At 36.0% G+C, this 72,089-nt stretch overlaps 3 protein-coding genes and 1 pseudogene across 3 annotated transcripts; all 4 read right to left on the bottom strand.

The window, feature by feature from the left end:
- Nucleotides 1-3,207: 3,207 nt before the first annotated feature.
- Nucleotides 3,208-4,143, bottom strand: LOC131908445 (olfactory receptor 4F21-like). Its single transcript, XM_059259488.1, has one exon. It carries the CDS (start codon nt 4,141-4,143, stop codon nt 3,208-3,210), a length of 936 nt encoding a protein of 311 aa, XP_059115471.1.
- Nucleotides 4,144-15,268: 11,125 nt separating this feature from the next.
- Nucleotides 15,269-16,186, bottom strand: LOC131908444 (olfactory receptor 4K3-like). Its single transcript, XM_059259487.1, has one exon. The coding sequence runs from the start codon at nt 16,184-16,186 to the stop codon at nt 15,269-15,271; it is 918 nt and encodes a 305-aa protein (XP_059115470.1).
- A 22,605-nt stretch (nt 16,187-38,791) lies between these two features.
- On the bottom strand, nt 38,792-39,709 carry LOC131908443 (olfactory receptor 4K3-like). Its single transcript, XM_059259486.1, has one exon. It carries the CDS (start codon nt 39,707-39,709, stop codon nt 38,792-38,794), a length of 918 nt encoding a protein of 305 aa, XP_059115469.1.
- A 14,010-nt stretch (nt 39,710-53,719) lies between these two features.
- LOC131908442 (olfactory receptor 4K3-like) lies at nt 53,720-55,115 on the bottom strand (annotated as a pseudogene).
- Nucleotides 55,116-72,089: the final 16,974 nt, after the last annotated feature.

Genomic DNA, 72,089 nt, shown 5'->3' with positions numbered 1-72,089 from the left:
TCATGGAGGTGACTGGCAGCGTCTCCTGACTCAGCCCTCCACTTCCCAGAATTCTCCTCTCTGCTTGTCCCACCTATACTATACTTCCTGCCTGGCTGCTGGCCAAAATCAGAATTTTATTTATCAATCAATCAGAGCAACACATTCACAGCATACAGAAAGACATCCCCAGCAATGCTCATTTGTGCTTTATTCATCAGAGCCAGAAACTGGAAACAACCTAGATGTCTCTCAATAGAAGAATGGACAAGAAAATGTGGAGTATTACTTACTTGTTTAAACAATGATATCATGCATATTGCAGGCAAATGGATGTAACTAAAAAAATCATTCTGAGGGAGGTAGCCCAGACCCAGAAAGATAAATATGGCATATATTTGCTTATATGTGGATATTAGCCACTAAATGAATGACAACTAAGCTACATTCCATAGACCCAGAGAGGATAGGCATAGAGGGAGTGACTAGGGGGAATAGAATAGATTATATTAGTGGGATAAATTTGGGCTTGGGGGATGGATGGATGAGAGCTGGAGGATCAGGTGGGAAGTATAGGGTAACTGAGATATAGGGAGGGAATGAGGGGGAGATAGTTAAAATCAAAGGGCATTTGAGGGGCGGTATGGGAACCTAGTTCTGTGGAAAGTAACAATAAAATGACCACTAATGATATTCTGCTGTACTCATAGATTAGTGATTTATTCAACCATCATCAGAGATGCTTCCTTCTGTAGTAGATGAGGACAAATATGGCGACAACAGCCAGTCATTACTCACTGGGAGAAACATTAGAACACACAGCTCTAAAGGAGATGTCTCCATCAAATCTCCCCAGCACCCAGTGCTCATGCAACTCAGTGAAGAGGAGGCAGGAGTAGGGAAGACACAGAGTGTGGAGGACATCAGGAGAACAAGGCCTGCTAAATCTACTCAGCAAAGCTCATATGAAGTCAGACACTGAAGCAGCAATCATAGGCCAACACAGGTCTGCACCATGCCCTCTGCATATGTACAATAGCTTTCTTTTTAGCACTTTTATGGGACTCCTAAATGTGTGAATGAATTGGTCTCTGATTCTTGTGCCTGCTATTGGGGCCTTTTTGTTTTTCTTTTGGCTTATCTCGTCCAACTTTGATATGATTTTTGTTTTGTCTTATTTTTCATTTTGTAATGTTTTGTTGTTATCTCTTAGAAGCCTGTTCTTTTCTAAGCAGAGGCAGAAAAAAGTGCATATGAATGAGTGGGAAGGTGAGGAGGAACTTGGAGGAGTAGAATAAGGGGAAATTGTATTCATATTTTATTGTATGAGAAAAGAATATATGTTTAATAACAGAAAACATTAAAAAATAAAATATTCAAAAGAGTCTACAGTGAAATGCATTCTATATTTTCACACATAAATGGGTAAAATGAGTACAACAGTATATTGAACAGTTTGACCTGGACCAGGAATAACATGGAGAAAACTTTTAAAAGAAATATTTATTATATTTATAATAAATATATGTTAATACATTCCTAGTCAAAGGTAATAGCATTTTCCAGCAGACCACTATATTTTTGATTTTATGCAGCATACTACAGTGAAGTGAAGCCTCTCTTATCACGGTTTTGTGGACTGTGGTTGGGAATTCATTTTTTTTTTAATATAAGGAAAGATGATATGTACCCAACACATAGTTTCTCTGTGTTTGTTTTTGGTTTCTGCTTTCAATAGGAATGGCTGGTGATTTCTTTGAAAACAGATGGACATAAGCCATTCAAACTGCTTAAGTCACTCCCAGTAAACTTATTTATTAATCAGATTATACTTTTTAAAATCAGATTTTGTATTTAAACAATATACCAATATGGAGACAAGAATTTATTTGATGTTTCTCTTGCAATTTTATGCAACACATAAAGAACTAGAAATTATAATTATTTATGGGATGACATGTAATACTTTAATAAATGTATACTTATATCAAATGTATTTATCTCTTCAAACACTTATGATTTATTTTTGATAAATCATTCACCATCTTTGTCTCTAGATTTTTGAAATATAAAATACATACCCCTTTTTTGTAGAGCTCCAATGTAAAACAGCAAAGTGGAGCATTATTCTGTTCAAATATAACTTGGTATCCCAGCCTTCCATCACTACTAATCTCAGGCTCTAGTAACCACCATTTTGCCTTGAATTTAGAAATCAACTTTAAAAAGTTTCACATATGAATATAATCATGTGAAACTTGTTTCCCTGTGGCTTGTTTATTCTATACGTGATCTCAACTTTTAGATACTTTAACACAAATGAGAGATTGTCATTACTTTTATGACTTGTTCCATTTTGCATATGATCACATTTTATTTATCCATTAATTAGTTGATAGATATTTGGGTTGTATCAGTTTCTTGGCTATTGTGAATAGAAATTCAATCATGTGCGTGGAGATACCTATTTGATACCTATAGAGATACTAATAGATACCTATACTTATTTGATTACACACATATACACACACACACACACACACACACACACACACACATACACACATCAAATAATGGGGTTTCTGAATTGTTTGGTCATCTTGTTTGAAAATCATTCAACAATCTCCACATTTTCCCATTAATAGTAAGTAGTGTTCCATTTTCTTTACTTCTGTGTTCCTGAAACCAAGTTATGTGTATTACCACAATAATATTTAACTTCTCTATTCTCATCTCTGCTCTCTTATTGATGCCTCTGAAAATCAGCTTCTAAATAAATTATCTGTAAGCAGATTATGTCTTAGGGTTTCTTTGGAGGTGCTTTGAGCTAAGTAACTAAATAGAGCTATTGCTTCTGTGTATCTAGCTGTTAGATGTGACATTTGCCAAAATAACTGAACAGGTTGTTCTTTTTTTTTTTGTGAAGCACATGGGAAACAGAAGGAATGCCATTATGTTATTTCTTATGTCAAAATGATTGTGATCTAAAGTATAAAATATTATTCTTTAATAGTGTCACTATCTTTTTATGATATCGTATGTTGTGATAGATTCCTGTTTCCCACAGTTGTAAAATCTGTTAGTAAGTCTGCAAAAGTAACATATATTTGTTCAGTGAGGTAGATTTCATGTCAACTCTGGCCTGAGTAACATGTTTATAAAGATGTTCAATGAGCAGGAAAAATGCAGATTTCTGCACTCGTAAACAGACTCTAATGACAGATCTGGTCAGAAAAATCTGATGTAACATCTCTGCTTGCTCAGATTTTTTATGGCTTCCTTCATATCTTTGTTCCTTAATGCATAGATGACAGGATTCAGGGCAGGGGTGACAGCAAAGTCAACAATAAACAGGTATTTGTCAACTGAGGATGTGGGGAAGGGCCACACATAGAGAAACATGCATGGAGTGAAGAAAAGCACAACCACAGTGATGTGTGCAGACAGAGTGACAAGCGCCTTTGACAAGTCCCCTGAAGACCTTTTCCAGACTGTGACCAAAATGAAGACATAGGAGAGGAGAAGCAGGAAGAAGGTCCCCATGCTCATGAAGCCACTGTTGGCCGCAACAACAAACTCAAACTTGTCTCCATCAGTGCATGCGAGTTGTATGATCCGAGGGAAGTCACAGTAAAAGCTGTCTACTTTGTTAGGACCACAAAAAGGCAGCTTTATCACAAAAGAGAACTGGGACAGGGCGTGGATCACACCAGTGACCCAGCCCGAGATTACAAATGAAATGCATATTTTAGGGCTCATGATGCTCAAGTAGTGCAGAGGCTTACAGATGGCTGTGTACCTGTCAAATGCCATGGCTATGAGCAGCACCATCTCCACTCCTCCCATAATGTGAATAAAACAGATCTGAGTCATGCAACTGTGGAAAGAAATTACTTTGCGTTCTTTCAGAAGATCTGAGATCATCTTGGGAACAGTGGTAGAGGAAAGTCCAACATCAATGATGGACAGATTGGCCAGAAGAAAGTACATAGGGGATTGTAAATGGGTGTCAGTAATCACCAAAAAGACAATGAAAAGATTTCCCAAGATGATGCTTAAATAGAGCAAAGAAAAAGTGGATATGAGAAAAACTGTAGTTTTCCAGGAACTGGAGAGTCCCAGCAACACGAACTCAAAAATTACAGTGTCATTTATTTGATCCATCAACTGGAAGAAAGGAGAGGATTTCAGTGTGCCTGTTGATAGAAAAATGACCAAATTGGCATCAGCAATAGGAAGGTGTATCCCCACTGATTATAATTCTTTGTTCTGTTGACTGTATTTAACAGAGTTGGAGATACATGAGTAACATTAGGAAGAGAAATATATTGATCAGAATATCACACATAAAGAGATTGGAAGATCACACAAAAAGAAATGGAAAATAGCAGTATAATGCAGCTTATTTCTTTAGTTGCAGTGTGCGTGATGTCAGGGCAGGAGAATCATCAGCTCTTGGGTTGAAAAACATCTTCCTTTAATTATAGAAAATTATTAAATACAAAAAGTTGTTAACATGTTAAGTTGATGAAAACAGGCTACTTTGATTTTTTTTCAGAACCAGGTACTTTTTTGTTTTGTTTTGTTTTGCTTTGATTCTCAAGGTTGCCTTTGTTTCCCACAGTTCCTCTCCTATGAGTCCTCCATTCACGTGACAATATTTTTGTTATTTTCATGTAAATGCTTTGTCAGTGACTTGCAAATTACTCCTAGCTGCATTTCTTACTCTGTTGTTAACATCAACATTTTCTCCACCAACTGAGCATTTTGCTTGGTGTACCTGTCATGTGTTTTGTTTTTGTTTGCACAAGTTATTGTGGAGGACAGATATACAGATTGAAGTCACTTACAACATTCAAATAATTACTCATAATAGTACAGGCTTGAAGTGATTTATTCATTCATTATTTCCTACAATAATAGAATATATTCGTGGCAGTAAAATATGATTATTAATGGTAACATTTATACATAAGTTGTATTATTATTCTGGGAAAGGCTTTATGTTTAACATACCTCACTTAAACTTCACCCAATTCCAAGTTCTGTTTTATTAGGTCCGTTTTATACACAGAGACACTGACTTTTAGAGAGATGAAGTGACAGAGTTAGGACTTGCATCCATAACTATAGGATATGGTAATCCATGCTCCTAATTACCACTCTGTGTTCTTCAAGGGTGGACCCTTTAATTATACGCTGGTATCTTCTTCAGCTATATAGTTAATTAACTAAAATTTATTATTCAGCTTTTATATTTCTTAATCTACTGACATAGTGACTTCTTTTTATATTGTTGCTTTTTTAGTTTAAATCTAGATGCTGAGTGTGGTAGCACTTGGGAGTAGGCAACATCATAGGATCACCAATTCAAGGTCATTCAGGGATAGATAGTGAGCTGTAAGGACCATTGACTGCAGGAGACCTTGTGTCCAAATACAAAGCAAGTAAACAAACAAACAAACAAAAAAGCGAGGCCCTGGAATTCTTTGCACTAACTGGTCTGTTCTCTCTGACTTCTCCTTTGTAAAGCTGTCATCAATTTTATTCATTCTACTATGATAGTTTCCTTTATTCAGGGTGTTTTAGAGAAAATAGCCATAACTCTCAAAATCCTATGTAATAATCATATTAATCACAGTTTCCTTGACATTATTGCAGAATTTCATTATCTTTATTGGGATCTTATTGCTATACATTTCTATCATTGGCTTTCTGACATGTGTCAGTTATGTGCCTTTCCATTTACCATCAAAGAAATTCTATTTCCTCAGAATGTGAGCAGAGGTTTGTTAGTTTTCAACAAACTTTACTTTGTATCAGAACTAGAAATTTTCTGGACTAGTTGCTATGCCTTTCCTATATTTACTTTCAAATAATTCTTAAATCAATTATTTCCTCTAGATTTCCATTGTCAGTTTTTGCTTCTACATCTCAAGTTTCTTTATCTTCACTAAAATGAATGATACTATTGTCTCCTTTCTTCCTTGTGTTTAAATCATTCTACAGGATGTTTGAGGAGCTGTCTATCCAAAGATCAAGCTGTCCATGGCATTTTCCAACTTAATTCTTGGGTGTATTTATTGAGAAACTTTTTGAAGTTCTGTAGCATATTGTATAAAACTTGGGTGAAATGTCATAATATTTCAGAGGATTTTTCCAAATGGCTATGGAAAATGAATATAATATATAAGTTACTAATTTTTCAAGCTAGTTTAAAGATTTATAATAATAACTAAAGGAAGCATTTAGAAATAATTTATTCAACATGATTTGAATGAAATTTTTAAATTGCCAACTTTTGAGTATAAGTGAAAAATTAAACTAAAAACATAAAGAAATCCCATTAGAGCTATCGATTAACAGTATGTTATGAAATAGACAAGAATCTGATTCAGAGAATGCTATTTGAAAAACAAGCCCAAAATTTCAATAATCAATTTCCAAATTACACAACTGCCTCAAAAATTAAGACAAAGAAATATGTGGAAGAGAATTTGAGCAAATATAATAAGTAGGTAATAGTCTCTTTATACAGAAAAAGACATTATAAAGCATAGTGTATACATTATATTAAAATATTTTTCTTATGTATTTGAACCCCTTTATACAATGGGAACTGAAACTATAGTAATAAACTAAAGCAAGTTTAGACTTATGAAACTATCACTTCACAGAGGACTAATCTCTGGATTAAATACAAAATTCCTGAAAAGTAGTGGATATATGATAAACTAACACAAAATGGACAGCATGCAGCTTGAAGAAATATATAATGAGTGGTAGGGTAGAAAAGATACTACTATTATGCAATGATTTAGAATGTGTCACAGACTTCTATTTAAGCAATGATGACTTTTCTCAAAATATAAAGACATAGCTGCAAATTAGTTACTTTTCAAAACACATTTCAAATTATATACAAATGCGTAAACATAATTTGTGGAAAGCTTCTTTATGCACTAAGCTATCTTGACAGCCTCATGTGATTGAAATTAAATAACTATGTCAGTTTAATCTTCCTAATATGAGGTGTTATATCTTACAGTATTTTTTTCATATAAAAAAACCTATGTATCTAAGTTTATATATATATATATATATATTGGAATTACCAATTTCTAACACAGTATAACATTGCCAATATCTAACACAGTATAACATTACAGCATAAGTACTAAGTAAGTTTTAAGCCACCATAAAAATTGGTAATCTTTAGGAAACTATTTTATTGCTTTTCAGATTGGAAAGAATAATTGATTGCTATGAGATAAACAAAATATAGACATTGCTATTTTATTTTTATGATCTAATTCTTTTGAGAGAAAGGGGAAAGAAGAGTCAAAATATTACACATGTTACTTTAAAACAATAATGCTTTGAAGACTGTTTTAATTCCTCCTAAGGAGTTTAAAGTGTGAGGAAAGAAACCACAGGTTACAAATGAACTCAAGAGAGGTGAGTTAGGTTGAAACATAAAGACACAAAATTATTTTAAATATTTTTCAAATGGATGATGAAAATAGATTATGAAAAACACAGAACAAGTTGAGGGTGATACAACCTGACACTAGAAGATTAGAAAATGGTGCTCCACCTACCAGATCAGGCATAAATTCTGCCTTCAGCATCTTCAAGGGATGAGAAACACAGGGAGAGTTACTCTTTTTCTAATTCACCACTCACCATTACAACTAAAGGCTAACGGATACTTATCAACAGAAATACAACCAGTTAATACACCTGGGAATAATGTTCAATAACTATGTCATTATTAGTTTTGTATAGGAACTATGCCTTCTACAAATATGTTTTTTTCCCAAGAGTCAGCTATTAATAGATGCAGAAAAAATTATTGGCAAATTGAATGTTCTATTTGATGAGGAGTCACTATGTGGCTGAGATAATATTTTCTTAACTTAGAGATCTGATGAATTATTGAAATGACTTATTGAAATCATTGATAATACCCATTTGGTATCTATTAAACTATGTTAATAAAAAGTTTTAAGAAATATATAGAAATATATTTCTTATATTTATGTCTATAAATATATATTTATAGACATAAATAGAAATAAAGTAATATTATGTACTCTTAACTGTTCATTTAATATTTATACCTAAGTGGAGTTTCATAGTCTTCTAAAACCTTTTCTTGGATTCTTTGATCATTCACTTTGACTCCCATCACAGTAAAGGTATTGCTTGTAAGTCTTTTTGAAGAAAAGATTCATTCCTGTATGATAAGAGAATAGAAACTCTTTACAATGAATCTGTTTCCTTAAAAACATTGGTATTTCGTGTATCAGATCCTTTTGGCCCAAGAACCAAACTATTTTCTTACAAATGTATTGATCAACTCTTTTGATGTAAGGTTGAAATTAGCAAATTACAAAATATAAGAAATATAAAGGATTTGAGAATAACATATTGTTGCATTTGTAATTGGCTTACATAGAAGAGTAAAATTTCAACACAAGGGAACTACAGAAAATGTGAACAAGAAGTAGAATAATTTTTTATTTTGTGAAATTGTGGTAAAAATGTACCACTTCAGGCTAAACCTAAACACATAATAGAAAAAGAATAGATACAGAATTTAGGAATACAGATACAGTGCCGTCTATCATTTCTCATGTTCTTCCTTTTCTGTCCTTCTGGGTCCCTTTCTCTTTCCTAATGTTAATTTTCTTTTGTTCATATCTTTTCTTTTCTACATTAAAATTTCATTTTCTATTGACAGCTCTTTATGACATTTAACCATCTGTACTACTGTTAGTAATTTCATCATAGGTATCTCCACATTTAAACCATACATTAGTGTCGTTTCAGGTACCATGAAGTAGCAGATCCTTCTCCTACCATAAAAGCTCACCCTCAGCAGGGGAGCATTCTGGTCAGATCTAGCTCAGAACCTCTGGGCCCTGTGTCTTAAGTGAATGGTGTCTTCAGCTCCAAGCAAGAGATGTCCTCTTCTGACCCCCCTGTCCTCAACATATACTTTCCCAAACATAAATAGCTGTAATAATGTTCAAAAAAAGTTATTGCTTGATGACTAAATATATCATTTTTCATGTATTTATTAGCCATCTGTATTTCTTTTTGAAAAATATCTACTCAGTTCATTGGCCCACTTATTTTTATTGCATTAATTTTTGGCTTTAGTGTTTAATTTTTTTTTAGTTCTTTATATAATATGCATTATAATCCCTTATTGGGTGAATAGTGGTGGAGAGATAAAGATCTCTCGTTCTTTAGCTATCTCTTCACTCTATTAGTTGTTGCCTTTGCTTTATAGAAGTTTTTTTAATTTCCTGTAATCTCTTTGTCAATTCTTTCTACTATTTCCTGTGTTTTGGAGTATTATTCAGAAAGTCCTTGTGTATGCTTATACTTGAAGTGTTCCAAGGATGTTTTCTTCTTCTTCAGTAATTTCAAAGTTTCAGGTAACACAATAAATAATTATTCAAAAAATAACATTTAGTTTTATGTGTAAGTGTGTTTGTGATAAGTCTTTGACCCATTCTAAATTTTATTTTGTAAGAACTACAGATACAGTGAGATTCGTTCTTCTGGATTTACTAAAGAGATTACCCTATCCTCCACTGTAAATTTTTGACATGTTGTGAAAAGTCAAATAGCTTTACTTTGTAAGTTTATTTCTAAGCCATGTATCAGTCAACATTATTACTTTGTGCCTGTCACATGCTGTTTGTAACCCTGATTCTGTGGTATAATTTGAAGTCAGGTGCTGTGAGACATCTGACATTACTTCCTTTGCTAAAAATTCCCTTGACTGTTTGGATGAACTTGTACTTACTTAATGCTAGGATCATGTTTTTCTACTTCTGAAATGAATGCCAGCAGAATTTTGAGAGGTGTTAGGTTGGATGGTTAATTTGTATTTGGTAAATACACATCAAACTAATTTAGCCTGAAGATGCAGGCTGGTAATTCCAGCTCCTTGTGAGGCCGGGGTGGAAAAATAGCAGTCAAAGACAACCCGAGCCACTTAGTAAGATCCTATTTCAAGTTTACAATATAAAAAATAATTGGATTATGTTGCGAATATGTAGCTCAGTGTTAGGGAGCTTCCCTAGCATACATGAGACCTTGGGTTTAAGCCTTAGTACCAATCAATCAATTAATGAATCAAATCAATCAATTAATTAATTAAGACAACAAAAAACACCTCACAATAAAAACCAACAGCAATAAAAAAAACAAATGAAAGAAATCAATGAGACTTTGAAATAATATTTTGGCCTACTCAGAATGGCTATTACCAAGAGAACAAAAATATAAATCATGCTAAGTGAAATGACACTGATTCAGGAACATGAACATTGTAAAATACTATTTTTATAAATGAGAGTAGAAGAAGGAGTAACTGGGAAGAAGAAGGGCACCAGTGGTGCAGAAATGGGGAAATATGTGACAGTAAGTGGAATGAGCATGATTAGTGTGCATTATAGTTATATGAACATCTTACAGTGAAATCCCTACTTTTACAGTTAATAATATACACTTAAGATAATCTTGCTTGTGATCGAGAGATGGCTCAGTGATTATAGAACTTGTTTATCTTAAAGAAAACTTGGTTTCAATTCTCAGCATATATGTGCAGTTCTTAACTGTCCGTTCTAGTTCTAGGGTGTCCAATGCCTCCTCTGACCTTGTTTTCCTGCACACATGGTACTACACTGTCATACATTCAGACACACACTTACACATAAAACTAAATAGTTATTTTTTAAATAAGAGATTTATTGATTTAATAATTTGATTTTAGTAGATATTTCCAAATTTAAATAAAATTTAAACTTATATACATATCACCACCATAAATATTTGTATAGATGATATTATTTTTTAAGTACTCTACCTTTTTATTCAAAGCTTTGATTATCTGTGCCTTTTTTTTCTTTCTTGATATTCCTACCGTATTTTTAATTAGTTGGTTATTTGGAATAATCAGTTTCATTTTTGTTGACTCTTTGAATTCCAGAATAAAAATATCTTTGTATTTTAAATATATTTCATTCCTTCAATTTTAGTTTGTGATACTTCGTTTTTTTTTTTTGTTTTTTGTTTTTTTTTTTGTTTTTTTTTTCGAGACAGGGTTTCTCTGTGTAGCTTTGCGCCTTTCCTGGAACTCTCTTTGGAGACCAGGCTGGCCTCGAACTCACGGAGATCCACCTGCCTCTGCCTCCCGAGTGCTGGGATTAAAGGTGTGCGCCACCACCGCCCGGCACTTTGTTCATTGATATGATTATGCATTCATGTTTTTTAAAACCACATAAATATACATGATTATATAATATGAACGATTAGATAGAGTCATAAAGTGATAGAAAATAAATTGTAATCTTTGCTTTAAACAGTTCTAACTGCCCTAAGCTTATCCTAAGCATACTTCCTCTGTTTTTTAGGTCTTCCTTACTCTTTATTAAGGTTCCCCTCCCCACTATGTGGCTGACCTCTATGTTAGCTTAATTAATTCTCTCTCTCTCTCTCTCTCTCTCTCTCTCTCTCTCTCTCTCTCACACACACACACACACACACACACACACACACACACACACACACACACAATATCCCTCAAAGGACAATTATGGCAACAGTTCATGTATATAAATAGATATAGTGCTTTTATTAAGATACAAATGAAGGCCGGGCGGTGGTGGCGCACGCCTTTAATCCCAGCACTCGGGAGGCAGAGCCAGGCGGATCTCTGTGAGTTCGAGGCCAGCCTGGACTACCAAGTGAGTTCCAGGAAAGGCGCAAAGCTACACAGAGAAACCCTGTCTCGAAAAACTAAAAAAAAAAAAAAAAAGATACAAATGAAAAGTACCTTTTATTTTATATTTTCCTTAAATTTTTAAATTTATTTTACATACCAACCACAGTTTCCTGTCCCTCCTCTCCTCCCATCCCCCTTCCCACCTGCATCTAATCCTCCTCCATCTCCATTCATAAATTGTGAGACCTCCTATGGGAGTCAGCAAAGTATAGCATACCATGTTGAGGCAGGACCAAGCTCCTCCCCTCTGCATCAAGGCTGAGCAAGGCATCCCACCATAGGGAATAGGCATCAAAAAGCCAGCTCATGTGCCAGGGAAAGGTCTTGGTTCCACTGCTAGGGGCTCCACAAACAGACAAAGGTACACAACCATCACCCACATGCAGAGGATCTAAGTCTGATCCCATGCAGGCTCCCTAGCTGTCGGACTGGAATCCCTGAGCTCTTATAAGCTTGGGTCAGCTGTCTCTGTGGGTTTCCCCATCATGATCTTGACACCCCTTGCTCATATAATCACTCCTTCCTCTCTTCACATGGAATTCTGGAGCTCTGCCCAGTGCTTGGTTGCATCAACTTCCATCAGTTACTGGATGAAGGTTCTATGATGACAATTAAGGTAGTCACCAATCTGATTATACAAGAAGGGCAGTTCAGGCACTCTCTCCAATATTGCTAGGAGTCTTAGCTGGGGTCATCCTTGTGGGTTCCTGGGAGATTCCCTGGATTAGTATAGTAAATTTGCCATCTTAACAAAAGCAATCTACAGGTTCAATGCAATTCCCAACACAATTCTTCACAGAACTCAAAAGAACAGTACTCATCTTCATATGGAAAAACAAAAAACTCAGGCTAGCTAAAACCTTGTAAAATAAAGGAACTTCTGAAGGTACCACCATCTCTAACTTCAAGCTCTACTATAGAGCTAATAGTAATAAAAACAGTTTGGTGTTCATATAAAAACAAACACATGGATCAATGGAATCAAATAGAAGACCCTGACGTAAATCCACACACCTATGAACACCTGATTTTTGACAAAGAAATAAAAAATATACAGTGGAAAAAAGAAAGTATCTTCAAAAAATGGTGCTGGTATAACTGGATATTGGCATGTAGAAGAATGCAAATAGACCCATATCTATCACCCTGCCCCAAACTCACATCCAAGTGGATCAAAGGCCTCAATATAAATCCAGTTACACTGAACCTGATAGAAGAGAAAGTGGGAAGTACCTTTGAATGCATTGGCACAGGAGACCACTTCCTGAAAATAACACCAGTAGCACAGACACTAAGATCGACTAATAAATGGGACCTCCTGAAGCTGAAAAGCTTCTGTAAGGCAAAGAATATTGTCAATAAGACAAAATACCAGCCTACAAATGGGAAAAGATCTTCACCTACCCCACATCTGACAGAGAACTGATCTCTGAAAAATATTGTTTAAAGCTTCCACTGTGATTATTCTTTTTTTTCAACATTTATTTATATATTTATTTATTCTGTGTGTGCATATGTGGGAATACTTGTGGAAATTAGATAAGAACTTATGGGAGTTGTAGCTCTTCTTCTACCATGTGGGATTTTAGGGATTTAACTTGAGTTCTCTGGTTTGAGAGAAAGCTCCTTTACCTGCTGAGCCCTCTCACTGGCCTCCATTGTGCTTCTTGAAACCCACATTACATACAAGTAATGACACTGAATTGCTGAAATTTAAATGAAATTTATATTCTTAGAAACTTTACAAGCAATAAAAGGTAATTTTATAGTTTAATTATATATTTTAGCAAGGACTTAAGGTGTTCTGTTGTTATAGTATGACTGTAGGCAGATGAGTAAAAGCTGTCTGTAGGTTTAAAATCACTTATAAAATGATGCTGATAAAGAATATGGAAGGGGTCAGAAAGAAGGAAAGAACTTTTAAATGTAATATTGTGGGCATGGCACAGCCAATGCAGTCATCATGATCCCAAGAAAATAATCACACAAGAAAATGGCCAATATTCAAAGATCAGAGAGTAGTTATGTACTGCTACATCTCCTTGCTGATCTGTGAGCTACTGATGATTCTGGGACAGTGCAAGGCATTTTTTTTTTCAGTTGAGACTCACTGATGGGATCATAGTGTCCCAGGGATAGTTGTAAACAATGGACACACAGATGGCTATGGGTCATTTCAGTGGATCCCAAAGCAAAACAAAAATACATAAATGTAGAAAGGGACTCGTGTGTTTGGGGGCATGGGGAAGGGGATAACAAGTGTGGGAGGGACATAAGAGGTCAGGGATTGTATCAGATGTAATCACCTTATTATAGATATTGTCAAAGAACATATTTAATAAAAAATATGGTGACAAAATTGTTGAGGGTTAAATCTATAAATACACTTAAGACAATTTCTCCTGAAAAAGATACCAGAACCTACACATATATGTACACATCAAAGTCTGTGGCCAGACAAGAGCCATGCTTACCTGCAATGATATGATTTCTGGAAAACATAATACAGGTGTTTGTCTGGCTTTGCTAGATAATTTATGTTATGACAACCTCTTTAACTTATTATAATATACATACAGGCTGATTTTAACCATTAACTCATGAAATATTGATATGATATTCAAGAAGATATGACTTTCATATCTGTTTAGAAATAGATCTCAAGCTATTATAAACAGGTATACATACAGTTTATCTTGTAAATGACACACTACACTAAACGGCATATAACATATGAATTACTATGTATACCATATTATCAAGAGCTTGTAATATTTACCTAACTTGCCTTGGCAGTTATATTATTCAACTATATATTATAAAATCATGATCATGCAAATAATTTGTGATCTGAGGAAAAGTACATTCAAATATTATAAACAGCTTGTCCTTTAAGTTAAGCAATAAAGTATAGGAAATTTGTGAATTCATATGAATAGTTAAGACTTGAAAACTGACAGAGATTACATCAATATAATACAACTAGCATTATGATTCATTTGTTTAGCATTTTGATTTCTAAGTCGATGCATCTTCACAGAAATCTTCAAAACCCTTCTGTTACAAAGATAGAATTAGGATTGATATTTAATGTCATATTTTAAAAGATAGTAATATTGATAAATAATTAAAAGATGATTTTGTTAGTAAGTAATTAAAGTGACTTGTACAATTTGGGGAACACAAATAATGTGTAGTAATATGTCATCCTTATTTTTGCAACATTATTGTCATCTTCCAGTCTTCAATATATACAGGTATATTATGCAGAGCTATTACTCATTCTAAGTGGTAAAAGTATAAGTATTATAATTTTGAATTTATTTTTCTAATGGTTATTTTCATAACCATATACTAACTACAACTTACAGATTCCAGAAACAAGTCATTATACAATTCAATTTCCACTAAAAATGTGGATAGAATGGTATGCATACAATTAATTTGCTGATTACATAACATGTCCAAAAATTATTCCAGACCTCACAGGTGATTTATCAGCTTCTTTATGGCATTCTTAATATCTCTATTTCTCAGTGTATAGATGGCTGGATTCAGGAGAGGTGTGATGACTGAGTAAAACACAGCAAGAAACTTGTCGACCCAGGTGATGTTGACTGGCCACAGATAGATGAAAATGACTGGCCCAAAGAACAGCACAACCACTATGATGTGGGATGTACAGGTAGAGAGTGCCTTTGATGAGCCGTCTTTAGAGTGAAGCTGAACAGTTAACAGAATGTAAGTGTAAGATACCAGCAAGAGAATGAAACAAGTTGTTGCTAAAACACCACTGTCAGCATTTATCATGATTCCCAGGGTATCAGTATCTGTGCAGGCTAATTTCATCACCAAAGGAATATCACAGAAAAAACTGTCTACCACTCTAGGTCCACAGAAAGGTAGTTCCAAAATTAGGATCAGTTGACTAATGGCATGTATAAATCCAATGATCCATGATATCAAAACAAGCCAGATGCACTTCTGTCCATTCATGATGCTGGTGTAGTGGAGTGGCCTGCAGATGGCCACATATCGGTCATAGGCCATTGTTACAAGAAGTACCATCTCACCCCCTCCAAAGAAATGCACACAGAGGATCTGGCTCATGCACCCCTCGAAGGAAATGGTTTTATTATCTTTTACGAGGTCTGTGATCAGTTTGGGAGTAGTAACTGAAGAAAGGCAGAAGTCAATAAATGAGAGGTTAGCTAACAGAAAGTACATGGGAGAATGGAGATGATGATCACTGATGATTAATATCACAACAAAGAGGTTACCTACCACACTCATCAGGTAGAGGGTGGCAAATGGCAGCAGGAGGAAGATCTGTATTTTTTTTGAACTACAAAGTCCCTGAAAAATAAACTCAGACACCACAGACTGGTTTGCTTCTTCCATTTAGTACACTGTGCTCCAATGGGTTGAGAGAGACAGAGCCTAACTACGAATTCCTGAAATAGAAGCAATAACTTAATGTTCAGAGTCAAGTAAGAAGAAAAGTATACAAATTATATCTTAGCATTGTATTGAGTCAAATTTAAAACAACTTCCTTGCATTTGTATTTTCCTTCTAATTGGGTATTTTTCCTGAATTAGGCAAAATTACGCATCTGAGACATAATATGTATAGGTATGTAAATGAGTAAATTGTTTAAAAATATCAGAACCAAATATTCTGCTTACATTCAAGCTTTAAATCTACCTTTTGGGCATGGAATCCGAGGTAATTTTTTCAATTAATATCTGAGACATATTTGCAGCCTCTTTATTTTACTGTCATAATTCTAGAATGAAAATTAGTTGACATATTTTAAACATAAACACAAAATTACCCGGCAGAAATCTATTTTTGACTATGTCTGAACAGAGAGAATTGAATCCAGTCTACTAAAATGTGTGAGAAAAATGGTTCATCAAATAAGTTGAGAATCCACATGCTAAAGACAAGTAGCATTATACATATATTATTAGATATATTATAGCATTATATCTTTCCTTGAACTTGGGACTTATCCATGGGAGTGTATCTCTGAACAATCATGTATCACTATGCCTGAAGGATCTTACCTATTGTCATATACTTACAGCCTTTCAACTCTAAATGCTGAAATTTCATATAATAGTTTGAATAATTTATTCATGAAAGCTGCATTCCCTACCTCTGTACCTTTCTGGTTCATTTCTTCTTTTTTTCCTTCCTTGAATCTCTCCCTTTATTTATTTCTCATGAGTTTTCTTTCTTAATCTTAATATCTGTACTTTTTCATACTATTTTTAGGTTTGTAATTGGAAGACTAAAATGTCAACAAATTAGAAGATGTTTTGTAATTTCCTTGTTAAGTACTTGAAACATTATATGTTAGTAATAATAATGTTTATTGATTTCCTGTGTCAATTAGCACTATAAAGTAGTAAAACTGTAGTGCATAATGAGGTTTCTCTAATTCTGAATTACCAATATCACTTCTAGATCATGAAATAAATGACAAGAATTTTGATTTTGAGAAATCTAAGAAAAATAATGACATTTGTAAAACAAGGCACTTTGCTGTTTAAATACAAGTACAAGTAAGTAAAAGTGACCAATTTAAGTAGTCAAAATAGTCAGGATTACATAAAGTTCATTTTATTGTGTTCAAAATTTAGCTTACTTAACTGAATATCAATGGCATTTTCACACATTTTTTTTTAAATTTGGTGAATTCTTAGTGAGTTATGATTATTGTAATATGTGTCACTGTCCTCTCTCTCTAATTTCTAGTAACTACTTTCCCAATGTATTGTCTGTATCTTGAGGAAATAGGAGATCTAAAAATCAAAAGATAGCCAGATAACATTAGAGTAAGTTCAGTGGCCTGTGAGTAAAATGCTTTTCTGTGTTGAGAGACTTGGAAGTTTTTAGTTATTCTAAAAGATCATTAGATGTGAGCATATAAAACTGCTCTATGTTTCTAAAGGTATCAAGGACTCGTTGGAAGGGAAAACTACAATATTTTTGTCAAGCACAACAATTAAAAAATACAAATGCAAGACTCACTATAAACTCATGAAGGATTTAAAAATATGTGATACTAAAACAAAGAAGCAAATCTTAAATGAGTATTGTGACAAAAATTGAAAGCACAGCATTTGGCTTGTGGCACCTATGCTACAACAGTCACCTTATAAAACAGATCTTCCCTTTAGCATGATGTTTCCTCCAATTTCCCCTGGAATCTTACATTGTTGCTTCTGCTATGACCAGTGTTGCTGAGATGTTTCACCTCTGGCTTATATACACTGAGAAAAATCATGTCTGCCTTGGAAAGTTTCCCATTCTGCACATTAAATAGGATCATGTAGTGAGAAAGCATTTTGCTTTCATAGTCTTTGGGGATCCCTAGACTTTCATTTCTCTTGAATTGGATACAAGAGCTCAATAATAAAGAAAAAGTATTTCTTCAATATTACAAATATTTTGTAAATATGAGTTAATATTCTATATGTGTTATGACAGCTCACAAGCTAAAAGATGAAGCCCATGGGACAGTGAGATGCCATAGTTGTTAAGTCACTTTGTGCCAAGCCTGATGACCTGAGTTAATCTTTGGGATCCACAGGGTGGAGGGATAGAACCCACTCACTCAGCTGTCTTCTCATCTCCAGGCATGTGCTGTTTCATGGGTATAAGTACACATGTAGACATGGCTACATTCATGATACATACACCCACATGAATAAATATAATAAAAAGAGAGGAAACATGTCTGTAGTTTTACAATTCACATGTCCATTTAGACAATTATCTTCACACCTGTAAATACCAACAAAGACAGTTTTTCTTTCTCACTCTTGATACTTTACGATCAACCCTACAGTCTAATTTTAGATTGTGCAATTTGCCTTCATTTTCAAATTTATTTCATTATATATACTTAAGGTGAACACTGTTATGTTTTCACAGACACATATAAAGTGAAATTGCATATTAGTACTTTATAATGAAACTGTGTGTGCTAAAATTATTTAAAATCTCCTTTCAACTTTTCATCACATAACTCTACTTCATTAAATATAGTTTTCATTTCATACATTTTAAAACTGATTTATTTTCAAATCTGCATGCACTTTTCTAGAGAAACATTATTATATATGAAAAGTAGCTTGTTTTGGTTTTGTTTTTGTTTTTCAAGACAAGGTTTCTTTGTGTAGTTTTGGTGCCTGTCCTGGATCTCGCTCTGTAGACAAGCCTGGCCTTGAACTCATAGAGATCTGCCTGGCTCTGCCTCCCAAGTGCTGGGATTAAAGGCATGTGCCACCACTGCCCTGCTGAAAAGTAGTTTTATAAACAAAGTAATTATAGACCCCAAATGTGCTATTAATATTTCTTATAATAAATCTCTTATTATACGTGTTTCCTCAAAGCATATTTATTAACTACACTCTGTTATATATTTGTTATACTTGTAATAACCTCCAAACCCTTACGTATAATCCTCCATGTTCTTCTTCAATTCTATGACTTCTTTTTTTCATTACTTGTTAGTGCGTGCATATGTATTTTTATACATATATACATTTCTATATATATTTATAATCCCAAATATAATTTGCTCAGTCCATACAATGCTACTTGTATGTATGTTTTTCTGACTTTTGGTCACTGGACAACTAATTGGTATTCCCTTCTCTGGGAGGAGGTTAAAAGTCTCTCACTCCCAACTTTACTCAGTTGCATATATACATATATATATATATATATGGTGTGTGTGTGTAGGGTTGAGGGCTCATATGCTTTTCCCTATCCACTTTGGCCTCTATTATTGTAGTCTTTGTTCAGCTTTTCTTTTGGGCAGTCATGGTGGAAAGACTTTAAAGCTGTGGATTTTGATATTACACAATCTCATAGCAAAGTTCATGATTCCCTGGCTCTCACAATATTATGCACCCTCTTTTGTAATGTTCTCTGAGCCTTAGATGTGGGAGTGCTTTGTAAGGTATCCATTGGGACTGGGCTCTTGTTTTTTATGTGATGTGCTTGGCACTGCCCATGTAGCATGACTGATGAGCAGTAGGAGGTGTCCCCACTCTTTACAAAAGCAGCATGAAAGCTGTGAGAATCAAAGCCGAAGACACTCTTTTGTCTATGCCTTAATGCTCTCTTTTTTTTTAATTAGTTTTTAACAAATTCTTCTAAGGTTTGAAATCGATTTTTCACTACCTTCTGTAGGGTCTGAACCTCCTGAACAGTAAATGATTCCGGCGACTTCATTAGCTCAATCAGTTTCTTGTTCTCATCGTTCATTTGCAATTCTAAAGATTTTGTTTTATCCGTCAGTGTTACTTTGTCATCCTTAGAAATTATCTGTCTGGCATATACACTGCCTTCCAAAAGTGATGTTCTATCTGACAATTTCTCATAACCAATTTCCATGGAATGGAGTTTTCCTGACAGCTTATCACTATTCCATCCCAAGGGATGGATTTTTCCAGCCGATTTCTCATCATCACTTCGCAAAGACTGTATAATTTCAATTAGTTTCTCATTTTTGGCACTGTTACCAAACCATTTTTTGAAGGATATGATATGAATGGCCAGACTAATAGTGACTGTGGCTAAAAATATGTACGTCCCAGGTAGGTCACATATCTCTTCTAAAATTCCACCCATAGAAGAAATGAGAAAGTTTTTAACTTCCTGCATAATATTATCTACCATTGCTGTAGCTGAAGTTTACAAACTGTAAAAAAAAAATTTAGTTAATTTATTTATCAGTTTAAAGTATGAAGTTGTCAAGCAATTTACCTCAGATAAGATCTTGGAGAGATTGTCCTACGTGTAAGATTCTTAATTAACCAGGCAGGTATGGATGGCTGGTTCCTGTGATGTAATGACGATGTTTGGCCAGCAGGTGTCAAAGATGTAGCACCAAAGCAGGTCCTGGGACTCTAGGTCGACTCAGGCTTGTGCTACGCAGTTGCCCAACCTGTAAGCTTAAACAGGGTTGAGAGCAGCCACACAGAACACACACACACACACACACACACACACACACACACACACACACACACACACACACACACACACACACCTTTCTCTCTAACTCAGTGCTCTGTCCGCTGAATGTGCGCACTTTTGGCCATGGCTACAAGCACCGCCGCTGCATCTGGGGGAACAAGAAAAGTCACGTGAAAATGATTGGTGTGGAGGGGACCACTGGACCGCTTGGTTGGGCCATGGGTTGCAGAACACAGGCTGGAGGCAGCCACGTGCAGCTAACCACTGGCCTCCTTGGGCTGGGATTCAAACTGGGAGTGTGACTGTGATCCGCTCCTGTGTTTAGCTGGACCGCCAGTTCAATGTATCAAGCGCACAAGCTTCCCAGGGCTGTGGGGGTGGGGAGGGGTACACAGCTGCAGCTGAGGAATGCAGGTGGGGCGGGACAGTCACATAGCCAAGGTATGTGTCTAGTGGAGCAAGAATTTCGGGCCTCTGTGGGTGGGGGCGTGGAGCTGCCGCTTTCAGGCTGGAGTTATTAGCCTATGTGGACAAGGGGCCACTTAAAAGACCACTGGGGCTGTGTGGATGGCACATCCACACGTTGGGGCACCAGATAACGTGAGTAATACACTGATGCCTGGGAAGAAGACTTATTAAGGAATGAAACGGGGATCATACACTCATGAATACAAAACGAAGTGATGCCTTTGCCTTTCCCTCTGTCAGGGAAAGATAGGGAAAACTCCAGACTAGTTTGCCAAATCCCGTGTTAGGAAGCCGTCCATGTGCAAGAGAGCTCATGATCCCCTCTCTCTTCCCTTTCAAAAGGTCATGTAGGCAGCACCGCCTTGCCTCTATACAGCCAGCTAGCCCAAGGTCATGAATGCAGTGAATACCCACTACACACTTGTACATTAATTCTTTAGAATTATTAACCACAAATTACTGAAAATTTACAAACTGTTCTATTCTGCAATTTCTTCCAATCTTCTACTTAGGATCACATTTATACCAATGTTATGTTTATCCAACTTTTAAAAACTGAATCTTAGGGAGAGCATGTATTATTCTTTTTATATGTGTTTTTGTGTGTGTCAGTGTATGTGCTTGTGTCTGTATTTTTTGTCGTGTATTTGTATGTGTCTCTCTGTGTGTGTGTGTGTGTTTTGTGATGACCTGTAGTTGAATAAATAGCAAAGTTAATACTGAATCATCCAGAATAAGTTTAGTCGTTTCAATATGAAAAATAACATTTTTCTGCATATTGAGAGTCAGTAACTATATTAAGAGACTTAGGAAAATCTAATAACACCATAAGAATGGCATACAGCTCTGATTTTTTAACTGAATAATAAGGGCTTTGAGCTACTTGTTTTTCTTCACTTTTAAGCTGTGTTTCCTAATTTATTTGCATTAGTACAGAATGTAGGGGCTCAAAAAATTGATATCCCTTTTACTATACGAGAGAGAATCCAATTAGTTCTTTTTATAAACTGAAGTCTCCTAATTTTGAGATATTTGTTGTTAATCTCCCCCAAAAATTTATTGCAAGCTCTTTGCCAGTGCTCATTTTCTACCCATAATAAGGCAATTTTAGTAATAATATAGGGTACTACAATTTCTGCTGGGTATATTCTTGTTAACTGATGAAGTAATTTTTTCTTTCAGAATCAATTCAGAAAACTTTGCTACACAGATCTTTAATTTTTTACTCTGCTTCTGTGCTAAAAAAATAACCATTCTAAGATATTATCTTTTCTCTGCATAAGAGTTCCTATGGGAGAATGAGTAGAAAGCAAAATAACTAAAATACAGTCAAGCTTTGGATCCAAGCAATCCATATGTAATTTCCTTTTTACTAGAGCCAATTCTTTCTCAGTCTCAGCTGATAGTTTTCTTGGACTATTTGATGGTCAGAACCTAGGACAACCTAGATGCCCGTCAACCAAATGGATAAAGAAAATGTGGTACATTTATGCAATGGGAGTATTATGTAGCTGTTAAAAACAATGGCATCAGGAAATTTGAAGGCAAATGGATGGAACTAGAAAATCATCCTGAGTGAGGTAACCCATACCCAGAAAGACAAATGTGCTTTGAACTCATTTATAATTGGATATTAACTGTAAAGAAAAGGATAACCATGTGACAATTCACAGATTCAGAGAGGCTAGGTAACAAGGCAGGGGATGCATGGATCTCCCAGAAAAGGGGAAATAGAAGAGATATCCTGGGTAGATTGTGGGCAGATGGGGACAAGAACTTAAGGGATCTGTTTGAGGAGAGGGATGAGGGGAGAGTACTTGAAAGAGACAACTAGATGGGGAGATTTTTCAGGGACAGGTAGAAAGCTGATGCAAGGGAAACTCCCATGAATCTACAAGGGTGACCTCAGCAAACACTCCTAGCAATAGTGGATACATAGCCCAAACTTGGCATCTCCTGTGATCAGATTGATGATTATCCTGATTGTCATCAGAGAACCTTCATCCAGTAACTGATGGAAACAGATATAGAGACCTACAGCTAAACATAAGGCCAAGCTCAGGGAATTCTGCTGAAGAGAGGGATAAAGGATCATAGGAGCCAGAGGGGTCAAGGACATTACAAGCAAACCCACAGAAACAACTAACCTGATTCATAGGAATTCACAGAGTCTGAACCAACAACCAGGGTGCCTACTTGGGACCTACCTAAGCCCTTTACAGATATGTGACAGTTGTGTAGCTTGTTCTATTTATTGGACTCCTAACAGTGGGAGCAGCGGCTGTCCCTAATGCTTTTGATGGTGCTTGGGAACCTATTCCTCATACTGGATTGCCTTGCCCAGCCTAAATACAAGGAGGGAGTGGTGCTTAGTCTTACCACAACTTGATATGCCATGCTTTGTTGATACACAAGGGAAGCCTATTTATTCCTTTATGCTCAGAAACAGAGTAGATTCAGGGGGCTTGGAGGGGAGATTGAGGAAGGAAATTGGAGAAGAGGAGGGAAGTGAATCTGTGGTTGTAAAATAAACATATAAACAAAAACAAACAAATAAAAATAGAAAAAAAGAGTTTGTAATTGTTCTTTCTCTATTTGTATTTTCTGTGGTTGCACTTTCTGTAAGCCTATCATATATCATCTATAGAGTCTCCTCTTTGTGTTTCTTTCAGGAGCAATTTGTAATTACAAGCAAGACAAAATTCTCTTTGCTTCATCAGACATTTGTTCTAAGGTATCTACCTCTGAATCAGCCAGTAAGACATCATTATATAATGATAAATTGTATAATGAGGAAACTGTTTATGATATTTCTAATGGCTGAGGTACAAAATATTGACACAAGGTTGGTCTGTTTAACATTCCTTGTGGAAGAATTTTCTACTAATGCCTTTTAACAGGTTAAATATTATTAATGTAGGTATTATAAATTCAATTTTTTCTCCTGTTCTTGCAAAGGTATAGTATAAAAGCATACTTTTAAATCAGTCACTATAATAGACCATTCCTTAGGTAATAAAGAAGGCAAGAGAATTCCAGTCTGTAAGTGCATTGGCTGAATCATCTTATTTATGGCACTAAAATCTGTTAACGTTCTTCATTTTCCAGATTTCTTTTGAATAAAAATAAAAGAGAATTCCAAAAACTGTTTTTTTCTGTTCTTCAATATGTTGAGATTTAGCTGTTCCTGTGCCAGCTGTTCTGTGTCCATACTTTTCTGATGTCAAGGACCATTGTTCCACCCACACAGGTTTGTCAGTTACCCATTTAAAAGGTAGGGTGGTTACTTCTGCTTATATACAACCTTAAAGCAAAAATTCACCAAAGTCTGGGATCCAGAATTTATTAAGGGATGAAATGGAAATAACATACTCATGAATACAGAATAAAGTGGTGCAGCTGTCTCTTTGTCCACCAGGGAAGGATGGGAAAGTTCTGGACCAGGTCACTGAGCCATAGCATCAGGAAACCTTTCATGTCCAAGAGACCATGCAATCTTCCTCCTCAATTCTTATCCCATCACATACCAAAAGAAAACCACACACATAGGGCTATTCACCCAATACCATTGGCTAAATGGACCAAGTCCCCACAACACAATCTGAATGATCTGTCACTGTTCTTGATAATATATTTTAATATTTTTCTCAGAAGCATTCTTTATTTTATGGTTTGTTTCTGAGATTGGAGGAATGTAAATCTGTGTTTTCCATTGCTGGAACAAATAATGTCCCCATAAATTCATGGCTATATTAGCAACATATGTCTTTAATTTTCCTGTTTGTCCTACAGGCCCTATATACCAGATCCATCTTGAGCTTTGTTTTACTTGAAAAGTTCCAATCCTTAGAAGCTGAATGTTTGTCACCTGAAAAGGCCAATCTGATGCCAAGATGTTGGTGAAAGTATTGTTACATCTACTCCAGTGTCTATTAAACCTTCAATTTCAATGCTATTTATTTGTATTTTTATCTTTGGTCTCTTATCATTTACAGCAGTTTGCAAAAATACTTGTTTTCTGTTCTCTTCTTAATATTTTGTTTTATCTACTGAAGCTGTTCTGTCTTTGATTACATCTAGAGCAGGTTTTTTGTTGTTTTTTTGTTTCTGTTTTTTTTTTTTAAATAACAGGCACTGAACCTTTTAATTGCTCTGTGGATGAGTTTCTCCAATACTGACAGGGAATTATTGAATCAAATTTGATATTGTGGTATGTGGGAGGCACTTTAGTGTATTTCTTGACAGCAAAGTGTTACCTTGCCTGCTCCTTGTTGATCGGCATCCATTAATCCAATATGGGATTGTTCCACTCCTTCTGCATACTTCAAAAGGCTAGGCATTTCTGTTTTGATTATCTCTAGAAAAAAAAAAACTTGTTTCTAGGAACTCTTTGCCTATAATCCCTTTTCAAATGACCCTGCTTAACACAGTTAAAATATTTGACATTTATTTTCGTTAAAAATTTTAGAAATTACTTTTTCTATCAGAGTAGAATCATACATGTGAGATACAATGTCAGTCATATTTCTAATCTATTCACCTATTGGTGCTGATCTTGCCTTTAAAGGTCTAGTCACCCTTTTGTATTCTGAATTAGCATTTTCAAAAGCCAAAGATTTGATTAATATTTGTCTGACTTTTGAATCTGATGCTATTCTATTTACAGCTGAAGTCAAATTTGCAAAAAAAATCAACTTCTTTTGGGCTTTGTACAATTTTACTAAATAAATCAGACTACTTTTCTGATTCTTCAACCTTGTCCCAAACAATTAAGGCTGCTAAATGACATTGCTCTATGGTATGATCATCAAATTAAAGCTGCCTTTGTGACTCAGCATATTGACCTTCACCTAGGACTGGTCTTGGGAAATATTAATACCTGTAGCCCTATTTCATTTTCCTATGGCCCTAGATTCCTCTTTCTACCATGTTCACTATTGTAACCGAGGACCAGCTTCCAATATTGCTATTGCCAAATCTTTCAAGTCTTGGAGGATAATTCTATCTTGAGTTGCTCATGGATTTAACATCTGCTTCACACAGGGTGAGTGCATACCATATGAAATGAATGCTTTCTTAAATACCCTCTAATTTAATATTTCTATAGGATTACATTTAAATTCTTGATAGCCTTGGGGGTGCCTATCATCTTCTGGTAGTTCATGTATAATAACTGGACAAACTAAGGTTGGTTTTATAACAACCCTGGGCCATCCCTCTTCAGTTTTGTCATGCAGTGGTGCAGTAGGCTCTTGTCTAAATTCCTATGTTAGTGTCTGAATATTTTGCTTTGCCCTGGAGGAGGTGGGAATGGGGGGTGGGCTGGGGAAAGGGGAGGGTGGAGAGAGGGGGGAGAACAAGGAATCCATGGCTGATATGTAGAACTTAATTGTATTGTAAAATAAAATAAAGAAAAAAATATGAGTTACCTGACTGATAGTAATTATAATTGATGTTATGTCAATCTCAGTGAAGTCATTTATCTTTGCATTATCTACTTCTATTTTTAAGCTGTTTAAAGTACCATTATACAGTCTCCTAACACTCAGTATTATGATATTTCTCATCTTTAATGTGGGAAAGATTTTTTCCTTTTAGTGTAACTCTCTACTGAGGACTTCCCAAGTTTCTTACCAAATTCGTTGTCTTCTCAGTTTGTCCACAGCTGGCATGATTTCTCTGTCCATATTGTTTTGTCATTTGTTGGAGTATCAAATACTGTTTTTATCTAATTCTTAATAATTTGACTATATCAATAAGGACTCAGGAGCAAGATGCTGGAGTAAAAACCTGCTAGCTCAGAGAAGCAGAGAAGGTACCTGGCTGATATCCCATAAGGAGAGCTTTCTCTAATGCTGTCTCAAACAAAACTCCTCAAACTGAATGTCCCTCCCTTATACTTCCTGTGCACCTCTATCTTTCCTCATGACTTCCTCTTATTCTCTATGTTTTGTTTCCTGTCAACTGATTGATTGATCTGTCTACTGACCTATGGCTGACCTTATTTAATCCTGTTTACAATATTCAAGAAGAAAGCTCTTGGATTAAATGTGTGTGCTAGGGCTAAGCCATACCACAATTAGAACCAGGTTTTTCCAGTAAATAATGCAAACTTGATGTTCAGAGTGTGATCAGATATCCTGCAATACGTGTTTGTGTGTCTATCTTTATGTATGTGTGTTTGTATATGTGTCTCTATGTGTTTGTGTGTGTGTGTGTGTTTGTATGTGTATATTTCTACTAAATTTAGGAAAAGACAAACTTGTCCATCTCTGTACCTATTTAATATATATAGTACTTGAAGGCTTAGCTAGAACAATAAGACAACCGAAAGAGGTCAAAGGAGTTAAACATGAAGGGATAAAGTCAAAGTATCTTTATTTGTAGATAATGTGATGATACATATAAACAAATCTAAAAATTCTACCATGAAACTCCTACATCTGGTAAACACTTTTACCAAAGTAGCAGGATACAAAATTAATACAAATCCCAAACCAAACCAAAACAAAAAAACATGTAGTCTTCCTACATACAAATGACAAATGGCCTGAGAAAGAAATCATGGAAAGAATACCTTTCACAATAGCCTCAAAAATATCTTGAACTAATTCTAACCAAGCAAGTGAAAGACTTGTATGATAAAGATTTAAGATACTAAAGAAAGAAATTGAAGAAAATCTCAGAAAGTGGAAAGATTTCCTATGCTGCCAGAGGTTTCAACATTCCCTACCTCAATTTTTATTACAGTGTTATAACAATTAAAACAGCATAGTGTTGGCACAAAAAATGGACATGTTGATCAATGGAATCAAATTTAAGAACTAGACATAAATCCATACACCTAGACTGTTGTGGGATGGTCTGTATGTCAAGTGTGTTGCTGATTGGTCAGTAAATAAATCACTGATTGGCCATTGGCTAGGCAGGAAGTATAGGCGGGACAAGGAGAAGAATTCTGGGAAGTGGAAGGCAGAGAGAGGAGACACTGCCAGCCGCCACCATGACAAGCCACATGGGAAGATCCCGGTAAGCCACGAGCCATGTGGCAAGGTATAGATTAATGGAAATGGATTAATTTAAGATATAAGAACAGTTAGCAAGAAGCCTGCCATGGCCATACAGTTTGTAATTAATATAAGTCTCTGTGTTTACTTGATCGAGTCTGAGTGGCTGTGGGACTGGCGGGTGAGAGAGATTTGCCTTGACCGTGGGCCAGGCAGGAAAACTCTAGCAACAAATGGCGCCCAACGTGGGGCAAGAGTTTCCACCTAAAACCTGAATAAAAAGATTCTAAAATGGAGCTAAAAACAGCTCCTAGTTGTCTCTTTCAAGCTAGCGGCAGCCTGCATGTTTGAGCTACTATGGCGGGTTCCTGGCGTGCATGCTCGACCTGCAGTATGGCGGGAATGAGGCCTCTGCAAATGGCACATTAAGCTATGTGATGGATTTAGCCTTCGCTAATACAAAACAAAAAAAGAGGTTTCTGGGCTACACGCTACTTTGGTAAAAATGTAGACCCACTATTTCTGAGAGTTACGGCTCCCAGAGCTGGCAGAAAGCGGACCACCGCCATGTTGGGAAGCTAAAGTGGGTGGAGCCAGCAGCCATAGCGCCAGGCTTAAAAGGCTACAATTTAAAGCAATAGGCTCAAGATAATATAAAAAAATAAGCCACGTAAAGATGGCTACCACACAGAGAATCTAGATTATGTTCTCTTTAATATTCGTAACTAAAGAAAAACATTTGATTACAAAAGCTGTTGAGTTATGCCAAAATGTATATTTTAAAGGTACCTTGACTTCAAAATTTGGATGTAAGGATATGTTGCTTTAAAAAGGAGGCTCTGATTTTGTTTCCACAGAAAGCCAGAGGCTATGGATTTATTCAAGATTAAGATACATCAGGTTTAACCAGCCAAGACCCCCTGAAAGGTCTCCGATGACACCATGGCCCTGATGATCCAACATCCAGAATGGTTTCAAGGCAACTGGCTCAGATGACATACCCTCATGGACTATTCCATAATTCTAAAATTTTCTTTGTATCCCCATAAGATACAGCGCCCCCCTCCAGCAAAAAGTAATAAGAAAAACTACGTCCAAATTCCCAAATATACCAAGCTGACTTTGGAGATATGTAAAGGTTAAAACCTTCCTTTTTAAGAAAAGAAAAGGGAAAGTGCTGTGGGATAGTCTGTATGTCAAGTGTGTTGCTGATTGGTCAGTAAATAAATCACTGATTGGCCATTGGCTAGGCAGGAAGTATAGGCGGGACAAGGAGAAGAATTCTGGGAAGTGGAAGGCAGAGAGAGGAGACACTGCCAGCCGCCACCATGACAAGCCACATGGGAAGATCCCGGTAAGCCACGAGCCATGTGGCAAGGTATAGATTAATGGAAATGGATTAATTTAAGATATAAGAACAGTTAGCAAAAAGCCTGCCACGGCCATACAGTTTGTAACTAATATAAGTCTCTGTGTTTACTTGATCGGGTCTGAGTGGCTGTGGGACTGGCGGGTGAAAGAGATTTGCCCTGACCGTGGGCCAGGCAGGAAAACTCTAGCAACACCTAGACAGGCAGTGGTGGCTCGTGCCTTTAATCCCAGCACTCGGGAGGCAGAGCCAGGCAGATCTCTGTGAGTTCGAGGCTAGCCTGGTCTACAAAGTGAGTTCCAGGAAAGGCACAAAGCTACACAGAGAAACCCTGTCTCAAAAAACCAAAAAAAAAAAAAAAATCCATACACCTATGAACACTTCAGTTTTGATAAAGAAGTAAGAAATACACACTGGAAAAAAATTGGCAAACTGAAAAAAGAAACTGGCAAACTGGATAAATGCATGGAGAAGAATGCAAATAGATCCACACCTATCACCCTACACAAAATTTAACACCAAATTGATCAAAGACCTTAACAAAAGATCAGATATACTGAACCTGACCAAAGAGTAAGTGAGAAATAGCCTTGAACTCATTGGAACAGGAAAAGACTTTTTAAAATAGAACACTAATAACTTGGGCTCTAAGAACAACAATTAGTAAATGAGACTTTGTGAAACTGAAAATCTCTGTATAGCTAAGGACACCACCATTTGAATAAAGCAGCAAGCTACAGAATGGGAAATATCTTTATCAATTACACATCAGATAGATGATTAATTTGCAAGATATCTAGAGAATTAAATAAAACTGGGCATCAAGAAAGCAAACACAATTAAATGGGAGGGGGACACATATCTAAAGAGAGAGTTCCCCCTAAATGAAACACAACTGCCTGAGCTCTTAAGAATGGTACAATATCATTACTTATCAGGGAAATATAAATAAAAACTACTTTGAGATTTTTTTAATTTTTAGTGTTCAACCTTAATTTTTATCATGGTCAGATATTGTTTTTCTAAATAAGTAGCTATGAATTTCATATGTTTGCTTTCAAATAATTCTTAAACTAACTCATTCCTATGGATTTCCATAGTCAATTTTTGATTCTCTTTTCCATATTTCCTTAACTGACATGTGTGAATGATACTGTTTGCTCTTTTTTCTCGTGTATAATTCATTTTATATGATCCTATGGATATGTTTATCTAAAAGTTAAGATTGTCCATGTGATTTTTCCTACCTATTCCTTGGTTGTGTCTATAAACTTTTTGAAGTTCTTCAGCATATTGTAAAAAACTTTGATGAAACAACATGTTATTTTAAGGCCTATTTCCATAATGGTAAAAAGAAATGACTATAGCATATGGATTACTAAATTTTCTAATTGATTTCTATATAAATAATATTAACAAAACAGGGAACATTAAGAAATTATTTATTCAAGAGGACTGGAATGAAATTTTCAAATTGTCACTTTCTGATTACAAGTGAATTAGCAGGTCCAGTCTCCTCCTTCCAGGCTGAGCTAAGTGTCCCTGCATAAGCCTCACGTTCCAAACAGCCAGCTCATGCACTGTGAATTAGCTGGATCATCTTTGTAGATTCCTGGGAGATTTTCTTGCACCAGGTTTCTACTTGACCCTGAAATGACCCACTTTTCCAGTTGTTTCTTACAGTATCCCTACCCCACCCTACTCCCTTACTCAATCCCTCTTACTCCCAACTTCCCCTACCCCCAGTCCACTCATGAAATTTCTTCTATTTCGCCTTCCCAAGGATATCTGAGTGTCTCTCTTGAGCACCCCTTGTTATTTAATCTTTCTAGGTCTGTAAATTGTAGCATGGTTATCCTTTACTTTACAGCTATATCCACTTATAAGTGAGTACATACCATGTTTGTCTTTCTAGGTCCTGGGTTACCTCACTCAAGATGATCTTTTTCTAGTTCCATCCACTTGCCTTAGAATTTTGTGATGTCAATATTTTTTTAACAGCTGAGTAATCCTCCATTGTGTAAATGTACCACAATTTCTTTATTCATTCTTCAATTGGGGGATATCTAGGTTGTTTCCAGGTTCTGATTATTACAAATAAAGCTGCTATGAACAAAACTGAGCAAGTGTACTTGTGATACGATTGAGCATCTTTTGGTATAGCTGATTCTTGAGGTAGATTGATTCCCAATTTTATGAGGAACACCATATTGATTTCCATAGTGGCTGTACAAGTTTGCAGTCCCCCCAGCAATGCAAGAGTGTTCCAGTTACTCTGCAGGGCAGCACGAGCTGTCATTTGCATTATTCATCTAAGCCATTCAGACAGGGTTAAAATGAAATCTCAAAGTAGTTTTGATTTGCATTTCTCTGATGGCTAAGGATATTGTATATTTCTTTAAGTGTTGTTTTTGGCCATTTGAGATTCTTCTGCTGAGAACTCTCTGTTTTGATCTGTACCCCAGTTTTTACTTGGATTATTTGTTTCTTTTGATGTCTAGTTTCTTGAGTTCTTTATATATTTTGGCAATCAGCCCTCTGTCAGATATGGGGATTGTAAAGATATGTTCCCATTCTGTAGGCTACTGTTTTGTCCTATGGACAGTTTCAGCCAAAAATTCTAGCAAAATTGGGTAAGTAGCCTGAACTGGCCACCTCCTGTGACCATGCAAGACTACCAGTGGGGGGACTGGGACACCAACAGAGCCACATAACCTTTGACCTACAGTCTGTCTGGCCTACAGGATATACTGGGGTAAGGGTGACACATAGTTTGTAGGAGTGGCTAACCAATGACTGGTTCAGCCTGAGACCCATGCCACAAGAATGAGCCTACCCCTAACACTATTTGGAGTACCCAGAACCCAGAGGCTGCATGGCCCAGTTACCTGGGATATAACCAAACACTATTGGAGAAAAATTGTTAATGTAATGTGCTGTGGGATATCTTTCTATATGCTGTGAACATGTGCTGCTCTCATTGGTTGACAAACAAAGCTGCTTGGCCAATGGTGAGGCAGAATAAGGGTAAACAGTATAGATGACTTCTAAATGGTCTTATTAAATAAAAAACATGGAGCCAGATATTGGGGTGAAAACCTGAGAGATCAGGGAAATAGAGAAAGCCACAGCTAACCTCACCTCACCAACTCCACAGCTTCCCCAGAGACCTACTCCTGTATACCGATACCTATATGCCTTATTGTTCTGTTCTCTCATTCGCTCTCTCAGCTCAGTTATTTCACTTTCTCTTCTTGCCCAGCTCTGTCACTTTTTGTCTGTCTGTATAGACCTCCAGACCTCTATGGTTGGTGCTGGGATTAAAGGCATGTATCACCATGCCTGGCTCTGTTTCCCAGTGTGGCCTTGAACTCACAGAGATCCAGACAGATCCCTGTCTGCCAAGTGATAGAATTAAAAGTGTGTGCTACCATTGCCTGACTTCTGTTTAATATAATGGCTGGCTTTTTTTCTCTGTTCTCCAGGTAAGTTTTATTTATTAGAGCACAAATAAAATATCACCACAAAACAGTACATTCAAACTGAAAGATGGAAATGAAGAAGGGTGGAGTCAAGGCAGATGCTCTGAGCTGCTACCAGAAGAAGCAAGATATGAGAGAACAGATAATGCCAAGAAGCCATGTGGCAAAATGTAGATTAATAAGAATGAGTTGAGTTAAGTTGTAAGAGCTAGATAGCAAGAAGCTTGAGCCATAGGCCATACAATTTGTAATTGATATTAAGCCTCTGAGTGATTATTTTGTAAGTGGCTTCAGGACTGTAGGTGGGAGAGATTCATTTGGAGAAACTTTCTGCTACAGTAATGATGCTTAACAACATTCTGCTATACTTATAGATTGGGACCTAGCCCAATAGTCATAAGGGAAGCTTCATCCAGGAACTGGTAAAAACAGATGCAGAGATCCACAGTCTAACATTAAGCTGAGCTTGGGTAAATCCTGCTGAAGAAAGGAAGAATGGATTGTAGGAACATGAGAGGTCAAGAACATCATAAGAAAATCCATCCACAGAATCAATTAACCTGGGTTTATAGGAGCTCACAGAGACTGAACCAACAACCAGGGAGCCTGTATTGGACTGACCTAGGTACTCTGCATATATGTGACAGTTGTGCAGCTTGGTCTTCTTGTATAACTCCTATCAGTGGGAGCATGGGTTGTCTTTGACTTTTGTGCTGGCTTTTGTGACCCTATTCCTCACATTGGGTTGCCTTACCCAGCCTATACTAGGCAGGGTCCTTAGTATTACTACAAGTTAATATAGCATATTTTGTCAATATCCATGGTAGGCCTTCCCTTTTCTGAGTAAAAACAGAGGATGGGGGTGAGTCAGAGAGAGAGTGGGGATAGGGCTTGGGAGGAGGCGAGGGAGTGAAAAATATGGTCTGGATGTTAAATAAATAAATGAATAATAAAAAACAAAACAAACAAAAACAAACCAAACAAGACAAAAAAAGCCAAAGGCTACAAAGGAACTTAATTAAAAATCATTTATGTAGATGACCTGAGGTAGAAACATCAAGATGAAAAAATAGATTGAGAAGAACAAAACATATAACAAGATGAGGGTAGTAAAACTTACCTTTTTTTTGAGCTATGTATTAACAGTATTTTGTTAAGCAGACACACATCTGAATCATTGGATGCTGCTTGAAAGCAAGTACCAAAATTTAGTTATTAATTACCAAATTACATACCTGCCTCCCAAATTAAGACAAAGGAGAGATATTATAGGTAACAAGATAATCTGAGCAAATGAGTAAAGTCTCTAACACTTAGGAAAATGACATAAGCATAGATGTTGCATACATTGCCTTAAAATATTCTAATACATGAAGCCCCTAGTAAACTTAGAAATCAAACCATAGTAATAAAAACATTTCAGAGTTATGAAACTATCAGTTCCCAGAGGGCTAATCCATGGACTAACAGCAAAACTCCTGAAAAGTAGTGGAAATGTCATGGAATAATACAGTATGGACAACATAAAATTTGAAGAAATAAACAGTGAGTTCTAGAGCAAGCAACCAGAATATATGTAATAGTGTAGAATGTGCCACAAACTTGTAATATTTAAACAATGATGATTTTACCAAAAATAAATAAGGATGCAAATTGACAACTCTTTAAAACACATTTCAAATTATAGTCACACCAGGAAACTTAAAATATGAAAAGCCCCTTTATACACTGATCCATCTTGCCAGCCCAATCTAATAGGAATTAAATGACTATTCCAGTTTATTCTTTCAAATATGAGTTGATGTATTTTAACACAATATTTATAATTTTTCTCATTAAAAATAATATGTAGCCAAGTCAATGCATAGAAACATGAAGTATGTAAAGGAGGAATTTTCAGTATCTAACACAATATAATATTCTTGCATTAATACTAAATCAGTTTTGTCTATCATACAAATTTGCTGTTGTATATGAAAGAGTCCTAGGGCTTTTGAGTTTTAAAGCAATAATTGAATTACAATGAGATGGCCATGATACAAACATTGATTTAAAATTATGATCTTATTTTTTTGGAAAGAAATGAGTCAGAACTATCAAAAAAATTTTACCTATTACTTTGAAATATTACTGCTTTGAAGAATATTTGAATTCCTCTCAACTCAGTTCCTTTCCTGAGGAAAGGAACCAAAGGTTACAAATGAACTTAATTGAAAATCATTTATGTAGGTGAGCTGGGGTAGAAACATCAAGATGAAAAAGTATATTATGAAGAACAAAATACAGAACAAGATGAGGGTAGTGTGACCTACTGCTAGAAGACCAGAGAATTGTGCTCTTCCAACCTGAGCAGGCATAGATTCCACTCTCAGTGTCTTTGAGCAATGAGAAGCACAGGGAGTTTTACTCCTTCTCCAATTCATCACTCACCTGATGAAGGGAACACAGGTTCAAATGGTCCTTATGTGTATGTGCAACAACACAACCAATTAATATGACTGGGAATAACATTCAATATCTATTTCATTTTTAGTTTTTTATAGAAACTGTCTTCCCTGAATACTGTTTTTCTCAACAGTCAATGCTTAGCAGATTCAAAATAGAATAATAGACAAATTGGCTGTTCCATTTGATAACCAATAACTATGTGACTACAAAATGTTTTCTTAACTTTGAGATTTGGTGCTCATTGATTTTCTGACTTACCAGAATCATTGATAATATCTGATTTGTATTAATAAAAATAATAAAATATAAGAAATACTAATACATATTTAGCTAAAATACAAAACAACTATTATATACTCTAAATTATTCATTTATGGTGTATACTTAAGTGGTTTTTCACAGTCTTCCAAAACAATTTATTAATCAGATAAATTCATTTTGGATTTATTTGATGGTTTTCTTTGAGTTTCACCTGCTTGCCTTCTTGCATTTGGAAACACATATTTTATAACACAAGATAAAATTTATGACCCATAAGAGGTCATTTTTGCTTCCATCTGATTTAGATCTAGCAGTTTTGCTCATCAAATATGGAACATTTAAAGTTTGTCTGTATAGCTGATATATGTTATGATTAGATAAAACACAACCTCTTCCAATTTTACTCTAATTTTCTTAGTTACTCTTCTACTGCATGACAAAACACTAATAACCAAAGCAATGTATAAAAGAAAGCAGTTATCTTAGTGGCTTATAGTTCCAGAGGATTAGAGTCCATTGCTATATGGCAGCAAGCATTTGTGACAGACAGGCAGGAATGCACTGGAGTAGTGCCTGAGAGCTCACATCTCATCCATAAGTATGGGAGAGAAAGAGAGAGAGAGAAAAAGAGAGAGAGAGAGAGAGAGAGAGAGAGAGAGAGAGAGAGAGAGAGAGAGAGAGAGAAGGGGGCTAATTGGGAATGATATGGACTTTTGAAAGCTCAAAGCTTTCCCATAGTGACACACCTCCTCCAACAAGGCCACATCTCCCAATCCTTTTTGAATAGTTCCACTAACTACATACCAAACCGAAATATATGAGACTATGGTAGACATTTTCATTCAAACCACCATGTTCCAATAGCTATAGTGTCTGGCAATAAGATAATACAAAAGACACTTAGTCTGACTTCAGTCCCCATAGTCTTTTACAGTCTCAACACAGTTTGAAAGTCTGAAGTCTCTTTGGTGACCCCTGCCCCCCACAAATCTCTTAATTTTAACCACCTACAAAATCAACTAGTGGAAGTTGGTTTCTCTTTCTACTGTGTAGATTTTGAGGATTCAACTCAAATCCTCTGTCTTGGCTTCAAGCTCCTTACCCAAGGAAGCATACCACTGCCCTCCATTGCACTTCTTGTTGAAAGACAGATTACTTAGAAGAAATTTCATTGAATAGCTAAAATTTAATTAAAATTGTATTACTGGAAATCATATGAGTAATAAGAGCTTATTTTACAGTCTATGTAGTTTAGCAAGAAGTACTCAAGATGTTCTGTTGTTATAGTGTGTCTGTGGACAGGGGAGAACAAGTGGTGTGTATGCTTCAAATAACTTATAACGGTGATTTGATCTATGAAGAAGGGGTCAGAGAACGTAAGATCTCTGAAAAAGTGAGAAAGGCTGTGGAATGCTCTTTTGCTGGCAAGACACCAATATAGTCATAATTTCAAGGCTGCCTACTATGGGCCCCACACAAATAATAGTAATCAATTGTAGATCAAGGAGTAGGCTATGTAGTCCTGAACCTCCTTGCTGAACTGCAAGTTCCTGATGATTTGGGGGCAAGGCCAGACATTTTCTCTGGTTGTGATTCATTGATGAGCTCACCATTCCATAGGCATAGTTACAAACCAATGGGAACACAGATGGCTATGGTTAAACCAGTGGACCAACAAGTAAAACAAAAATACATAAATGTAGAGAGGGACTCCTGTGTGTATTGGGAGGGGTGTCAATATGAGTAGGAGGGAAATAAAAGGTCAGGTGTAGTGACCAAATGCCATCAGGTTTAGCAGATATTGTCAAATAACATATTTAATAAAATAAATATGATGATTTAAAATTATTGAGAGTTAAATATAGCAACACAGTTGAGTGAAAATTTTTTGGATAAGATACCCCAACCTCCATCATATGTACCCATCAAGGTACATGATCAGACATAAGCATGCTTGCCTGTAATCAACTGATTTCTGGAAAACACAATGAAGGCATTTGCATGTTTTGTTAGATAATTTGTAAAGGTCTATTTAACTTATTTGAATACACATACAAGTTGATTGTAACCATTAACTCATAAACATTAGGACATGATATTAAAGAAATTATGACTTTTATCTCTGAGTATAAACTAGATATCAAATAATGATAAACATGTATACATATGGTTTTGTCCCACAAATTAAATACATTATCAAATGGTAGATAATACATATATGAATATATATATATATATGATATTCCAAGAGCATATAATATTTACCTAACTAGCCTTGGTAGTTACATTATTTCATCATATAAAGTAAAACAATGATAATGCAAATAAATTGATGGAAGTACATTCAAATACTATAAACACTTTGTTCTTTCAGATAAGGAATAAAATAAAGAAAAATTCTTAATTTATATGAATAGTTAAGACTTAACTGACAGAAATTATATGAAGATGAGACAACTGCATTATGATTTTTACTTGTTAATCATTTTGATTTCTAAGAAGATGTAGATTTTGCAAATTTCTTCACCATCTTCTGTAATAAAATTAGAATTAAGATTGGCATATAATGCTATACAAAAATGTTCTAAAAGGAAATATTTATAAGTAATTAAAATAATATATTCTTAATAATAATCAAGTGATCAATAATAATCTAGTGATCAGACAGTGTTGGAAACACTGGAAATATTCAGTAAGTTTTCATGATTATCATATTTGCATCATTTTTATCATCTTCTAATCTTCAGGCACAAAAGATTATGCTGAAGTATTACTCTAAGTGGTGAAACCATAAGTGTGAGACTTTTGAACATATTTTAATAATAGTTATTTTAATGAACATACATTAATACTAACAAATAGCTTGCAGAAATGAAATTGTAAGATAGAATTTCTAGTTGAAACGTGGTTAAAGTGTTGTGTAATCTGAAATATCTTATTACATAAGAACTTTAAAAATTATCCCCAAATTCACATGTGATTTATCAGCTTCTTTATGGCATTTTTAATATCTTTATTTCTCAGTGTATAGATGGCAGGATTCAGGAGAGGTGTGATGACTGTATAAAACACAGCAAGAAACTTGTCAACCCAAGTGATGTTGACTGGCCACAGATAGATGAAAATGATGGGCCCAAAAAACAGCACAACCACTATGATATGGGATGTACAGGTAGAGAGTGCCTTTGATGAGCCATCTTTAGAGTGAAGCTGAACAGTTAGTAGAATGTAAGTGTAAGATATCAGCAAGAGAATGAAGCAAGTTGTTGCTAAAACACCACTGTCAGCTTTTATCACGATTCCAAGAGTATCAGTATTCGTGCAGGCTAATTTCATCACCAAAGGAATATCACAGAAAAAGCTGTCTATTACCCTAGGTCCACAGAAAGGTAGTTCCAAAATCAGAATCAGTTGACTAATGGCATGTATAAATCCAATGATCCATGATATCAAAACAAGCCAGATGCATTTCTGTCCATCCATGATGCTGGTGTAGTGGAGTGGCCTGCAGATGGCCACATATCGGTCATAGGCCATTGTTACAAGAAGTACCATCTCACCCCCTCCAAAGAAATGCACACCGAGGATCTGGCTCATGCACCCCCCAAAGGAAATGGCTTTATTATCTTTTAAGAGGTCTGTGATCAATTTGGGTGTATTTACTGAGGAAAGGCAGAAGTCAACAAATGAGAGATTAGCTAACAGAAAGTACATGGGAGAATGGAGATGATGATCAGTGATGATTAATATCACGACAAAGAGGTTACCTACCACAGTCATCAGGTAGAGGGTGGCAAATGGCAGCAGGAGGAAGATCTGTAGTTCTCTTGAGGCACAGAGTCCTTGAAAAATAAACTCAGATACAAGAGTCTGGTTTGCATCTTCCATTTAGTACACTTCACTAATGGCTTACATAAAGAGGGCCGAATCAAGAACTCTTGGAATAGAAGATAATTTTTTTAAATTATCAAGTAAGCAGAAATAATGCAAACTGAAATCTCAGCAACTTATCCAACCCAAATTTAAAACACATATTCCATGTGTTTATATACTGTGTCTTAGGTGGGAAGGTTCCTTAATGTAGAATGATGGGTCAACAGTTTCACACATCTGAAAGACAATATGTGTAGTATCAAAATGAGTATATTGTCTAAAAATATTATTAGCAAATATTCTCCTTACATTTTTAGGCCTTAAATCTACGTTTTTCTTTATGAAATCAGAGACAATTTTCTCCAATGAATATCTGAGACATAGTTAGAGTCTCTTTATTTGACTATCATAATTCCAGAATGACAACCTATTATCATATTTCAGACACAAACACAGAATTTTTAGACACAAGTCTGTTGTTGACTGTGTATGAACAGAGTTGAACCAAGTCCACTACAAAGTGTGAGAGAAACTATTCATTGAATAAACTGAGAACACATGTGCTTAAGACACATTGTTAGCATTATGTCTTTCCTTTAACTTTTGACTAATCCATTGAATTGCATCTCCTAACATTCATATATTGACAGGCTTGAAGATGTTACATATTGTCATATATTTACTGGCTTTCTACTCTAGAAGGTGTGCTTTCATGTAATAGTTTGAATAATTTATTCATGAAATTATTTTCCTGCTTCTCAATCTTTTCTTCCTTCCTTCCTTGACTTTCTTCCTTTAATTATTCCTTATCTTAATTTCTGTACTTTTTCATTATACTGCTAGGTTTGAAGTTGGAAGATTAGAAAATTAAGTTATTAGCAAGTATTGTGTAATTTTGGTGTTAAGTACTTTAAAGACATTATATTTTGTTGAAAATAATGCTTATTGATTTTCCTGTGTCAATAAATTCAATAAAGTAGCAAAGCTGTAGGGCAAACTTATCTGTTTGTCTCTAAGCCCTCTAATACCACTTTCCAACTATAAAGTAACTGATAGGTAACTTGATTTTGAGTATTCTAGGATAATTAATGACATTTGTAAAACAAGGCACCTTTCTCTTTATTGTGAAATATAAATACAGTGTTTACATAAAAGCGTAATTTCATTGTGTTCAAAATTCAGTGCACTTACCCTTGAACATCAGTGACATTTTCACATAACTTTTTATGAATTTTGTGAATTATCAATGAACTATGATTATTCTAACTCTATGTGCTCTCATTTCTCTCCAATCTCTATTAACTACTTTCTTATTGTATTGTTGATATCTTGGGAAAATGCAGCATCTAATAATATAAAGATAATCAGACAATATTAGAGTAAGTTTAGTGATCTGTGAACACCATACTTCTCCAAGTTGAGAGACACAGAACTTGTAAGATTATAAGATATCATTAGATAGTAAAACTGCTTTAAGTTTTCAGAAGGCTTAAGGATTTCTTGGAAGGGAAACTTGTATAATATTTTTTGTCAATCTCAATAATTACAAATGCAAGAGTTCCTGCAAAATCATCAAAGAGGTTAAAAAATATATGTGCTATTAAAACAAGCAAATATTCAGTAGAGGCAGGTACAAGCCCTTTTCCCTGCCTCAAGGCTGCATGAGGTGTCCCATCATAGGTAGTGGGCTCCACAAAGCCCGCTCATGCCCCAGAGTGGGGAGTGGGTTGGGAGGGGGAGGCTAGGAAGGAGGGAGGAAGGAAGAGGGGGATCTTTGATTGGTGTGTAAAATGAATTAAAAATTTTTCCTAATAATAAAAAAAGAAAAAAAAACAAGCAAACAAATCTTAAATCAGTAGTTAAGATGAAAAATGATGCAACAATCATTTTATGAAGTACTCGTTCTACAGGAGTCACCTTGTAAAACAGATCCTACCTTTTGGATGATGTTTTCTCTAATTTCCCTTGAATCTGAAACTATGATATGTAGTTTCTGCTGTGACCAGTGTTGCAGAGAGTATTTCACCTCAGTGTGGTTTATATACACTGACAGGAGTTGTGTCTGTCTTGGAAAGTTTCCCATAAACAGGACCAAGTAGCTGAAAAGAGTTTTGCTCTCATAATCCTTGGGGATCCCTAGCCTCCAACTTCTCTTGAATTGAATACAAGAGCTCAATAATAAAGAAAACAATTCCTTTTATTTTATAAACATTTTGTAATTTTTACATTAGCATTTTGTTATGTGTTCTGATAACATACATGTTATAAGATAAACCACATGGGCCAGTGAGATGCCATAGCAAGCAAAGTTAGTTGTTGACAGGCAGATGTTTTGACTGAGTCTCTGTTGGTGGAAGAAGAGACCAACTCATTCAAGGTGTCTTCTGATCTCCATAATGTGCTGTTACATGGGTGAGTGCCTATATATAGATATGCCTACATACATGTGCATGTTCATACACACATGTAAATAAATGTAACAATTTTTGTCTTTATTTTATTTAATTTATTGTTAATATTAAACGCAAACCAATTACATAGTAACATGACCATTCCAACATGTTCACAAAGTGATTATTGAGTTCTACCTTCCAGTTTGCTCATTTCACCGCTCATCATCTGATTAATGTGATAAAGAATGAATATTCACAAAGGCATGTATGTACTTTGACAACTCCAATACATTCAAGACTTAAGAAGCTCCAAAATTTGTGAAAATGTTTTCAAAATCAGAGCCATGTGTCATCTTTTCCATACCTGTTATTTTAGGTATTTTGGCTGAGTTTGTTTAGCAAGTACAGCATCAAACTTACTAGTAGTTACTGTGGTAGTTACTTTTTCAACTAAGTGGAATACAAACACCTAAAATCTCTCATTTGCTATTAACTTATGAAACATACTCAATAAGTTTCACATTTTTTAATTTATTTTAAATGGTAGTATGAGAACTCTGGTTGCTATTTCGTTATTACTCTGTTTGCTGGATAGAAAATTTTGAAAAGTCCAGTTTCTGTCGCTGGGTAGCAAAACGTACTTCTTCAATTTGGTGTTGTTTGTGCTTTATAGATTTACATTATCTTTTGGATATACAAACCTCATTCTTCACTGGACAGCGTGAATGCTTTGTTTTTTTTTAAGTTAAATTTAAAGATGCATATGTCTTTGGCATTCCCTCAGCTCTGAGATGTACTAAGTACTGTGATTGCAGAGGCCAGGACTACTCATTTTTTTAAACGGAGAAATAATTTTGTCTGGAGTTTTACAGTTCACATATATATTTAGACAACCGTCTTATCACCTGGAAATGACAACTTTTTTTCTTGCTGATAGTCTTTTGTTACTTCATGATCAACCCACATAGCACACCTATAACTCAGGGAAACAATCTCATAATGTATACAATTTGTCATTAGTTTTAAAACCATTTTATTGAGAATAACCATCACACACACACACACACACACACACACACACACACACACACACACGCAGAGTGAAATTGTATATTAGTATTTTACATAGACACTATGTGTGCATTAAAAGCATCTAAAATTTTTTCAGCTTTTTACTGGATCAACAACAGAGAGGGAGAACAAGGAATAGGAGACCATGGTAAATGAAGACCACATGAGAATAGGAAGAAACAAAGTGCTAGAGAGGCCCACAGAAATCCACAAAGATACCCCCACAACAGACTGCTGGCAATGGTCGAGAGACAGTCCGAACTGACCTACTCTGGTGATGGGATGGCCAAACACCCTAATTGTCGTGCTAGAAACCTCATCCAAATACTGAGGGATCTGGATGCAGAGATCCATGACTAGGCCCCAGGTGGATCTCTGGGAGTCCAATTAGCGAGAATGAGGAGGGTTTATATGAGCGAGAATTGTTGAGACCAAGGTCGGATAAAGCACAGAGACAAATAGCCAAACAAACGGAAACACATGAAATATGAACCAATGGCTGAGGGGTCACCAACTGGATCAGGCCCTCTGAGTGGGTGAGACAGTTGATTGGCCTGATCTGTTTGGGAGGCATCCAGGCAGTGGGACCGGGTCCTGTGCTCATTGCATGAGTTGGCTGTTTGAAACCTGGGGCCTATGCAGGGTCCCTTGGCTCGGCATGGGAGGAGGGGACTGGACCTACCTGGACTGAGTCCACCAGGTTGATCTCAGTCTGTGGGGAAGGCTTTGCCCTGGAGGAGATTGGAATGGGGGGCGGGCTGGGGGGAAGGTGAGGGGGGCGGGAGGGGGGAGAACAAGGGAATCTGTGGCTGATATGTAGAACTGAATTGTATCGCAAAATAAAAATTAAAAAAAAAAGCTTTTTACAATATAATAGTTTTTAATTATACTTTTTAATCTACATAATAATTCTTCAGAATTATTAGCCATATCTAACTGAAAATTTATAAACTCTAATATCCTCCTATTTCCTCATCCAGTCTTTTACTGGTGATCACAGTTCTATCAGTTTCTGTTTATTTGACTTTTTAAAAGTCTGCATATAACTGGGAGCATACATCATTGTGTGTATGTCGCGGGGGGGGGGGAGTGTGGGTATCTCACTTTCTTCATTTAGCATAATTTCCTCCACATTCAACACTGGCAATTCATTCTTCTTCTAAAAAGAAAAAAAGAAAAGATGATCATGAGGAAAAAATGTATTGAGCAAGGACTAGAGAGTCCCATCCAACAACTCAAACTCAGAAACCAGAGTCATTTATTTGGTCCATTGACTTGAACAATGGAGTGGATTTCAAAGTATCTGTTGTTAGAAAAATGATAAAAGTCATACCCCATGATAGGAAGGTGTATTCACATTGATCCCAATACTTTGTTCTTGTGTGAAAAACATGAAAGTAGAGATACCTGGATTGAATAACAGTAGGAAAGTGAAGTGTAGTGATGAGGAGATTACACAAGAAAAGATGGGAAACAGCAGGGTGAAATAGCTTGTGTCTTTAGTCATAGAATGCACAATGGTGAGGCAGGAAACTCATAGGTTAAAAGCCTTCCTGGCTTACAAAATGACCCTTTTATAGTAAATCACTGAATCAATAAAGAAGGAAAGAAAACTGCTAACCCATTGAATTGAATGAATACAATGGACTAATTTCCTTGTTATTCCAGAAGAAGATGTTTTGTGTTTGATTTTGTTTGCTTTGACACACAACGATGAATTTATTTCTCCTATGGCTTGTCTCCTATGAGTTTTCCCACTCAGGTTACAGTAATTTCTGTTATATTTGATATTAATACTTTTCTTGACAAACTGAACATTTCGCCAGGTTTACCTGTGTATGTTTTGTTTTGTTTGCACAAGTTACTGTGGAGATCAGATACACATATTGAGGTCATTCACAACATTGAAATAATGACTCAATAATACAGACATGGATTTATTTATTAATGCATTATTCCCTATAAAGATACAGTACACATATGGAAGTAAAGTATGATAAGCAATGTTAATATTAACACACAACTTCTATTAAAATATTTTTTCTACAAAAGACACTATGCTTAGCACATTATCTCACTTCAATTTCACAAAATTTCCTGTGCTGTACTTTTATAACCATTTTATACATGGAGACACCAAATTTTAGAGGGATAGAGTATCAGAGTTATGTTGTTGATTGTTTTTTACTCTATTACTCTTTTCAGGGGTCCACCATGCAGCTCCCAAATAAGTCACACATGGAGGCTTATTCTTAATTATAAATACCTAGCCTTAGCTTGGCTTGTTTCTCGCCAGCTTTTTTTTTTTTTTAACTTCAAATTATCCCATCTACATTTTGCCTCTGGCCTTTTTCCTTTTCTGACTTCTGTATATCTTGCTTTCACTCTTACTCTGTGCTGGCTGTGTGGCTGTGTGGCTGTATCCTCCTAGTATCCTCCTCTCCTGTTCTCTTGCTCTTTCTTCTTTTCCTCTCAGATTTCTCCCTCTAATTATTCTCTCTGCCTGCCAGCCCCGCCTGTCCTTTCTCCTGCCTTGCTATAGGCCATTCAGTTGTTTATTAGACCAATCAGGTATTTTAGACAGGCACAATAACACAGCTTCACAGAGTTAAACAAAAGCAACATAAAAGAATGCAACACATCTTGGTATCATTAAACAATGTTTCACAGCATGAACAACTATAACACATCTTAAAATAATATTCTACAACAGAGTTAGGTCTTGTATCCCTATTTAATGAGTATGGTAATCCATACTCCTAATTATCACACTATATTCTCAAATGACAGCCCCTTAAATATATGCTCTGGATCTTCCAAAGAGCAGCCCCTCAAATATATGCTGATGGATCCATCAACTAAATATTACATAATTTCTACTTTCCTTTAACTACTAACACAATGACCTCCTTTTTTGTTGTTTTCTTTTTTGGTTGTTGTTATTTCTGATTTTAAATCTAGATAATGTTTGCGGTAACACTTGGGAGGCAGCAACATCTGAGGATCCTGAATTTAAGATCATTCTGTGATGGGTAGTTAATTGGAGTCAGCCTTGGTTATAGGAAAGCCTGTCTCGTTTTGCTATACCTGTACCTGCAGATCAGTGCCTTGCTCAGCCATCATCAGAGAAACTTCTTGTAGTATATCAGAACAATTACCGAGATACACAACTGTACAATGTGTGGAAAGTGGGAGATGTTGCAACACTCAGTCTTAATTGGAGGGTCTTCATCAAGCTCCTCGCCTCAGAGCTTGGGATGCTATGTGGAAGAGGAAGCAGAAAGATTTTAAGAACCAGAGACATGGATCGCACCAAGGAAACAGTGTCTTCCAGACACAACAGAACTAATTCACTGTTAACCCACAGAGACTGTGACAGTATGCACAAAGCCTGCACATTCATTTATGTTCAATTTCTGAGAGGTAGAAGTGGATAGAAGCTCACATACCTAACCAAGAAGGTATCTTAAATATAAATCTGCTTGCAAAGGAAAAATTAGATTATTCCAGTGGAGACTCATTGGGTATATCAACCACACTTAACTTTGAGTTCAATATCTAGTAATGTATGGCCAACACAAAGTGAACTCTGGTATTTTTGTAGACCTTTTGTCTCATATTGCTTTGTTTGGATTTTTTTTTTTGTCTTACTGGTCTTTTGTTTGTAAACCACAGTTTCTGATTTTGTGTTTTAATTTTTCTATGTATTTCTTTTTCTTTTATTCAGATTTCTTTGTTTTTTGTTTACTTGTTTGTTTTCTAAAGGGAGAGATAAAGAAAGAAGCTGTAATTGGTTTGATGGAGAAGTTGAAGAAGACCTAGGAAGAGTTAGGGTCAGGGAAACTGTGATAAGAATAAATTGTATGATAAAAATATATTTAAGTGAAATAAAAAAATAGCAAGCAAGCAAACAAACAATTCAGACCCTAGATTTATCTTTGCACTCTAATTATTCCTTTTACTTTAACTTCTCATTGATAAAAGTGCCATCACCTTTTTTCTTTCAAATATATTTTCCTATTTACAGTCATTTTTAGAGAAAAATAATTATAATTCTAGATATCCTATGAAATAATCACTTTCAACCTTATTTTTGTGGACATCATTGCAGAATTTGATGTTCTTTATCATTGCCTTATTCCCATACTTTTCTACCTATGGCTTTTTGGCATTTATTATTGGGTGTCTCTCTTACATCATCACAGAGATTCTATTTCTTCAAATTATAAAAAGTAGCATGCTATATTTTCAGTGAAACAACCTTAAGTTTATATATGGATCAGGTATTATTTTTTTCTAAACTAAATATATGCATTTTATATATTTACATTCAGAGAGTTGTTACTTTTAGATTTCCATGGTCAATTTTTCTTTTTCTGTGTCATATTTTATTAACCGTCATGTATGAATGATACTGTTGTCTCTTTTTTCCTCCTGTTTAATTAATTTTATTTGATACTTGTGGATCTGTCTATCTAAAGATACAGGTTGTCAATTTGACTTTGCTACCTAATCCTTGGGTGCATTTATCAGCGTTTTGAAATTTAAGCATAGTGTATAAAATTTTGATAAATTAACATACTATTTAAAGTCTATTACTATATTGATCATAGGAAATGAATATAATGCATGAATTACTAAATTTCCTAGTTGATATCTAGATTAATAATATTAAAGAACAGGAAATACTGAGAAATTATTTCTTCAAGTTGTCTTGAATGGAATTTTTAAATTGTCAACTTCTGATTACAAGTGAAATGTTAAAAACAAAAGGTAAGAAAAGACTTTTGGAGCTATGTATTAATGGTATTTTACCAAGTAGACATGAATCTAAATCATGGGATGCTGTTTGAAAGACAGTACCAAAATTTCAGTTATCAATGGCCAAATCACACATCTGCCTTCCAAATTAAGACAAGGAGGAATATTATATGTAACAAGATAATTTAATCAAATGTGAAAGTCAGTTATAGACTTATATGGAAAATGATATCAAGAACATACATGATGTATACATTCTCTTAAAATCTATATTTTATAATATATTTGATTCCCTGAATAAAATGCAAAATTGCACCACATTAGTAAAGATATCTCAGAGTTATGAAACTATCAATTCCCAGAAGTCTAATCCATGGATTAACAGCAAAATTCCTGAAAAGTACAGAGTATGTGATGGAATAATAGAAAATGGACTACATGAAATTTGGGAAAACAGTGAGTGATTAAGCTATATATGCCTATTTTAGAATGTGTCATGTCCTTGTAATATTTAAAAATGATAATTTTATCAAAATACAATGGAAGTTACAAGCAGACTATTTTTCAAAACATTTCAGATTTTGTATATGCCAGGAAACTTATGTATCAAAAGTCCCTTTACCCACTGATACGTCTTGCCAGTAAAAGGTAGTAGGAATTAAATGAAATTTAATTCACCTATATTTCTAAGAACTAAGAAATTCTGTGTTCCTATAATTTTGTTGTAAGATTGATGTAATTTTTTCATAAAAATATTTAGTTCTTCATATCTTTCCAACAAGTACCACGAAGCACAATTTTTATCCACAACCTCCTTTGACTATAAACATTTCCAAAGCCATTAAATTTTGTTTCAGGTTTTATATTACCAGCAAAAGATGAAGACATTCCCTCTAAAGTGTGCAGTGGGGTCCACACCTCAGGTGGGCTGGCTGAGAGCATTCCGTGATACTGGCAAGAAGGTTGGTTGCAAGCTTGGAGAAAGGGGTGTGAGTGGAGAGTTTATGGCTGCTTTAGGAGAGCTGCAGATCATAGGATTAAAATATCTCATACTTAGCCATGGACTATTTAAGGATCCACAAACTGAACAGAGTTCTCTTTGGAGTTACTTGGGATCTTTTTTTTTTTTTTCTGAAAATTATCTTCATTTTGTTACTCTGTTATTAACATTATACGTGGCTGCCTTCCTGCATAAGGAAAGGGTACTTCTTAATTGCAAGATAAAATTTATGACCCATAAGAGATTGGATTATCTTTTCTCTGATTTAGATATAGGTTTTCTAATGTCCAGATCCAGAACATTTAAAATATGCCTATGTAGCTAATATTCAGTATACATCGGTAAACACAAACCCTTCAAATTTCAGTCTCATTGTTTTAGTTACTTTTCTATTGCTATGACAACACACCATGATGGAAGCAACTTATGAAAGAAAGCATTTAATTTGGGACTCATATTTCAAGAGGCCTATACCCATGGCCATCATGGCAGGGAGCAGAGCAGCAGGCAGCAGGCAGGCATGACATTGGAGCAGTAGCCAAGAGCTCATATCTTATCCACCAATATGAGGAAGGGAGGGAGGAAAAAAGAGAGAGAGAGGAAAAAAAAGAGATTTAACTGAGAATGATATGGGCTTTTGAAAGTTCAAAGTCCACCCCCAATTGACACACCTTCTACAACACAGCCACACCTAATACTTCTCCAACAATTCAACCAGCTGTAGAACAACCATTTAAATACATGGGCTTTTGAGGACCTTTCTTTTTTTTATTTAAGAATTTTTTTTTTTTTTAGTGTTTTTACAAACCAACCACAGATTTCCCTCCCCTCCCTCTTCCCACTCCCCATTGTCAGCCTTTCCATCCAACTCCCCATCCCCTCCAAAAGGGTGAAGGCTCACATGGGGAGTCAGTAAAGCCTACTACATTTATTTGAGGCAAGACTAAGCCCCTCCCCCCAACGTCAAGGCTGAGCAAGGTGTCTCACCACAGGTAACTGGCTCCAGAAAACCAGCTCATGTACCACTGCCGGGAGCCACTCAGACCATTCTTATTAAACAACCATATTCCATTTCTGACTCCCCTAGGTTGTAGCCATATCATAATTCAAATGCATTGAGTCCAACCTCAAAAGTCCCTGTTGTTGTTCACAGTCTCAACACAGTTGAAATACACAGTCTTTCCGGACTCAAGGCAGTCCTTTAATTGTAACCCTCTCTAAAAGGATCACAATTAAAGCTGGAGGTAGATCTAGTCCCAATTTTCTGAGAAACCACCATATTGATTTCCAGAGTTGCTTGTATAAGTTTGCACTCCCACCAGGAGTGGAATGTTCCACTTGCTCCGCATCCTCTCCAGCATGAGCTGTCACTTGTGTTTTTGATCACAGGTTGTCTGACAAATGTGAGATGGAATCTCAAAGTAATTTTGATTTGCATTTCCCTGATGCCTAAGGATGTTGAACATTTCTTTAAGTGTTTCTCAGCCATTTTGATTTCCTCTGTTGAGAATTGTCTATTTGGATCTGTACCCATTTTTAAATAGGATTATTTAGTTTGTTGATGTCTTGAAGACCCAGCTCTACCACTTCTGGGCATATACCCAAAAGATGCTCTATTCTATCACAAGGATACTTGCTCAACTACATTCATAGCATCTTTACTCAAAAGAGCCAGAACCGGAAACAACCTAGATGTTCCTCAACCAAAGAATGGATAAAGAAAATGTGGTATATTTACACATTGAAGTATTACTCAGTTGTGAAAAACAATGACATCATGAAATTTGTAGGCAAATGAATGGAACTTGAAAAAATCATCCTGAGCATGGTGACTCAGACCCAGAAAGATAAACAGTGTTCTACAATGGGAGTCTAACAAAATCACCATCAAAAAGACCAGAGAGACTTCATTCAGCAACTGATGGGAGCAAGGAGAGTCCCACAGACAAACATTAGGCAAAGCTTGGGGAATCCTGCATATGGGTGGTAGGGGGAGGAATGATCAGAGGAACCAGAGGGGACAAGGGCATTACAGAACATGGCCCACAGAATCAACTGACTAGAACTCATGGGAGCTCTCTGACCTAGATCCTCTACATATATGTTATGGCTGAGTAGCTTGATGTTCTTCTGGGACTCTTAAGGGTGGGAGTGAGAGCTGTATCTGACTCTTTTGTCTGCTTGTAGGACCCTTTTCCTCCTACAGGAGTTACCTTATCCAGTCTTGATGTGATGGTATGTGTTTGGTATTGTTGTAGCATATTATACCATGTTTGATTAATGTCCCTAGGAGGCTTGTTCTTTTCTGAGGGTAGACAAAGTAAATATACCATATTTTCTTTATCCATTCTTTGGTTGAGGAACATCTAGGTTGTTTCCGGTTCTGGCTCTTTTGAGTAAAGATGCTATGAATGTAGTTGAGCAAGTATCCTTGTGATAGAATAGAGCATCCTTTGGGTATATGCCCAGTAGTGGTAGAGCTGGGTCTTCACTTTGTCTACCCTCAGATCTGGGGGAGATGGGAGGAGAAGGAGGAGGAGAGACTGTGGGGATGGGAGAGAAGGGAAACTGTGATTAAGATGTAGTATATGTGAGAAGAATAAAAAGTAATAATAATAAAAGAAAAATCATCTTGAGGGAGTTGATTTTCTTCCTCTAACACGTAGATTTTGAGCATTGACTTGGGGTCATTAGGCTTGGCAGCAAACTCCCTTATTTGATAAGTTGTTCTACTGGCCTCCACTGTGCTTCTTCTTGAAACACAAATTATATAGAAGCAATTTCACTGAATTGCTAAAATTTAATTAAAATCATAGTCTTTAAATCACGTGGGCAGTAAGAACTCATTTTCCATTCTAATTATAGTTTAGCAAGAAGTCTATTTTTATAGTATGCCTGTACGTAGGTGAAAGTAACTTGTGTGTAGGTTTCAGATCACTTATAAAATAACAATGATTTGAGAAATGAGGAAGAGGTGCAGAGTGAATACGTGCAAGATCTCTGTAGTAGTGAAAAACATTATGGAAAGCAATCTAGTGGGCCTCATACAGTCAGTGCAGTCATGATTCCAAGGCTGCCTACTGTGGGCTCCATATGGATAACTGTCAATAGTGAGTCATAGATCAGACTGTGGTCTATGTTGCACATTCCTCCTTGATGTGAGCTCCTGATGATTATGGGGCAGGGCCAGACATTTTCTTCAGTTGTGACCTGTGAAGAGCTCACCATTCTCCAGAGATGATTCCAAACCAATGGACACATAGATGACCCTTGGAATCCAAGTGGGCCAAAAAGTAAAAATAAAACAATAAAACAAAACAAAACAAAAAAAACATAAATGTAGAAAGGGACTAGTGTGCATGTGGCTGGGGAAGTGGGTGATAGGAGTGGGAGGGAAGTAAGGGGTCAGATGCAGTGAGCTTATTGCAGATATTGTCAAAGAACAAATTTCACAAAAGGAAAAATGGTGACTTAAAATTTTAGATAGTGAAATCTACCTGAGACAATATTTTAGCTGAGATAATATTTTAGGAGATAGATACCAAAACTTCCTAATATATTTCCCATGTGGTCAAGGTGTGTAGACAGATATGAGTCTTGCTTATCTCTAATCTGATTTCAGGAAAACATGATAGAGGTATCTGCATGTTTTTATTAGTTTATGTTATAAGAACATCTTTAACTTATTAGTATACACATACAAATTGTTCATGAAATATTAGGATACAATATTCAAGAAATTACGACATGTCTCTTTTTAGGAATACACTAGATAGTAAAGTACTGTAAGTGTATATACATATAGTTTTATCCAGGAAATGGCATACATTATCAAATGATAACTTACATGAACAGTCTATACATATATGTGTAAATATATGTATATTCATATGTACATCATATATATATATATATATATAATGTTTTCTTTCTTTCTTTTTTTTTTGGTTTTTTGAGACAAGGTTTCTTTGTGTGGCTTTGCACCTTTCCTGGAACTTGCTTTGTAGACCAGGGTGGCCTCGAACACACAGAGATCTGCCTGGTTCTGCCTCCCCAGTGTGGGATTAAAGGTGTGCACCACCACTGCCCGGCGATATAATGTTTTTAAAAGCATATAATTTTTACCACACTGTCCTACTTTCATGATATAAAGAAAAATCAATGTCATAAAATAATTTTTGGACTTAAGGAAGTGTATTCTAATATTATGAACACTGCCCTTTCAGTTATGGAACAAAACAAGAGAAAAAAAAATTTCATTTGAATGAGTACAAATTGGAAAATGAGATTATGTCAATATGACGCAACTAGCATTATGATTTGGTTTGTAAATCATTTTGATCTCTAAGAGTATTTAGACCTCAAAAATATCTTCAGTATCTCCTATAGTGAGTTGGGATCGAAATATAATGATATATTTTTAAATAATAATTTTGATAAGTAATTCAATGAAAACTTTGCAAATAATAATCTAGTTAAAATGATTTGCACAGTGTTGTGACCATGGGTAATGATTAGTAAATTGTAATGATTATTATTTTATAAAATTATCATCATCCTCTAGTCTTCAGACACAAATAGATATATGATGCAGTTATTACTCTTTCTGAGAGTAAAAATCTAGGTATTAGACTTTTGAATGTACTTCCATAATAGTTATTTTCATAACCAACTAATCATGCAACTAATATCATGCAGAAGTGAGTCATACATGCAATTTTGCGGTCAAAGTACAGCTAAAGTAACATGCACATAATGAAATTTTCAATTAGAAGAGGTGTCTAAAAATTATCCCCAAATTTACCTGTGATTTCTCAACTTTTTAATGGTATTTTTAATATCCTTATTTCTCAGTGTATAGATGGCTGGATTCAGGAGAGGTGTGATAATGGTATAAAACACAGCAAGAAACTTGTCGACCCAAGTGATGTTGACTGGCCACAGATAGAGTGCAGGGCCAAAAACCCAGCACAATGACTATTATGTGGGATGTACAGGTAGAGAGTGCCTTTGATGAGCTATCTTTAGAGTGAAGCTGAACAGTTAATAGAATGTAAGTGTAAGATATCAGCAAGAGAATGAAACAAGTTGTTGCTAAAACTGTCAGCATTTATCATGATTCCCAGGGTATCAGTATCTGTGCAGGCTAATTTCATCACCAAAGGAATATCACAGAAAAAGCTGTTTATTACTCTAGGTCCACAGAAAGGTAGTTCCAAAATCAGGATCAGTTGACCCATGGCATGCACATAGCCAATGATCCATGACATTAAAACAAGCCAGATGCACTTCTGTCTGTCCATGATGCTGGTGTAGTGGAGTGGCCTGCAGATGGCCACATATCAGTCATAGGCCATTATTACAAGAAGTACTATCTCACCCCCTCCAAAGAAATGCACACAGAGGATCTGGCTCATGCACCCCACAAAGGAAATGGTTTTACTATCTTTTACGAGGTCTGTGATCAGTTTGGGAGTAGTAACTGAGGAAAGGCAGAAGTCAATAAATGAGAGATTAGCTAACAGAAAGTACATGGGAGAATGGAGATGATGATCAATGATTTTTTTCCATTTTTCTTTATTAAGAAATTCTCTACTCACTCTACATACCACCCACAGATCCCCCTTCCTCTCACCCTCCAGCCCTCCCTCCCTAGCCACCCCACATCCCCACAACCCCCAAATCAAGGTCTCCTATGGGGAGTCTGCAGAGCCAGGCACACTGAGCCTAGGAAGGTCCAAGCCCCTCCCCACTGCATCAAGGCTGCTCAATGCATCACACCACAGTCACCAGGCTCCCAAAAGCCTGATCATGTACCAGGGACGGATCCCGATCCCCCAGACTGGGTGACCCCAAACAGTTAGAGCCAAACAACCATCTTCCATATCCAGAGGGCCAAGTCCAGTCCCATGGGGGCTCCACAGCCACTAGTCTACAGTTCATGGGCTTCCACTAGTGTGGCCAGTCATCCCTGTGTGGCTCAGTGGTTAGAGCACTGATTGCACTTCCAGAGATTCTGAGTTCAATTTCCAGCATCCACATGGTAGATAACAATGATGATTAATATCATGACAAAGAGGTTGCCTACTACAGTCATCAGGTAGAGGGTGGCAAATGGCAGCAGGAGGAAGATCTGTAGTTCCCTTGAAGTACAAAATCCCTGAAAAACAAACTTAGACACTACAGACTGGTTTGCTTCTTCTTTTTAGTACACTGTGCTCCAATGGGTTGAGAGAGACAGAACCTAACTATGAATTCCTGAAATAGAAACAACAGAGTCAAGTAAGCAAAAAAATTTTGAAATTGAAATCTTTGCTTTGCACCAAACCAAATTTTAAATAAATCTTTCTTGTATTTGTGCATTGTGTCTGATAAGGGAAGGTTTTAAAAGTAGAATGATGAGTCAAAAGTTTTGCACATCTAAAAGACAATGTTTATAGGTATCGATATGAGTATACTGTTTAAAAATATCAGTAGCACGTATTGTGTTTGCATTTTTCCAAGCTTTAATCTGCTTTCTAATTGGAATCAAATAATTTCCTTCAATGAATATTAGAGTCATAGTTGCAGCCTGTTTACTTGACCATCATAATTTCAAAATGACAATCTATTGACATGTTTCTAACATAAACACAAAATTGCCAGGCACAAATCTACTGTTGACTGTAGGACCATACAGACTGAAACCAAGTTTACTACAAAATGTGAGGAAATTGAGAAGCCATGTGCTAAAGACACATGTTAACGTAATGTCTTTCCTTGATTTTTGACTTATCTATTAGAGTGTATCTGTGAACAACCATTTTATTCATAACCCTGGGGGATGTTACTTATTGTCCTTTATTGACTGACTGGCTTTCATTTCTAAATAATGAGATATCATATGCTATTCTGAATAATTAATAAATGAAAGCTAATCTCCCTGCCTTTCTACTCTTTTGTCTCCTTCCTTCCCTCTTCCCTTGTATAAAATGACATTTTCATGTAACTTACATTGAATTGGTGAATTTGGAGTGAAGTATTATTATTTAAACCTCCAGCATTCTCATCTCCTTCCTACTCTTTTTACCTGGTTATCTACTTTATTGTCCTTAGAAAATAGACATTAAAATTTGAGATAATAAGATAATTTTAGAGTAGGCTAAGTGTTCTGTCAGCAGTATACTTTTTCAACAGAGAGTCTTGTAACTTGTCATGTGATAGAGAGTTTATTTTATGTGAACATATACAGCTACTTAACATTTTCAGAAGCCTCTAATGTTATGTGGAAAGGTAAACTTACATTTTTGGAAAATAGAACAATTAAAAATGCAGAGTCAAGATACTCTGAAAAATTACTAGTTGGAAAAAAAACTGTTCTTTTTTTTTTCATAAGTGACATTTAATCTCTGAAATTCATAATATACCTTATGGTTCATGTTGCATGTTCTTAAGTAACTTTCAAACATGTGAATTGAACCTCCATTTCGGGCATTACAGTGTAATTAAGACATTTTTATTGCTCAATAACTATTTTGAGGCTTGTTCTGCCCTAATTTATCTGCTGCTTTTGTAAAGGTAAGTTCAGGACTGACAGTGTATGTTTGGCTTCCTGTGGTCTTCAGGAAGCAACATGAACTATTAAGGTGGCCAGGTGGTAGTGGTACTTGTTTTTAATCCCAGGCCTCAGGAGGCAGAAAATGGTGGATCTCTGAGTTTGAGGCCAGCCTAGTCTATGGAGTGAGTTCCAGGGCAGCCAAGGCTGTTACACAGAGAAACCCCATCTCAAAAAACCAAAAACCAAACCAAATCAAAACAACAACAAAAACCATCAACACAGCTGTAGATTTTATAACAGTACATTATAGTTTCGGCTCTGTCCCAGTGACTTCGAGACATTTCATTAAATGGTCTTCTATTCTAAAGAAGGAATTGTGTGTGGGTGGGGTTTAATTATTCCTCATTCCCATCTTTTATAAAAGTTTCCTGAATTTTTAGGATTTATTTATTGGAAGAGTATTGTATTAAGGAAAGTACAGTCCTTGGTAAAAGTATGAATAAATAATTTTTTGAGGTCAGTAATCTTTCATTATATAATTACATGAAATTGGGCCAATGACAGATTACACAGTAAATAATAGCCAGGAAAGGTTCACCTTTATCCTCTTTGTTTTACATATGTAATAATCTTTGTGACTATATACTCTGCTATATTTCTTTCTGAAGGGACATAGTATAAATGCATTTAAGAATTATAAATGCATTAAGAATGGGGTTATCGCTAACTCAAAGATGAAAGATGTGAGTTTTTATAACTGCAAACCTCAAATATAGCAATATATTAATTTTCTGTAAAAAATTAACAAAAACCTATATATGATTTTATTTTTTATTTTTAATACCTGAGCATAACACTTCCAGTCTAGACTAGTATTTCATCTATTCTAATATTCTGTGGTTGACTTTAACCAATGGTGGATGTGTCACAGGAAAGCCTAAACATATAGCATAATGTAATTATACACTACTATGTCATTATCACAGATGGTGTTTAGATCATACCCTGAAAGAAATGAAAACAAATCCTAATTCCCCTCTCTCCTCTACAGCTTCCCATATGTGTGATGGGAAACCTCCAACAAAAGTAGAAGTAGAGTATAAATTAATGTTTTGGTAACATGACAACTGACCAAGAAATTGTCATCTAAAATGAAAAGCTGCACACAGAAATAGAACCCAAAGTGACAAAAACATATTATTTGGAAGGGAGATTTCAATGAACTACAAATCATGATTCATTCCAAAAGAATTACATAAAAAACACATGTGTAATTTTTAGCTAAAACTAAAGACAAAACATTACAATTTCTACCAAAGGCCATGCAATTTTGTGACATGCAATACTTTTTTCTAGACAGCTGACAGCATTATTTTTAACTCTGCAGAGAAATGACTTCCCAGCTGTTTTGTAATGGTTTTAAATTAGGGATTAGGTTTATTAAGTGCTCATCTCAGTGTGTAAATCTACATAATGCAGAAATCTAGTTCACCCTTTAGGGAATACTATTTCCTAAATAATTACAGACAAAAATGCATTGCCTTTTTCAAACATTGGTTCAACAATGCTTTTATTCAGGAAAAAGTTCCCAACTAAATCCTCCATGGTAGCATTTGAGTTCATTTTCTTTCTCTAACCTCAAGTAGCTGGAGAATATCATATCATGCCATAATATCTCATGTATTTAAAACCTCTGATTAATGTCTTCTTTTCAAAATTACTACAGGTCTATGAACCAAACAGAAGTTGAGTCCCAGGTTCAGTTTTATAATTTCTATATGATATATATCATAGTTCAAATACGTGCTTCTAATGTAGAAAAACTTTTAAAATGTGTATTTGTGGTGAAAACTGACAAAACAACAATCACTTTGAGATGTACTTGCACTACAGGAATTATCTCATCAACCAGGTCCTCCCAAGTGGATCATATTCCTTCTAAAGTCTGCTTAAATCTGAAACTGTGCCACATTGTAGTAATGTAATTTCTTCTGTGAAGAAGGTTGGCAAGAACTTCGTCTCGGTGTGACTTATATAGATAGACAAAGTCACGTCTGCATTGGAAACTTCCATTTTTTTTGTACTTTAAATGGGTCCAAGTCTTTGAGGATCCTGAATTGGAACATCTTGCAGTAATTTCCCATTTTCAACACTGCCTTCATGTTAAGATTGCAAAATGCAAGAAAAATATATAAAATATATACAAAATTTATACAAAATATAAAATATGTTGCCTTAGGTATGGAAAAACAGAACTCTTGTATATTGTTGTTGACAATATATGGTGTTATAGTACCTAAAAATGATGAAAGATCTTACAAAAATTTAAAAATAAAACTAATCTAAGCCTACTATCCAATCATTTGAGACACATGTTTAATGAAAACCTTATATGAAGGAATGCTGTAAATTCTTTGATGTATTATTTATAACATACATTATCTATCGTAGTGTTTAGGGACAGATGAACAAATAGAGAAAGTTACACATCTGTATTATACATATATATGATACATACATACAAGCATGTGCATGTGCATATGTGTATGCACACACATACAGACATATTATTATTTAATTACTATTGATATTGTCTTAATAACACAATGCTCTTACTTGTGGCAATGTGGATGATGCTTAAGGATATTCTGTCATAGAAGAGTAAATATTGTGTATTTTCTACATAGGTGAGGAATTTAAAACAATGAACTTTAGAAGCAGAGAAAACAATGGTGATTTCTAGGGCCTAGAAAAGGAAAAAAGGAGGCATTCATTAATCATGTAATTATTTTACAAAAATTAACTTCTAGACATCTGTTAAACAGCACAGTGACAATGGCTTATTAAAGCTTCACAATAGAGGAGATCTATTTAGGGCTGGGCAGAGGACTAAAGTGCTTTCCATCCAAACATGAGGAGCTAAATTCACATCCCAGAATATACATATATTGGCAACATTTCTACAGCAAAATGGGAGTTGGAAACAAGGGAATCTTGAGAAGCTAGGGCCAGCTATACCAGGATACACAGTGGTTAAGAGTTAGAGACCCAGTCTCAAAAAGATGAAAGGAAATGACTAATACCCAAACTTGTCCTCTGTTTTTCACACATGAGCAGCATAATGTTCTCTCTCTCTCTCTCTCTCTCTCTCTCTCTCTCTCTCTCTCTCTCTCTCTCTCAAAATGAAAAAATAAACCAAAAGTAAACAGAAAATGGAAACACAGGGAAGGAAATGTAATTTCAGATTCAATTGTAGGTACAAGGCCATACCATTGCATATATTAAATGCATGTTTATTGAATATCAGTTGTAGTGAACAATGTTGTTATGTTTAGCAAAGCTGTTAAATATAAAATGTGTTATTATGTTTCTATAGAAGGATATGATGTACTTCTCCTAGATTTATATCTTTCATATCATAAAATCATGTACAAGATGTTATACCTGTCCCAGCAGAAGTTATTTGTTATGTACATGTGGAAGGGGCAGCCAGGTTAACATTGGCACACTGCCATCATCCTTATAACTGATGAGCTAATATGAACATTTTCTTCCTTTGACTCAGAGGAACATTTGGGGGTCACATCATGCTCAGTGCATCCTTTAGCTGAGTTCAGAAAAATCAAGTTTGACAGAAAAACATACTGTGGTCCTTTTTCTAAGTTATTAGAGGGCTCTTTCTAAGATACATTAAATAAATAACCTAATAATACAAATAAATACAAGAGCCTAATAGTACAAAAAAAGAACTCTTTTCACTATTTATATATATATATAGTAACTGAGTTATCATTTCTATATGTGCTATGACAACATACATGTTATATGCTGAATAATATGGGCCAGTGAGATGTCTCAGCAGGTAACATTACTTGTTTCCAAACCAGATAACCTGTGTTACATCATTAAGCTTAACTGGGTCTGCCATGTTGGAGGGAGAAAAATGACTCCATCAAGTTGTCTTCTAATCTCCACATGTGTTGTTGCATGAATACATGTAAACATATACACATGCCTATATTCATGTGTGCATGCACACACATACATGTAATAATTTTTTGAAAAAATGGAAGATCCATTTGTCTGTAGTTTTACAGCTGTACATACACATTTAGACAACTGTCATGACATCTGAAACAGCCAATGGAGCCATTCATTTTCTCCTAGACTCTCTTTTGGTACTTTACGATCAAACGTACCACATCTATGGCTCAGGCAAACAATCTTATTTTAGTTTGTATAGTTTTGTTTTTATTTTTAAATCTATTTATTGTATATGCTTAAGGTGGACACTACTATATTTTGACATACATGTATCGTAAAATTACATACCAGTACTTTGCATAGACAGTGTGTGTGCATTAAAAAACATCTAAAAATTTCTTTGACTTACCATTATTAAATACCAATCTACTAGCTGTAGTTTTAATTCTGTACATTAATTTCCTAGAATTGTTAGCCACATACAACTATGAACTTATATATCTTCTATTTTTCTGTGATCTACTTTTATGACCACAGTTCTATCACTTTCCTATTTATTCAACTTTTTAAATCTTTGCATATAAGTAAGAGCACACCTTATATTTTTTTCTTTGTGTCTGGCATTTCATTTATCATAATGATCTCCACATTCACCAATGGCATTATATTCTTCTTTTTAAAGTCTTAACAGTATGGTATAGAACTTATTCCATATGCACTATGTGCTCTCCATATTTGCTTTATATGTAATGGTAGTATTTCAGCCATCACATGTGTATCACGTATATTGCCTTTACCTTGTAATAATTTAAAAACTATTGACAAGGAATTTGCATTGCATGTTGCCCAAAGTTAAATAAAACTATCTAGCACAAGTTTACTTGAAAAATATGATCTTCTTTCTTCAATTTTCAGAGTGTTGAAATCTTCCATGTTGTTATCAGCACTGGCTTTGCAAGTTTGTATTTGTATCAACAATTTAAGAATTCCTTTCTCCAAATATTTACCATAAAATCATGTATCATTTTTGATGCATATCAAGAAGTTATAAGTGTCTGAGAAGTTATAAAGTTTTCTGCAATCATGGCATTGGTTTACATTGTAATATAGGATGTTCTCTTTTTGATTCAAGGTTTCTTCTCTCCGCACTTGTTATTAAACCATGCTACTGTATTAGTAACTTTATTTTACTACTTTTATTCCATTGTATGCATGTCTATTTAGCTACTCCCTACTTAACTACATTAGGGTTGTATCCAATCTATAGCTGTTAAGAATACAACAGTAGAAATGTTTCTGTGTTTGTCATACACACAGATTTTTTTAAATTCAAGTAAATAGTTAATGGTGAGCTTGCTGTGCAAAATGGCTTATTATGTACTTAATGTTATTAATCTTCTTAAGAATGGTGTTTAGATCCAGAGGCCTGCCTGATACCAAACAGCTCAGGCACCTGAGAGACACCCATGTGGCAGCCTTATGATAAATAAGTATATGGTGGAGAAATGGGAGAGAAAGAGAGGAAGAATGGTTTGTGCGTTGTGGTAAGAGGCAGATCTGAAGAAGTGAGGGTGGTGAGGAATGGACTGATGTTGGTGGTATGCTTGCCACCCAGGACCAGGGTGATCTCTGGTACTGAGCCATTGCCTGGGGCCATGTCTGGGTGTGTGGTCCTACTGCAGTGAGAGTCAGTGTTGATGTCTATGACCCGTGTTGCCACCAAGGTCATGGGGATGCCCAGGGTCTGAGCTGCCACCTGTGGTCACTGTGCTGTCCCAGACCCTTGCCACCACTGGGGACATGCTGATTTGAGTGACCTGTGTTGCCACCAGGGGACATGATGTCATCTCGCCCGAGCTGCTGTCAGGTGCCAAGTCTGGGTCCATGCCCTATACCAGTCAGTGTTTGTGTTGATGTCCCTGTCTTCAGTAACCACTGAAGGCCATGCTCATGTCTGGGGTCTGGTCAGACACCTGAGTCCATGTTGGTATCCTAGGTCTACACTGACCCCTGGGCCATGCTAATCTGAATGGCCTGTGCTACCACCCTGGGCTATGGTCTGGGGCTGCATCTAGGTCCATGGCCCTGCCGCAGCCAGAGTCCGGGTTGATATCCATGTCTCCTGATACTATGGAAGGCTGTGCAAATCCCCAGGTCTGAGCTGTCACCTGAGGCCATCTGGGGATTTGAGGGCCATGCTGCAGCTGGTGCCGTAAAGATCCAAGTAGCCTACACTGCCACAAAAACAAACACAAAACAAAATGAAAAAAGAAGGAAGTAGATGTAATTTGAATATATAATTCTCTCTAAACATTTGAGCAAAGAGTAGAAATAATCTTTCTTAGATAAATAATTTAGATAGGTTAATATTTGTATTAATATACTTTTTGTTAAATGAACTTAATTTATCTATTTTTCAAAGAAAAAGAAACTATATTCCCATAGTTTTGTCATAAGATTTATATATTTTTCTTCTTTATAAAAATATAATTTTAGTTCTTCCCATGCTTCCAACAAGGATCACTATGCATAACTTTATCTACAACCTTCTTCATATACATAAACACGTCAAAAGTCATTTAAATTTTGTTTCATATTTTATAATATTGGCCTCTATAGGATAATAAATGATCCATAATTAGTGCTTTAAATGTATTCTAAATAATATTCTTTCAGTGGTTGGAGAGGTGAGTGACATTGTCTGAGGTAAATTTATTTGCTGTTTAACAACCATTTGGGGGGATTTAAAATTTTATTAGTGAATATAAATTTAACAAGCAATGAGTTTCATGTCACATTTTAATCTACTCATCTGGTAATCTACTCATTTGATGACAATTGTGCTCTATCACCTCTCACATTCCTCCTTTTCCATCCTCTTGGGTCCTTTTCTCTTTTTAATATTAATTTTCTTTTGTTCATATCTTTCTTTTTCTACATTAAATTTCATTTTTTAATGACAGTTCTTTATGACATTTAATCATCTGTACTACTATTAGTGATTGGATCACAGGTATCTCCACTTTCAAACCATGCATTAGTGTTGTTTCAGGTACCATGAAGTAGCAGGTCCTTCTCCTACTGTAAAAGCTCACCCTTATGAGGGAGCATTCAGGTCAGGGCCACCTCAGGGCCTCTGGGCCCTGTGTCTTAAGTGAATGGTGTCTTCAGCTCCAAGCAAGAGATGTCCTCTTCTGACTGCCCTGTCCTCAACATGCCAAACGTAAATGGCAGTAATAATGTTCAAAAAAAAGGTCATTGCTTGATGACTAAATATATAATTTTTTTCATGTATTTATTAGCCATCTGTATTTCTTTTTGAAAAATATCTACTCAGTTCATTGGTCCACTTATTTTTATTGCATTAATTTTTGGCTTTAGTGTTTAATTTTTTTAGTTCTTTATATAGTGTGCATTATAATCCCTTATTGGGAAAATAATAGAGATTTTTCTCTCATTATTTAGCTCTTTCTTCACTCTGTTACTTGTTGCCTTTGCTTTGTAGAAGTTTTTTAATTTCCTGTAATCCTATTTGTCAATTCTTTCTACTATTTCCTGTGTTTTGGAGTATTATTCAGAAGGTCCTTGAGTATGTTCCAATGATGTTTTTCTCTTCTTCAGTAATTTCAAAGTTTCAGGTAATACAATAAATAATTATTCAAAAAATAACATTTAGTTTTATGTGTAAGTGTGTTTGTGATAAGTCTTTGATCCATTCTGAATTTTATTTTGTAAGAACTACAGATACAGTGAGATTCGTTCTTCTGGATTTACTAAAGAGATTACCCTATCCTCCACTGTATATTTTTGACATGTCGCAAAAAGTCAAATAGCTTTGCTTTGTAAGTTTATTTCTAAGCCATGTATCAGTCAACATTATTATTTTGTGCCTGTCACATGCTATTTGTAACCCTGATTCTGTGGTATAATTTGAAGTCAGGTGCTGTGAGACATCTGACATTATTTCCTTTGCTAAAAATTCACTTGACTGTTTGGATGAACTTGTACTTACTTATTAATGTTAGGATCATGTTTTTCTACTTCTGAAATGAATGCCAGCAGAATTTTGAGAGGTGTTAGGTTGGATGGTTAAGCATTTAGTAAATATATATCAAAGTATCTTAGCCTGAAATTGCAGGCCGGTAGTTCCAGCTCCTTGGGTGGCTAGGGTGGAAAATTGCAGTCAAAGACAACCTGAGCCATTTAATAAGATCCTATTTCAAATTTACAGTATAAAAATAATTGGATTATACTAGCAATGCATAGCTGAGTCTTAAAGAGATTGCCTAGCATACATGAGACCTTGGGGTTAACCTTTAATACCAAAAATATAAAACAAGACAAAAACCTCAGAAAAACCCAGAAAAACAAAACAAAAAACCAAAACTTCCTAATAAAAAACAACAGCAACACAAAAAACAAATGAAAGAAATCATTGAGATTTTGAGATAATATTTTAACTTACTCAGTATGTCTATCATCAAAAGAACAAAAACATAAATCATGCTAAATGGAATGGCACTGATTCAGGAGCATGAACATTGTAAAATACTGTTTTTATAAATGAGAGTAGAAGAAGGAGTAACTGGGAAAAAGAAGGGCAACAGTGTGTGAAGAAATGGGGAAATATGTGACAGTAAGTGGAGTGAGTATGATTGGTGTACATTATAGTTATATGAACATCTTACAATGAAATCACTACTTTTTACAGTTAATAATATACACTTAAGATAATCTTGCTTGTGATCAAGAGATGGCTCAGTGATTATAGAACTTGTTGATCTTAAAGAAAACTTGGGTTCAATTCTCAGTACCTTTGATGCAATTCTTAACTTTCTGTTCTAGTTCTGGGGGTCCAATGCCTTTTCTGATCTCCTTGTTTTCCTTCACACATACTACACTGTCGTACACTCAGACACACACTTACACATAAGACTACATAGTTCTATTTTTTTTTTTTTTTTAATTTTTTTATTTTGCAATACAATTCAGTTCTACATATCAGCCACAGATTCCCTTGTTCTCCCCCCTCCCGCCCCCCTCACCTTCCCCCCAGCCCGCCCCCCATTCCAATCTCCTCCAGGGCAAAGCCTTCCCCACAGACTGAGATCAACCTGGTGGACTCAGTCCAGGTAGGTCCAGTCCCCTCCTCCCATGCTGAGCCTAGGGACCCTGCATAGGCCCCAGGTTTCAAACAGCCAACTCATGCAATGAGCACAGGACCCGGTCCCACTGCCTGGATGCCTCCCAAACAGATCAGGCCAATCAACTGTCTCACCCACTCAGAGGGCCTGATCCAGTTGGTGACCCCTCAGCCATTGGTTCATATTTCATGTGTTTCCGTTTGTTTGGCTATTTGTCTCTGTGCTTTATCCGACCTTGGTCTCAACAATTCTCTCTCATATAAACCCTCCTCATTCTCGCTAATTGGACTCCCAGAGATCCACCTGGGGCCTAGTCATGGATCTCTGCCTCCAGGTCCATCAGTAGTTGGATGAGGTTTCTAGCACGACAATTAGGGTGTTTGGCCATCCCATCACCAGAGTAGGTCAGTTCGGATTGTCGCTCGACCATTGCCAGCAGTCTGTTGTGGGGGTATCTTTGTGGATTTCTGTGGGCCTCTCTAGCACTTTGTTTCTTCCTATTCTCATGTGGTCTTCATTTACCATGGTCTCCTATTCCTTGTTCTCCCTCTCTGTTTTTGATCCAGCTGGGATCTCCCACTCACCCAAGCTCTCTTTCCCTCGACCCTCGCCCTTCACTACCCCCACTCCTGTCCAGGCTGTTCATGTAGATCTCATTCCATTTCTCTGTCGTTGGGCGATCCCTGTGTCTTTCTTGGGGTCCTGTTTTCCAGGTAGCCTGCCTGGTGATGTGAGTAGCAGTCCAGTCATCCTTGTTCCACATCTAGTATCCTGTTATGAGTGAGTACATACCATGTTTGTCTTTCTGAGTCTGGGATACCTCACTCAGGATGATTTTTTCTAGATCCATCCATTTGTCTGCAAACCTCATGATGTCATTGTTTTTCTCTGCTGAGTAGTATTCCATTGTGTATATGTACCACATTTTGTTTATCCATTCTTCAGTTGAAGGGCATCTAGGTTGTTTCCATGTTCTGGCTATTACAAACAACGCTGATATGAACATAGCTGAACAAGTGCTCTTGTGGTGTGGTTGAGCATTCCTTGGGTATATGCCCAAGAGTGGTATAGCTGGATCTTGGGGGAGATGGATTCCCAATTTTCTAAGAAATCGCCATATTGATTTCCAAAGTGGTTGTACAAGCTTGCATTCCCACCAGCAGTGGAGGAGAGTTCCCCTAGCTCCACATCCTCTCCAGCATAAGGTGTCTTCAGTGTTTTTGATCTTAGCCATTCTGACAGGCGTAAGGTGGTATCTCAGAGTTGTTTTGATTTGCATTTCCCTGATGATTAGGGATGTTGAGCAATTCCTTAAATGTCTTTCAGCCATTTGAGTTTCCTCTGTTGAGAATTCTCTGTTTAGTTCTATAGCCCATTTCTTAATTGGACTGTTGGGCATTTTGATGTCTAATTTCTTGAGTTCCTTATATATTCTGGATATCAGTCCTCTGTCAGATGTGGGATTGGTGAAGATCTTTTCCAAATGGCAATCTTACCAAAAGCAATCTACAGATTCAATGCAATCCCCATCAAAATACCAACACAATTCTTCACAGACCTGGAAAGAATAATACTCAACTTCATATGGAAAAACAAAAAACCCAGGATAGCCAAAAGAATCCTGTACAATAAAACAACCTCTGGAGGCATCACGATCCCTGACTTCAAGCTGTACTATAGAGCTACAGTAATAAAAACAGCTTGGTACTGGCATAAAAACCGACATGTGGACCAATGGAATCGAATTGAAGACCCTGATATTAATCCGCACACCTATGAACAAATAATTTTTGACAAAGAAGCCAAAAGTGCACAATGGAAAAAAGAAAGCATCTTCAACAAATGGTGCTGGCAAAACTGGATATCAACATGTAGAAGGCTGCAAATAGATCCATATCTATCACCGTGCACAAAACTTAAGTCCAAGTGGATCAAGGACCTCAACATAAATCCAGCTACTCTGAACCTGCTAGAAGAGAAAGTAGGAAGTAGTCTTGAACACATTGGCATAGGAGACCACTTTCTAAATAGAACACCAGTAGCACAGACACTGAGAGAAACAATCAATCAGTGGGACCTCTTGAAACTGAGAAGCTTTTGTAGGGCAAAGGAAACGGTCAACAAAGCAAAGCGACAGCCCATAGTTCTATTTTAAAATAAGAGATTCTTGATTTAAAAATTTGATTTTAGTAAACATTTTCAAATTCAAATAAACTTTAAACTTATAGATATGATAATATATAATAACCATAAATATTTGTGTGGATGACAGTAATTTTATGTACTTTATTTTCTTATTCAAAGCTTTGATTATATGTGCCTTTCTTTTCTTTCTTGATCTTACTACTATATTATAAATTAGTTGGTTATTTAGAATAATCAGCCTCATTTTTGTTGATTCTTTGAATGTCAGAATAAAAATATCTTCATATTTAAAATATATTTCATTCCTTCATTTTTAGTCTGTAATACTTTGTTCATTGATATAATTATTATTTTACACACACACACACACACACACACACACACAATATCCCTTAAAGCGTGATTGTGGCTACAGTCCACATATATATATATATATATATATATATATATATATATATATATATAGCTTTTATTAGGATACAAATGAAAAATATCTTTTAAAGCTTCCATTGTGATTATTCTGTTTTCCAACATTTATTTATTTAATTAATTATTCTGGTGTGCATGTGTGGGAAAATACAGCTTATGCTGGAGTGGTTGTGGAGCAAAGGGAACACTCTTCCACTGTTGGTGGGAGTGCAGACTTATACAGCCACTTTGGGAATCAGTATGGCCATTTCTCAGAAAATTGGGAATCAATCTACCTCAAGACCCAGCTATATTACTCTTGGGCATATACCCAAGGAATGCTCAATCACACCACAAGGACACATGCTCAACTGTGTTCATAGCAGCATTATTCATAACAGCCAGAACCTGGAAACAACCTAGATGCCCCTCAACTGAAGAATGGATAAGGAAAATGTGGTTCATATACACAATGGAGTACTGCTCAGCAATTAAAAAAGCAACAACATCATGAAATTTGCAGGCAAATATGTGGAACTAGAAAATATCATCCTGAGTGAGGTAACCCAGACTCAGAAGGAGAAACATAGTATGTACTCACTCACTGGTGGATACTAGATGTAAAACAAAGAGTAATCAGACTATAATCCACAGTTCCAGAGAAGCTATCTAACAAGGAGGACCCTAAGAGGGACACATGAATTGCCCAGTGAAGAAGAAATAGATGAGATCCCCATGAGTAAAGTGGGGTTAAAGGGGGCAATTGAGGGTAGGGGATGGGGGATGAGAACATAAGGGAATGTGATCGTGGGCCTGTAATGGGGACAGAGTGGGAGAGCAACGAAGGAGATACCTTGATAGAGGGAGACATCACAGTGATAGGGAGAAACTGGGTGCTAGGGAAATTCCCAGGTATCCACAAGGATGACTCCAGCTTAGGCTACTAGCATTAGTGGAGAGGGTGGCTGAGATGGCTTACCCTGGTAATCAGATCAATGAATACCTTACTATCATCACAGAGCTTTCATCCAGTAACTGATGGAAGCAGATGAAGAGATCCACAGCCAAGCACCAGGCCAAGCTCCATGAGTCCGTTGAAGAGAGAGAAGAGGGATTCTATATGCTAGGAGGCATCAAGATCATGATGGGGAAACCTACAGAGAAAATCAAACCAAGCTAGTGGGGACTCATGAACTGTGAACCAATAGCTGTGGAGTCTCCATGGAACTGGACTAGGCTTTCTGCATAAGCAAGACAGTTGTGTAGCTTGATCTGCTTAATAGGCTGCTGTGGATATCGCTCTATATAAATAAAACACTGATTGCCCAGTAGCCAGACAGGAAGTATAGGCGGGACTAACAGAGAGGAGAATTGAGGGAACAGGAAAGCAGAGAGGGAGACTGCTGGAGCCGCTGCCAGGACAAGGAAGATGTAAGGTACCAGTAAGCCACGAGCCATGTGGCAAAGTATAGATTAATAGACATGGGCTAAATATAAGAGTAAGAGCTAGACAATGATAGGCCTGAGCTAATGGCCAAGCAATTTAAATAATGCAAGAGTCTGTGTGTTTATTTTATAAGTTGGCTCTGAGACTGGCGGGACTTGGCGGGAGCTGGAGAGAAATTCTCCAGCTACAATAGGCTCCCTGGTAGTAGGATCAAGATCCATCCCTGGTGCATGAGTTGGCTTTTTGGAGCCCACTTGGCTTTTTGGATGGGACACCTTGCACAGCCTTGATGCATGGAGAGGGGTTTGGATCTGCCTCCACTGAATGTACCAGGCACTGCTGACTCCCCGTGGGAGACCTTACTTTTTTGGAGGAGGGAAACAGGTGTGAGTTGGAGAGGAAGGCTGATGGTGGGGCGGGGGGAGAGGATAGAAGAGAGGTGTAGCCAGAAGTTTCTCCAGTTCTACCTGGCTCCAAAGTCCCACACTCACTTATAAAATAATCAATCAGAGGCTGATTATTAATTGCAAATTCTATAGCCTATTGACTCAAGCTTCTTGCTAGCTAGCTCTAACAACTTAACTCATAACTATTAATCTATGTACAGCCATATGTTCAATGGCTTTGCTTGCGACCAATTACATGTTGCTCCTTGGACAGTTGTTTGGTGTCTCCTCCACTCTCCTTTCTTCTCCTCTCTCTCTCATTCAAAAGTACCGCCTAACCACCTAAACTTATCCTGCCTTGCCATTGGCCAAACAGCTTGATTTATCAACCAATCAGAGCAACACATACTCACAGCATACAGAAAGACCCACAGGCCTGGCAGTGGTGGCACATACCTTTAATCCCAGCACTTGGGAAGGAAAGCTAGGTGATCTCTGTAAGTTCGAGGTCTGCCTGGTCTACAGAACGAGATCCAGGACAGGAACTAAAACTACACAGAGAAACCCTGTCTCGAAAAACAAAAACAAACAAACAAACAAACAAACCAAAAAACCAAAAAACCAAAAAACAAAAAAACAAAAAAACAAAAAACAAAAAACATACCACAGCAGAGAGGGGGATCTCTGTTTGGTATGTAAAATGAATAATTTTTTTTTTAAAAGAAAACTTTTGGGAGCTGTAAATCTTCTACCATGTGAGTTTATGGGGGATTTAATTCTAGTACTCTGGTTTGGCAGGTAGCTCCTTTACTTGCTGAGCTCTATCATTGGCCTCCATTGTGCTTCTAGAAACCCATATTACATACAAGTAATGACACTGAATTGCTAAAATTTAAATGAAATTTATATTCTTAGAAACTATACAAGCAATAAGAGGTCATTTTATAGGTTAATTATACAGTTTAGCAAGGAGTCCTTAAGGTGTTCTGTTGTTATAGTATGACTGTGGACAGGTGAGGGCAAAAGTCTATAGGCTTAAAATCACTTACAAAATAATTCTGAGAAAAAATGAGGAAGAGGTTAGAAAGAATACAAGAACTGTGAAATGTAATCTTGTGGGTATGGTACAGCCAATGAAGTCATGATCCCAAGAAAATGATCATACAAGAAAATCATCAACAGTCAAAGCTCATAGAGTAGCTATGTACTACTATATCTCCTTGCTGAACTGTGAGTTACTGATGATTCTGGGACAGTGCAAGGCATTTTCTTCAGTTGAGACCCACTGATGAGGTCATAGTGCCTCAGGGATAGTTGGAAACAATGGAAACACAGAGAGATGGCTATGGGTCATTTCAGTGGATCCCAAAGCAAAACAAAAATACATAAATGTAGAAAGGGACTTGCGCATGTTTTTGTGGCTGGGGAAGGGGATAATAAGAGTGGGAGAGGAATAAGAGGTCAGAAACTGTATCAGATGTAATATTGTTAAAGAACATATTTAATTAAAAAATATGGTGACAAAATTGTTGAGAGTTAAATCTGTAAACACATTGGAGATAATTTTTTTTCTGAAAAAGATACCAGAACCTGCAATATGTACACATCAAAGTCTGCAGCCGACATGAGCCATGCTTATCTAATCTTATGATTTTGGGAAAACATGATACAGGTATTTGTGTGGTTTTGTTAGATAATTTATGTTATGACAACCTCTTTAACTTATAAGAATATAAATACAAATTGATTTTAACCATTAGCTCATTAAATGTTAGAATGATATTCAAGAAGTTCTCACTTTCATATCTGTTTAGAAATAAATTAGACCTCAAGCTATTGTAAAAATGTATACCATATAGTTTATCCAGCAAGTGACTCACTACATCAAATGATATATAACATGAATCATATGTATACCATATTATCAAGAGCATATAATGTTTACCTAACTGGCCTTAGCAGTTATGTTATTCAATTATATAATATAAAATCATGATCATGCAAATAATTTGTGAACTGAGGAAAGTATATTCAAATATTATAAACAGTTTGTCCTTTCAGTTAAGCAATAAAATATAGGAAATTCTGAATTCATATGAGTAGTTAAGACTTGAAAACT

The sequence above is a fragment of the Peromyscus eremicus genome, chromosome 4 (assembly GCF_949786415.1).
Source record: "Peromyscus eremicus chromosome 4, PerEre_H2_v1, whole genome shotgun sequence".
Classification (NCBI taxonomy): domain Eukaryota; kingdom Metazoa; phylum Chordata; class Mammalia; order Rodentia; family Cricetidae; genus Peromyscus; species Peromyscus eremicus.
This window is presented reverse-complemented; position numbering and strand designations above follow the sequence as displayed.

Coding starts and splice junctions, on each gene's coding strand:
- LOC131908444 (XM_059259487.1), bottom strand. CDS start 16,186: ATGGAAGAAGCAAACCAGTCTGTGGTGTCTGAGTTTATTTTTCAGGGA.
- LOC131908443 (XM_059259486.1), bottom strand. CDS start 39,709: ATGGAAGATGCAAACCAGACTCTTGTATCTGAGTTTATTTTTCAAGGA.
- LOC131908445 (XM_059259488.1), bottom strand. CDS start 4,143: ATGGATCAAATAAATGACACTGTAATTTTTGAGTTCGTGTTGCTGGGA.